Below are 72,089 nucleotides of genomic sequence, written 5' to 3' on the forward strand. Positions count from 1 at the left end.
AAAAGTTCTCTGTCCGGGAGTGTGGTCTACGCCAGCACTCCCATGTGTCTATCTCTCTCCTCCTTAAAACAAGGGGGTAGAGATGTCTTTTCACATGGAGAGGAGAGAGATAGATTCATGGGAGTGCTGGCGTAGGCCACACTCCCGTGCAGAAAACTGCTTCCCTTTTTTATTTATTTATTTGGAGGGTTACATGATTTTAAGGGGGCTGTTACTTATTTTAAAACTTCTTTTAATATTATTTTCTTTCCATCTAAAATATAAAAAGAAGAAAACTACAGTATAGAATCTAGATAGCATATCTAGGCTCCATGAAAGAAGTGAATTTTTATCACCTCCAATTCGCTGCCCGCTCCAATTCCCTCCAATCCCTCACATAGGAGCAAAAATTACCACCCAACCCTACCTTGGGCAGTGTATTCGGACAGTGGGTAAGGTGATCATTCCCGCTCCTATGTGAGGGATTGGAGGGAATTGGAGCGGGCAGGAAGCTTTCAAATGCTCTTTCCAAGCACCTGAAAATAGGAAAATTGATTCCTAAGAACTTGTAATGGAATGGAATTTTGCAAGCTCATGAGCTGCTTTGACTTACTGATTACATGATATTATTGCTATTAAAGGATGGTATTGTAGAAGAAAAAAGTAGTAATGGTACTAAATCTTAAATGTGTTCTTCAGTTCTTCCTTCCCCTGTTTCACATTTATTACTTCTCACTTTGATCTAATACCTACTTCTTAGGGGATCTTTATCGCCCCCACTATTGGGTCTGGCGCATCATGTATGCGGCGATGGTGCCCACTGCGCACATGGTGATGCGCTCAAGAACCCCAAGATCTGGGGCGATAAAGATCATTCTTAGGGTGGTCATTTCTGCTCCTATGTGAGGGATTGGAGAGAATTGGAGCGGGTAGCAAATTGGAGGTGATAAAAATTCCAAGTATTTACATCTAAGAACTGGGGAAGGAAAGAAACAAATCATCCTCTGTATATCAATGAGAACATCACTAAACTCTTCTTACATTTGAAAAATAAACATCTAATTTCACATAATACTATACTCTGTAGGAACCCAAGTGGAGAGGAAGAAATTTACAGTTAAAATGAACTCAAAAAAATTTACTCTACATCAGTCTTTTGTTTTCTGCTCAATCTGCTGAAGAACTTATTAGAAGGAGAAGACAAAAAATCCGTCCGAAACGGAGGGATATTCATCTCCCCTTTCAGAATCTTTACAATCTCGCCGGCGTCCGGCCTCAATTCCGGCATCTTTTGTATGCACAAGAGGGCCAAGTTTATACACAGGTTTGCCTGATCTTTGTTGTATGTCTCTTTCAATCTCTCATCTACAAGCTCTAATACATTCCCTGATTGCGCCAATTGTCTACACCAGCTTATCAGATTGGCTTTCTTGAGTTTCATAGGTGAAGACAGAACATGTAAAGGCCTTCTACCAGATATAATCACAAGGATCAAAACTCCTAGACTATACATATCAGCCTTCTCCATCAAATACCCACAATTACCATATTCTGGTGCCACATAACACACAGTGCCTCTTACACTGGTTGTACTGCTAAGCTCACGGCTGAATAGATCTCCACTCCATATATCACTACCAGTAGAATGGGTTTTCTTCTTCTTCTTCTTCCAGCCCTTTCTAAAGCTCAACTCCGCTTTAGGATCGCAGTCATTCTGAATCTGTTCCCCCAAAGTAGTAGCTTTTCGGAGCCGAAACCTCCGACCCAGAGCAAAATGTTGAATTTTGAAGGTTAACTTGTCATTCTTCTTGCTAATTTCTGCAAGGTTTTCTTCTTTCCACCATTCCTGCATCTTTCGATGCTTCTTGTTACCATTCTTCTCACCCTTGTCTTCTTTCTTCTTTGAACGCCCCTGCCCCTGTTCATGAAACTGGGTTTCATTCATATTCCCTAATTGATCTATCTGTGTCATGGAATGATTCATATTGGGTGAACTTTTCTTCTCTTCATCCCAATCAGAGTTCGTCGTTGGGTAAATCTGGCTTCCAATCCACTCTCTGACATATTCTTTACTGCACAATTCGCCACTCCCATCCTGTCTCCACCACCAGTCCTTTCCCCATTGTTTTCTTCTGCTTGTCGCCGGGTGATCAATACTGTGATCAGTAACATAAAGATCATTATCAAAATCTTCTCCAACCATGTTCATGGAGAAGACCTCCTTCCCCTTAGCATTAGGAGTGGAAGGATTCGAGTTCAAAGATTTCACATTGAAGCTAATTCTAATGTTCTTGGAGGAAGAAGGTTGCCCACCTAGAGCAAAATCTACCTCCCTAGTGCTCTCTGTTGGAGTTTCTGGAGGAACCTTAGCTAGATTTCCGGAAAACTCTTGGCTTTTCCAGAGCAGCTCTTGACTCAGACCCAATTCCTGACTAAACTCAACCCCAAATTCACCTTCCGATTTAACTCTGGAAAGCCCAAAATCTGAAAGTTTTGCCTTGTAATCAGAACTCAGAAGAACATTACTTGGCTTTATGTCGCCATGGATAACCGGTGGATCACATTCCAGATGCAAATAAGCAAGAGCACGAGCAATGTCGACGATGATCTCAAACCGTTGGTTCCAATCCAGAATCGGAACCACTGGCTCCTCTGCAAAAAGCAATTCTTGCAAGCTCCGATTCGGCATATACTCATAAACCAGACACCTTTTTTTCTTCTCAACACAGTAACCCAAAAGCGTAACCACATAAGGCGATCGTAGACCACCCAGAACCTGCAACTCGTTCTGAAACTCTGTTTCAGCCTGTAAAGAAGTCGAATCAAGCTTCTTAACAGCAACAGATTTGCCCTCACGAAGGATACCTCGGAACACAGTTCCTGATCCACCTTTGCCGATAGCATTACAATCACTGAATTTATTGGTAGCTGATTTAAGTTCCTTGAATGAGAATCTTTGTAATCTCAAGGGGGTAGTAGAGTCAAAAGGGCTGGTGCGGGAGCGATTAACAAGAGAGTACCAGATGTAGAATAGCAAGAAAAAGAAGCCAAGAAGGAGAAGAACAGCAGCTGAGATGGTAATAGCAAGTAAAAATCCATTGGCTCGGAGAATAGAATCAGGGGTTGGACTGGGATTTGGACTGAAGGGCCTGGAAGGCATCTTCTAGGGTTTTTTCTTGTAAGGATTACAGAAGAAGAGGAAGAAGAGGAAGAAGAAGAAGAAGAAAAAGAAGAATGAAGAGAAGAAAAGGTGGTGGACATTTTCATCTCCATAGCAGAGCAATGCTTTACAGTAAGAAAAGCAGAAATATTATTTTAATTACATTAAAATAATTAGAAAATAAAAGAGTTTTTTTTTTTTTTTTTTTTATAATTTTCAAAAGAAATGGAGGGGCCCAAGGTCGAAGTTACTTTTGAGTTTTGACTAAAAGTAAAAGCTTGAAGAAGACAATCTCTGGTTCTCTGTATCTTGAAGGAAACAAAAAGCTGCGAGTGAGAAGATGAGAAATAAAAAATTTGAAGAGAAAATGAGACAAACTTTTTTTTTTTTTTTAACGGGAAAAAGGATAAAACTACAAACACTTATTGACAATTTTCTGATGGCTTGGAAGTCTTTTGCAAATCTTGGGAAGGAACGGAGAAAGGCTCTATCTTCATTTTGTTTGTTTATTTTTTGATATATATGGATTGCTCGTTGTGATTTCATATTTGGTAATCGAACTTGGAATCCGAATGATGTTATCCATTTTGCAACTAAGAGCTGTCAGGAATTTTATGGTAATGTGGTGTCTTCTACTATTCTTTTGATTGATAGTCGGTTTGCCGACTAGTTCTCAATGGTCACCTCCACCATGTAACCATGTCAAGGTGAATTGTGATGCTAGTTTTTGCAAGAAGGACTGTAAGGGTGGGATTGGTTTTATCTTTAGAGATTCTACTGGTACACCATTATTTTTTGTCTCAATGCCATTGGCTTTTGCTACAATTCTTGTGGGAGAGGCTATTGTTATTCGGTCGACTTTGCTGGAAAGGATTTCAGAAGGTTTTGACTGTCTAGTGGTGGAATCAGATAACAAGGACATGATCACTTATTTTGTGCAACCGGAATGCCACCCTCTATTGGAGATTAAACCTATAGTGGAAGATATTATTCACTTGTCATCTTCTTATAGTTCATGCACTTTTTCTCATGTTCCAAGAGAGATAAACAGTATTGCAGACTCTCTGGCAAGGAAGGCCATGTTGGTTAGATGTACAACAGTTTGGCCAAATTTCGATCCATGGATCCTGGGGTTATGCTCAACTCCTTCCATGTGTAATACATCTTAACTTAATAAAGTTTGCATCTACCTAAAAAAAAAAAAAAAGGGAAAATTTCACAGACCCACTATAAGTTTATCGAATATAACGGACACATAAAAAACATCAAAATATCATAGACACCCTTTACTTTATGACTTTATTTTTACCTGGTCCACTCTGCTAGGTCTATGCAGTTAAGTGATTGTTAATTCTTGTTAAATGGCAAAAGTACCCTTCCCTTGACCGTTCGTCTCGATCGTTTCCTGGCCAGTCGTGGCCTTGGTTTTACGGCCCCGTTTCTTTACCTTGGTCTATTCTTGGTTGTTCCCTAGTTCTATGGCCTGGTTCATTTCCGGTTGCCGTTTTTAGGGAGCAAACAATGCCCCTAACAACCCTTTTGAATGATGCCATGTGACTCAAGTTCATCAAGGGGTTGTGCCCTAGCTCGTCCAACGGCCAGCTTTTGCTAAGCCGTCCTACCTGGTTGCCACATCACTTGCTTTACTAAGCATCCCACCACCAGGCGCTTTGTTCATAGCAATCTCCAACCTTTCGTTCTACCTTTTTTGAAATCTTTTAAAATTCAAAAAGGGTTTTTAGGTTTCCTTGATTGACAAGTGACGTTTGGGTGTCAATTTCTCCAATACTTAGGGCTTGCTTCTTCTTCTTTCATTTTTCATTGTTCATCCTCTTCTTCTCTTCCTCTTTGCAAAGTTTTCCTTCTTCCTTTTACAAAAACCCTCTCTGTTGCCGTCATGGCCGGACTTCCCCAAACCTCCGACGTAGAGCACGAGATAGAGGAGCTTCTCCAAAAGAAACAAGCTCTACTTCCTCCTTCAACCTAGGTCGAGGTACAAATTCCTTTCCCAAGACCTTCGTCTTTCAAACTCGGTCCTGCTTTCTCTTCCTTCCCAGCTAATATCTCCAATTTCTCAAGACAGGAGAAGGAGAAGCTCCTTTTCCATTCAAACCAACCCTTAGAACTCCGGGAGAAAGCCTTTGGTTGTCTCTAGCCCTCCTATCTCCTCAATTGGAAGCTATGGGTTGATCGTGGGATTCTACATGCCGTGGAGCTTTCCAGCATTTGCATCCCCCTAGACCGTCCCCTTCTGCAAGCACCCCTCTGATTTTTGGGCCCGTTCCACCAATACATTCCACTTTAGCTATGGCATGATGACCCCCACCCTTCTGGATGTAGGGGCTTTAACTAGCCTCAAGGCCGAAGGGGAGGATTTTAACGGTGCCTCCCTAGGCCACACCCATAAGATGGTACTGAGATAGACCATGGCCTTGATTTCTCTAAGAAGTTCAGCTTCAGCTTTTACCTAAGCCAGTACAGGAGACAATCTGGTACGGTCTCTGTTATTGAACTGGCGGCATTTCTTCTTACCTGGATCTGCCTCTACTTAGCTTGCATTTGGTCTAACAAGATCTCTAAAGCTTATCTTCGCCTGGCCAATGACGTGTTGACACGCGGCCGTTAAATATTCATGCATAGTATACATAGTAGTTAGCACAATGTAGCTTAGCTTATTTAAACAATTGGTACATCATTATTTAGCCATGTATGTTGGTATAGGACATTCATAAAGGGAGAATATCCAAAAACAAGCATCTAGTAGAAAGACCAGTTTATCCGGGCGAGGTGGGTGCCTAACACCTTCCCACTCTCGTAACCTGACCGCTTACTGAATCTCTGACTAGACCAAAAGGAATCGGGGCTACACCCATCAGGTCCTAGGCCCTAATCGTAGGTAGCAACTCCATTCCGAATTATTGACCCCCATCCCCTGATAATTGACATCGAGAAGACTCCTTCCTTCTCTCTTTAACGAGGAGTATATCCTACATGTCGCATCACGGCGGGAACGGATCCCCATAGTGGCGACTCCACTTGGGAATAATGGTCAAGCTTCCAAAATTAGATGCTACCGTTGAATGTAAGAATTTTCCCTTATGCATTGATTGGTTGATAACATGTTTGGCTAAACCCTTTTGTTGTACTAACTGCATCATGCATCGTATTCGAAGTAAAATCAAACGATGAGAGTACTCTCTGATGTGCCTCCACCCCCAGGGAAGTGGGGCACATCATACTAAGTACTTTGGGATCGGATGATAGCATGCATTAAAACTATCATCAGAACATCAAAAAGCTAAGAATAAACCGGAAAAAACAGTTAGGGTTTACCTTTTCTAGGCTTAAACCATAACTAAATCTTCAAAACTTGACTTTGACAATCTCTATAGTGATTCCCTGTCGCTTGCAACTTGATTCAACTACGAAATGATGCTGAAATCACTTCTCCTTCGATGTCCCTCACTTTCCTCTTATCTCTCTCGCTTTTCTAATGTTTGGGATGGCACAAATGAGCCCTAAACGTTACTAATAAGGCTGGTTTGGTCTGTCCCCCCATTTACCAGCAAATCAACTAGCACGATCTAGTCGACTGATGGATCAATTGGTAGATCGATCAGTAGGCCTCTGTCGCTGATGTCTGCTGCAGTTTTTTAGTAGTTTCTGGCCGGTACTTTTACCATAACTTTCTCATCCTATATCTGATTTGCATGCATCTTAGATGTAAAGTAGATAAATTAGTTACCTACGTTTCTCGTGTTTTGGGTTTTCCAAAAATACGACTCTATGGTCCTCAAAAAGTCCCCGCAAAGTGAATTTTTGACTAAAAGCATTAAAATTTCTATTCTTTGATCTTTTCTATGGGACACCCATTGGGTACTTTACTAATTACTTGTAAATAGTGAAAATAATCACATTTACCTTCATTTTCAAAATTCACTCTGTTGGGGTAACTCGATCGGATTCTGTCAAAACGAATCCACTTACTCCTGATAAACCATAAAACTCAATATTATATTCATTTATAGGGACAAAGTATTATAATGGGCTTGTTTAAATCTAAACGGTCTTTAAACGGCGCAGTAGAATTATAATTCTAAAAAAAAAAAAACTGATGTGATATAAATTTCAAACAAATTAGATCAGTAATGACAAGGAATCGAATTAAACAATGAAACTCATAAAGAAATACTACTCGAAGTAGACTCTATCGAGTGCTCAACAGAATCTGAAATTAAAGACAGATTATGAAAAAGAAAATTTTCAATTGAATAATCTTGTGGACAAAATTGAAATAAACATCACCAATCTATCAAAATCAAATAGTCCTAGTAAGATTTGGATATTGTAATTAATCTTTAAATTCTGAAATTGAAACACAGAATCTGATGGAAGACAAGATTAGACACAACCACACAGGGGATACAGGGAGAGGGAAGGGAAGGGAAGGGGAAGTTTACAAGGTAAAGGTTCGGGCTAGGTCGGGCTGTAACCAGGGGGGCTAGGTTGGACCTAGAATCAATCGGTCCGTCAGGCGTCCGACAGACTAGGACCCCACATCAGGACCTTCCGATTACTAAACGTATCGGGCTCGAGTACTCGACAGGCTAGGACCCCACATCGGGACCATCTGGTTACCAAACGTGTCGGGCTTGAGTTCGACACATTTAGTAAACAGGCCGAGGTGGGGCCGGCTTTTGTCAGGTGGGCTCGATCGGATCTGTTGGGCCGGGCCTGGAATTGACACCCCTAGCATGGGTATATAACATCATTGTTATTGTAGTAGTGTATTATTATTATTTCTTCATAAACACTATTTGATCCCCCGTGCAGTACACGTGAAATGGGGAACCACATAATAATAAGTGGCACTGGTAGAAGCAGCTTGTCCCACCACAACAGAAGGTGGGATCCATTTGAAAACCATTCTCTGGATTATGTTTAGCTGAGTTTTTAATTCCCAGCTTTTTGGGTTTTTTATGAGTTTTAAGGCTTGAAGAGCAGACTTTGAGATTTCAACATAACAAACTAGTTCTCCCGGTGGAGGCAAAATCTTCATCCATTCCCATGTGAAATTCTTTGGATTGACTTTGAACAATATGGAGTTTGGAGTTAATGATGAACTCAAAGTCCAATCATAGAGCATCACATATTCACATCACCGAACGAAACTTGATTCTAAGGTCTTGGCACTAGGGGTATTGATTAGGCCCGGCCAACCCGAGCCCGCCTTGAGCCTGAACAAGGCCAAGGCTGAGCTTCTCAGCCCGTAGAGTAGGCATGGGCTGAGAATTTCAGGCCCGAGGCATGGTCAGGCTGGGCATTGACTTAAGTCTAGGGCCCAACCCGACCTAATCTAATATGTATACAAGTAATGGGAAAAGAAACGCATGGGATTTCTATCTTTTCATGGGGGCAAGGCGGTCATTTCCAACACAATTAGGCAGTTACTATGTCTAAGCGTTGGAGCCACGCCTAGAGCGCAACCGATTAGCATTCTTAAAATCATAAGTAAATTATAAATATATATTATTATATACATCACTCATACATCCTTACAACCTGTCTTTTAATCATCAACAAACACTCAACAAATCATGTTTTTTAATCTCTGACATACATAATCCACTCATTATTTTTTAGTTTTTTTTTTTTTTTTTTTTTTTTGCTTTTTATAAAGAATTAAAGTCATCCCAAAGACTTAATCAGGTTCAACCCGACCAAACCCATCCCAATCAGGATCAATTAAGTCCGGTTTGGGTTGGATTGAGCCCAACAGGGTTGGGCCTAGGCTGAGATATCTCAGCCCAACCCTGGCTTTGGCTGATTTAAGAGAGCTAAGGATTGGGCTGAGATTTTAAAAAACCCTGCCTAACCTGGCCCATTGACAACCCTATTTGTCACAGTTTCAAAATATGACTGCATTTTCCTTCAACCACGGTGAATGGATTTAGATATATGCTTAAGGTATCCGAAGGGTATTTTAGGAAATATACTAAAACCCTGTAGAGGATTGTAAACTTTGATTTGGTGAGCCTTCACCACGGGGTGAAGGAAAACTTTCTCCTTAAAAATGTCATTCACTCGTGGTGCATGTTTAGCTGAGCTCAGAGTTTTTGTTTCCGAATTTTCAAAAAGCTAGTTTCTTAAGATAGTACATTCTAATAAATGGATCCATGGTTTTAAAACTCGAATCTAAATCAACTGAATTGGGGAAGTCGAATCAGAGTCGATGGAGCTGATTACTATTAAACTCAATTCTAACACATACTGAGTACAGCTCATTCCGATTGATTCCTGACCGATTTAGGAACGATTCGAACTCAGAATCAATGAAAACCGATCCCATCTCCAATTCCAATTTTTACATATTTGCATACATCTAATGAGAAGTTGGGTGGATGTAAAACAATAGTTGAGGCTAAAATCTCATCATTTCAAATGTCAATTCAAAAAACTTGCAAAACAATGACAAAGCTCCAATGGTGATTTATTTTTTATCAAAAGAATATTTGGGAATAAGACATAGGGTCTTATTAGAGCCTATGCCTTAAATTTTTTGGCACGAACCCTCTAATTTTGTTGGTTCTTTATCTTTGTCAGTCTCGATCATGGGAGGATCATGTGAAAGATAGTTGGGAGAATATATATATATATATTTTTTGTGATAAAAAATTAAAAATATATTAAGAAACAAACGTATTTACAATATTCTCAGTTCCGTCATGTATAGTTTGGGAGGCAACAATACCTTCTAGATATGTGGATATATTGTCGTCAGGACAAAATATAAACTTAACAAAAGTGAAATTAGCAGTTTCATCTGCTAATTCAAGAACAAAATGAAGACCATTCCATGGAATATTACTATTGTCTGGATTAATTAATTAAACTAAAGGGAGTTTCTTTTGTGATGCATCACACTTTTATTGGATTGTGTCCTGTTCTTTGTGCTGCTGTCCATCCTTTCAGAAGACCAAAAAGCTCTGCTTCTGTTCTATTTGAGGTAGAGTAGCATCCTACATCTGTTAGCACATTTTGTTGTGAGAATATTAATCGCTACTTCATCACATTAAATTGATGATGAAATCTCTCTTCTGTTTAAATATTGAAGACGGATACCAATTGTTTCAATAGCCCATAAATGGGTTGGGAAGGAAGAGTGTATCTGATAGACTGGTAAGTCCCATCAAGCAGATTTTTGTTTTCCATAACAAATAAAAAAAGACATTGGGCAATCAAAAGAAAACTACAATTTCTGAAAGGCAAGGGATCTCTACCTGATCGTGTGGGGGGCCAATGAGAACACACACAGGTGCATCAACATGGATAGAAGTATTTTATGGGGGTGAGGCTGTAATTTCACATTCCTATGTCTTCGCAAGATCCACGTGACCAAGCAGCATTATATTTTTCCTTACTTTATTTTAAGAAAATAGGTGTGGATTAAAAACACCAAAAATTTGATAAACTATTGCCTGCTTGCCATTGATATGGTGTCATTTCATTGTGAAAAATAGTTTATAGGAATAAGGTAAATATATATAGCTTTGTTAAGGTTATGCACATTAATCCAATAATCCAACCTTACAATATAGATTCTACATCTCGAACGAAGTCCAACCTTGATAAACCATGCAATACATACCCATTTATCTTCTGAGTATTATCATTTAAGAACTCAAAATGATTGTCAGTTTCAAGATACCTACATAATGATCAAAATCCAACCTTGACAGCTCATATTTTCATTTGAAGGAACATATAAGGTGTCCTATTTCCTGATATACTACTAACTTCATTAACTTTTTTAGGAAACATAGAATGCTATTGTGTTCACATTATGCTTGCATCCCAAAAGCTCTTCATACTTCCACTTCTACTCTCTGGAGTTCAACCTAATACTTCTTTTAGTAGCTTTTCATTGGAAAACTAATCCAACTTTGCATAACTAAAATAGCATAAACATACATTGTGTGTCAATGTGAGAGAAAGGAGGAAAAGGATTGACGTTTTACTGGCACGACAATTCTAACCTGAAATAAAGCAGAGAGCACCTAATAGCAAAATCAGCATTGATACACTGAATTCTTTCATTTCTAAATGCAGTTTGGTGTGGATGGCAACGTGCCTTGACAATTCTCTCACAGCTTTTGTTCAGATACAAGAAAGAAAAATTAATCAAAAGGACCTGTGTAAAAAGAACAAAAAAACAGAAGAAAGAAATGGGAGAATCTAAGAAGCTATCAAGAGGTTAAGAAACAATTTCTATTCAAACAGAATCAAGAGCGCTTCGATATGCAAAACTCAACATTAACTCCCAAAGTTAAAGAGTAACCTGCCATCCATATCCAATCCGGAGAGAATTTTTTGCTTCCTCCGAAAGATGAACCAATCAGCCACCCATCTGAACTCATGTCAATCAATCTTCACTGATGAGTAGATGAGCCTTGTGAACCAAAAGCAAGCATAGAAACCAATTGTGCCAGTCAGCACAAAGAATGCATACGAGACAATCAGCATGTAACCAAAATACAGCACCCCAGATATTGGCTTCGTGATCTCGAGTTTTGTGAAGAAGTAGAAGGTTGCATAGAGGAAGAGGTAGAATGCGGACGACCCCGAGGTCAGATACGATCTCCACCACCACAAGTAATCCTCACTGCACAGCTGGAAGTAACACAAAACGATTGTGATCTCCGCACACGTGACAACAAGGATCACGAAGACTATGAAGAGGAAGCCAAAGATATAGTAGGATTGGTGTAACCAGATAGACGTCAGAATGAAGAACAGCTCAATGAAGACAGCTCCAAATGGGAGTATCCCCCCAATCAGGACTGAGAAAACTGGGTTCATGTACCAGGCCTGCTCTGGGATCTGCCTTGGAATCTTATTTGTCTTCACAGGTTCCTCAATTGCAGGCTTCTTGAACCCAACGTAGCCACCCACAAATACAAGTGGGACTGAGATTCCAAACCAAAGAAAGACGAGAGCAAACATGGTCCCAAAAGGAACTGCTCCTGATGACTTCTGCCCCCAAATAAGAGCATTCAAGATGAAGAAAATGACAAAGACAACTCCAGGGAACATGAATGCAGTTCTGAGAGTGATTTTCCTCCACTCTGTTCCCTTAAACATCTTGAATAGACGGGCTGCAGAGTAACCAGCAAACAAGCCCATGAAGACCCAGAGTAGGAGCATGGCTGTCATTAACCCACCCCGATTTGAGGGGGAGAGGAATCCAAGAAGAGCGAAGATCATGGTGACAAGTATCATCCCAAAGAACTGGACACCCGTACCCACATAGACACAGAGAAGATCAGAGTTCACTGGGGCCCTGAAAACATCTCCATGGACCAGCTTCCATCCTGTCTCTTCTTGGGCTTCTTCTTGGGTCTCCAGTTGGTTGTACTTGGAGATGTCACGGTACAGTGTCCTCAACATAATCATAGCAACCATGCCCGACAGGAAGAGAACAATCATCAAAGAATTGACAATTGAAAACCAGTGGATTTGGTCGTCAGTCATAAGGAGATAGGTATCCCATCGTGATGCCCACTTCACATCACTAGGCTACAAAAAGGAACAGAGAAATAATTCATATCAGGAACCAACAATGCTACCACCACTCTAAAAAGGTAGGAAGAAAGATTGTAAACAGGAAAAAGAAATGGTTAATACTCACCTCAAACTCGACATCATATGTGAATATAATTTCCTTCTTATCTTCGACCTCTTGAGGAGAATCAGAGTTGGTAACAGTTCGTTTTGCATGTGGGTCACAGGTCGTTAACCGAGTCTTTTCATTCCACTCACCCTCATATTCATGTTTAACACTGGACACATCAATGGAATCAGATACTATATCCTGAGCATAAACTAAATCTGTCAACAGGAATCAGTATAATCATCCCACATGACAAGGGTTGCCATAATAAACTGACCTGAATGGTTTGACCTCAAATCCCACAATCCTTGCAGCGTCAGTCTGTAAATCTTTGTGAAACTTCACGGTAAATTGTAAATGGTTGTGGATAAAATGCTTTTCACCCTTGACCTTCAAAATAATAAAAGTAGAATAAGCAATTGTAAATGAACATATCACCAAGTCTGATGACAAAACAATGTGTCCATTCTAAATGAGTATGATATTTACTCCAGTATATGCCCCTTTCAGTCCAACATGAAAGCCATGTTGATACACCATAGGGAATTCCTGATCTTGCCTTCGCATAGGAACAGCCAGAGGAAGATTATCCAAAATCCTGTAACATACAATATAGTTTCCCCAAACAGTTATGGCTATAATAATGAGGTGAAAAAGGTAATCATGTAGAAATCAAGATCCCAATAAAAGAGCCTCACATGTTGACCCGATATTCATCGTCTATCTTTTCCTTGAAGGCCTTTGTGGTTTTTTCATCAAGTACTATCCGGCAGACCACATTACACATCTGTGGTTCCCTCATTTTAAACTGCAAAAGCACCACTTTAATTAGAAGAAATAATTACACACCAACAAAGTTGCAAAAAATAGCAAAGCCAGTGAATTATCTATATCTAAGATAATTAACTAACCACATAAGGAGAGTTCTCAATACGGTCACCACGAAGAACTTCTCCAAGATTCTCAGCACTGTCAATTATTCTCTCTGGAGGGCAATAGGGGAGAGAATAATAGGAGTAAGGAAGCTGAGTCTTTGTGGAGGTCAGTTTGTTAACTTTCACCTTCAACAGATCCCCCTGCACCCAGAAGACATAAATTTTAACACAAATTAGAAGCACTATGAAGCTTGAAAGATTTAACCATCAAAAAGGCATATATAGTATTATAAAAAATTTTAGTACATGGTTATTATCTTGTTGACCACATTGGTGTGAAGTGTTTCACCCCCTTCTTTTTGTCTCTTCAATATATATAAAAGTAAGCCCACCCGAAACAAGGGAAAACTACAATACACGGCCCCGTTTGGCCCCACTGTAATTGTGCCACATGGATAAATGATGTGGCTGCTCCAACTGTTGGATATAGAGGTCATGATTGTGTAAAGTTTACAATCAAATTCAATGAAATACCCCCATGTGTGTCCAATGCAGAGCTAACCTCGAACCCACAGTTCAAGGTATCAGTATCGGATCAGCCGTATTGGTATGGAGGCCGCGACAAATACCATAGCGGTGGTATCGGTACAGGGGAAGGTAAAATGGTCCAAAAAACCAAGCTATCAGTACAGGGGAGAGTAAAATGGTCCATAAAACCAAGCTATCAGTGCAGGGGAGGGTAAAAGGGTCCAAAAAACAAGGTATTGGTATTTTGAGGAGCAAAACAGTCCGATCCACAGTCGTATCAGTATTGGTATCGGCCGAGATCGATACTGATACTGATACCGATACCTAAGACCATGCTCAAACCGGCGGTGTATGCCAGTGGGAGATCAGCTTGCAAAAGCATAGCAGGTATATGGATAGAACCAGATATCTCGATGAACTGAAACTGATATACAACCGTGGGAAAGAAAAGAAAATCTCTTGAATTGGAGAATCGAAACCAAAAAGAACCACTGGGACAAGGAGATTTTGAATCAGTTCTGACAAAGCAAAAAAAATAAAAGAAACACTAGAAAAGGAGAATGTTACCAGGAATCACCACCTGGTCTGCAGGGCTGGAATCACTACCAGTACCCCCACCCTTGGAATCGCTACCAAGGGTTTCCTGAAATCACTATCAGGAAAATACTGAATCACCATAGCAAGGAACACTCTGAATCACCACAGAACCAAAGGCTGAAACCAAACTTTTCATTAATTAAATCATTGCATTACATAGCATATCAGGCCACTAATTTATAGACTAACCCCTCATCTTTCTATTCTTAACACAATTAACAAATCAGAAACATTCCTAAATTCTTAAACTTGAGAACTAAGGATCAGAAAATAGAAACTTTCTAGAGCTTCTTGAGTTTCTAAAACTAGATTAAACAGTTTTTTAACAAAACAAAAACAATCCAAATTAGTAACTCAATATGGACCCAATCTACTGAATCACCTTAGATGAGGCCCAAACGGCCTTAAAAAGCTGTCATGTGGCAGGCAGATAGAAGGGGTCCAAATGGCCATTTAGGAAATCATGCTGAACCTGGGTCACAAAATCCTATTGGGTTCACTATGGGGCCCCCCAAGCTCTCAATAGATCACTATGTAAATGGGGTGGCAATTTTGTAATAAAATAGAATTTCCAAGGGACTATCGGTAAGTAAAGAATTAATGGGACACAAAGGGAATTAGAATTATTGTCATGGAACAGACTTCGCATGAAAGTTAAGTTAACGACGGGGAATAAAGGGAAAAAGGAGGGGTAAATATGGAAAGTGAGAATAAACAAAGAAGCAAAATGGTAGGAAGCGAGGTATCATCGTCTTTTTGCAAACCACTAGCTTGGTTGGTTGGTGGCTTGCCAGTTGAGTGCATGCCCCCAGGAGGTCAAGAGATAGACTCTCCTGGATTGCATATATTTCAAAAAAAGGCACCCCTCTCTCCCCTTCCCCCCCCCCCGGGGAGTAGATGTAGATTGTTGGCTTGTCTTAGCCTTCCCCGTAGCTTGTAGTTGGTCTATGGGCCCTTGAAGAGGATAGACCCAAAACAAAAAAAAAAAAAAAAAGGTATCGGCTTCAACCTCTAAACCCCCAAACCAGAGGCAGAAACCATAGTAGTTTTGCATGAGAAAACTCTCTAATGCCGCCACGGATCAGCCAGAAACTGGAAGGAAGGAATCACAATGATCAACCTGCTTAGTAGTAATCAACGATGGCCCAATGATCAGGTAAGTAGTGAGTTTATTTTCTGCCACTAATTCCAGTGCAAGAACTGAACCAATCAAGTTTCAGTTCAAAACTCTTACTCCAAGTTGGATTTTGGCCAGAGGGTTTGCATGAAGAGTCGTTCAGAGAAGGGAATTAGTTTCCTATATATATATATATATATATAAATATATGTATGTATGTATGTATAGAGAGAGAAAGAGAGAGAGAGAGAGAGAGAGACAAAGAAGTGAAGGAGATCAAATTCACACCCTCAGACTGAAATACCGGCCAGGCACGTTAGGCCAGAAAGGAAATAGTAAGAAGAAATAAGAAGGAAGAAGGGAAGGGAGGAGAAGGCAGGGGAAGAGATGAGACAGGGGAAGGAGAGAGCATGCAATTACAAGCCAGCAGGCACACCCAAATCAATTTTCTATTCCATCAAATCTACCCAATGAATTGGGTTACAAGCATATTTATACAAACAAAATTGAAAGTTTCCTAATTGTAGTCTAATGCTGAAATAGAAGTAACATATAATTCTATCTCCTAATTATCTAACCCAATCTAAAACTATAATGGAATCAAACTCTAAGACTAAATATGGAATGAAACTCTAGCCTAAGTGAAAGATCACAAGATAAATCCAAATAAGTAAATAACTAAACTACTAATATCCTACTATACCCAAATCTCAATTTGGGCCCGGTTCTTGGTCGGAGCTCTCAAACAAGTTCGGCCCGGTCCAAAGAACTGCTGTTGCATCAGGAAAAGACCCCCCCTAAAAAAAAAAATTTAAGTCAATAGTTATAAAATTAATGGGCAAGACAATGCTGTCTGGTCGCGTAGCCCCTGCACCAGCACAGGGACCAATGAGAGTGCACATAGGGGCATCAACATGGATCAGACTTTTATTTCAAGAGGGGCTTGATTGTACTTTCGCGCGCTCCTGTGTCTGGGCGCAGGAACCACGTGACCAGGTAGCATTCTTTTTCCAAAATAAATTTAGTGTAATGATTCTCTATAAGAACCTTAGAGGGGACCACTCAACAAATGCAAGGACAGACTTTGTTGAGCTGCCCATCCCAACAGTAACAATCCTCCCAAACCACATCTGCATCTCTCACCTTAACAATGTGTGGCAGAACAAAGACTACATTAGATTGCAATTGCTTTCCCCAAAACTTATCATATATAATATAACTGCCCTCAAGTTGAAATGCCAAAACCACTTTCAATAGAAGGCTTTGTTCATCAGTTGGACCTTCCAAAACCCAGCACACAATTTAAGCAATTAAGAACAGAAGTTCCCATCAAGATCACTCAGTTTGCTTGAACTCCCACAGGAGTTGCATTAATCAAACTTGACCACATCATCTGTTCATCTGTAATAGGGTATTCTAGCATTTGAACAGAGACTATTTAGAGATCTAATCGTCTAATTCTTCGGGTAACAACTCGTTTTACATGGCTTAGAGTCATCAGTTTTGTTATCCTAAAAGATTTCTGCAATGGAAAGTTCCCTTCATCAAATCTATTTGACATTTTTTTTCCTTTCTATTTCTTTGTTTGAATCACTCTTACCTCTTTTTGGCACCTGTCTTTGGGAAGTACCATCAAAGTACAGAGCCCAGCTCCAGTCTAATGATATGACTGAACAAAAGAATTTATTTACCAATGGAAGCAGTAGAAATGAATATGACAAGTAATTTGGTAGCACATATGGATACTTCACCCCAACATGTGGCATGTAACCAAATGATCGTTCAGAACAGCCTATGCTGGACTGGGTCAAACTCGAATTTAACAAAGTTTGGTGTCAATTATATTTATTATTGTATTTTTATGGTTGTCAGAGATGACAATGCACATAACATCAGAAGATACCAATACCACTACTGGTCAATGTAGTAACAACAATTTGGTCTTGAATAATGAGGTGGAGAAATTTACAAGGATGGATGCAGTCAGATAATTAAGGCTATATTGTCTTCAAAGATCTCTGGACATCATCCTCAGTCCAATTTTGTTAGACGCATAAGAAACTTTTCTGGTCCTTAGCTGAGCATGTGGTTTTGAGGGAATTGTTCCCAAGTTCTACTTCCTAAATTTTAGTACTTTGAATTCACTAAAACATTACTAAGGCTCCAAAATAGTTAGTTCTTCATGTTAAAGCATTACTAAGGCTCCATTTAGTTTGTGTTGATGTTGTTTGCCCCCCCCCCCCTTTAATTGTATGCCTCCCCCTTTGACTTCGTTATTATTATTCTATTATCTCTTATAGGATCCATGTAGCCGAGTCCATTAAGTTGGGATAAGGCTTGGATGTTGTTGTTGTTGTTGTTGAAGGGCTATTAACATGTAAAATCTCTTCTTCTGTCAATTAATTCTTTGTTTTCATCTCGTCCACATGCTTGTAGGAATCTGCCCCCCATGAGATATACCACTACTAATGCAGTTAAATAACATTGTCAATTCTACTTCGTTCTTCGAACATGTGCACTGGTTTTTAAGGGTCATCAATTATCTCAATAGATTTCCTTAAATGTTTTTTAATTCCCTTGATGTTTTCAGGTTGGGCTATTCAATTTGTAGATGAAAGAATACTAGCAGATCATAATTGAGCTTCTTTTCTCATTTCTTCTTGGCCTTAATTAATTGAACCATATGCATTCATAGGTGGCCTTGGGGTTCTCATTTCTTTTGTTTTCTTTCCTCTTTTTTATTTTTTTCACTTCACCCACATAGAGAGCATCACTATTTTTTTTTATCACCAAGAAGACCAAAATGCAAACAAAAGATAGAAAATTGAACTCAACCTGGTAGCGATCCCGGGGTTTGAAAACCCTATTTGGGTTGGCTATGGGCCCACCCAAATAATAAGAGACTAAAACCAAAGTGTTGGTGGCAAAACAGTAATAAACTGAAGTTTATGAGAGAATGGAAGAATTGTAATTAGGTGGAATCTTAAATGGCTGTTAGGGGAATAAATAATAGGAGGACATAAGGGGGATATGAAATTAAAGGAAGAGGATAGAGTTTGAATGAAACTGAAATGAAGGATAAAGGGGAGACTATTTTAGGAAACAAAAGAGAAAAGAAATAAAAGGGAACTATTGAAAAAGAAGGGGGGGGGGGAGAAAACGGATCGTATCCTACCTCTCCACGAACCAGAGGCGGAGACCCGCAACCTTCGAAGGAGAGAAACTCGTTGGATATGCTTCGGCTGGTCCTACGATTTGAGGGAGAGGTCGATACCGAGAGGATTAGTGATTGGACATCATCTTTTAGCCCAGACAGAAGGGGAGGAGATCAAATCAAGATCTGAAACTACCACCAGGCGACCGTTGCAGTTTCAGCAGTGAGGCAAAGCTTGGTTCTCACAATAGGACAGTGCTTAAGGGTTGAGGTTCAAAGGTTTGGTTGCCCAAGGGAGGTCTAACTCCGACCCAAGTTTGACAGAAAGAATGAATAGAGATAAATATCCAGCAAAGGGTACTGCTGGTATCATTAGGGCAGGAACAGTAACAGTAAAAGAAGAGAAAATAGGAAAGAAGAAGGATGAGGAAGGAGGAGAGAGGGTCTCACAACACAGGCACTGAAACAAAAACCAATATCATTCGATTATCAAATCTATTCAATGAATAAAGTTACAAACATTTTTTATAAAATTGTAGTCTAATGATGAAATAGAAGTAAAATCTAACTCTATCTCCTAATTAATTATCTAACCAAATCTAAACTATAATGGAATCAAACTCTTAAGACTAAAAATGGAATAGAACTCTAGCTTAAGTAAAACACAAGATTACAAGATAAATCCAAAAGACCAAAGACCAAAATTTGGACCCGATTCTTAGTCTGGGTTCTCAAACAGGCTTGGCTTGGTCCAAGGAAATGCTCCTGCAACAAAACCAATGCTAGTGTATTGGGTGGAAAAAGAAATTGATGCTAAGAATAGAAAACAAGTCAAAGTTGAATAACCAAGCCTTCCCAAGAAATGTTTTCCCAAAATATGAAGGGTTTAACATGGGTTCCTTATTCCCACAAGAAATGACATTGTTAGGTGCTTGACCAATACGCCAAAAGCTCCCGAGCTAATGCAACACGTTAAATAAAGCCCTTTAACCTATCTCATACTAGGGTGGCTCAATCTAGCACCCATACACTAGAGTGGATCCCATTAGGCACATAAAAGACCACCACGCTTCCGCAGTTGCCGTCCTTGGCGGCTCACTCTAGGCAGCTTTCACTCTGGCGGTTGTGATGCAGATCCAAGTTCACGCAGGAAGAAGAAGAGCAGCCTTTGATTTTCGTTGGAGCCTTATTTTATATATTTAGTTTTATTAGGGTTAAAACAGTCTTTTATTCCCCTCCACGATTTTAGAGGGATGATGTTTTTGTTTATTTGTTTGTTAAACTTGTACTCCTAGTTAGAGTATGAGTCTACTGTTTTTATATTGTTTTTATTAGGATTCAGGTTAAGGGAAGTCACTACTCCTAATCTGATTAGGATTGGTTTTAGGATTTAGAACTAGGACTCCTAGTTCAAATCTACATATCTTTGTAAGGCCTTTTGCCCCCCCCCCTTTTATTATAAATAGAAGAAATCGTGGGCAGGCTCCCCCACTTATTATTGCATTAAAAAAACTGTGTTTCAGATCTGAGATTGCTGCCATCGAGCTGCTGCCTCTGCTCCATCTGCGAGCCTGCATCCTTGTGGACTCAAGGTGGTTAAAGGGTGGGTTCTCCTACGACTCCTTGCACTGTGAAGGTCAGGAGGTCTTCTTCAATCTTCAAGCTGTTGCTGCTCTTGCACATTAACCCTGCAACTTATCCATTCAACCCTCAACCCCATTAAACCTGCAACTCCTACTTCAACTAGGACTCCATTATAATTCCAGATCTAGCCATCACCTTCAAACCCTATTCTCAGCCCACCTTCCCTACACCATTCCCCACACTCGACCTCAGCCCTAGCCTATAATTCCCACTCTAACCCCATCATCTCTTCACTCCATTAAACCCTAAAGCCTGTGACCCGATTCTGCCCAAAATTGCAGAAATTCAAAACTTCTCCAAACCCTAATATCTTTATACCATTAAGACCTCTGAAACCTGCCTTTTAAAACCCTATAAACCCCCTTGTCATTTCTTAGCCCTAACCCTAAATTTTGCCCTAATAACCCTAGTCTGCCCATTCGGCCAACCCTTAGACAGAACTGGTCCTAAGTGGAAGTTATTTCACCTAGGCTACATCAAATTGGTATCAGAGCCATGGCTGAACATGGCAGCCCTGCTATGGATCCCACATGACCACCCCAACCTGATTCCCTTCTTGCGCAATCATGGCTATGTGCAGAAGATCTCAACAGACCAGCAAGTTCTTGTTGATCTAATGACAGCCATGGAACAAAAGCAAGCTGCGCCTATTATAAACAACCCTCTATACGTAGAGGAAGATCGGCTACAAGTCCATTCTGAAGTTCATGGCACTCTGGGAAGGAATGAGCACTACAGAGATCATTCCAGACGTCACAGGGACCACAGAGATCAATCTAGACATGACCGAGGCTACAGGGATCGAAGAAGATATGACAGGGATGACTACAGAGAAGATAGGGACAGAACTACTGAAGCACCTCGAAGACCTAATTTTGAGGAATATTTGAGATCCTACTTCACTGGAGATGAAGCCCAGAACAGAAGATTTGATACACAGAAGGTCAAGCTAGAATTGAAAGAGTATGATGGGATTGGTGATCCACAGAAATTCTACGACTGGCTTGCTGCCCTAGATGACTACTTTGATTGGTATGATTTGCTTGAATATCGAAAGATGAGACGGCACGCACTAAATTAATTGGTGCTTGCTCGAGACGTGGCGCAAGACAGAGAGGGATATGGAACGTTAAGGTAAAGCACCTACCAATTGGGAGGATATGAAGTATGATTTGAAAGAGAAGTATTTACCAAGACACTATACAGCTCAGATGCAAGACCAATTCAACTCCCTTCGTCAAGGGAATATGACTGTATCCGAGTACATGCAGAAGTTTGATTCTCTCTCATCTCGCACCGACACAATAGAAAGTGCTACTCAAATGTTGTCCCGATTCCGATTGGGATTGAGATCTGACATCCTCAGAGCTATTGGCGTTGTGGATGTTCTGGACGTCAAGGATTGCTTTGAGAAGGCATTGAAGGCAGAAGACCTATTGAACACTACTAGAAGGTTTGGTTCTACTGTTGTCGACACGGAAAATCTTTTCAAGCATCCAAACCAACTAATGGTTACAATAGAGGTAATAACACCACTGCCTGGTTCTACACGGACAGCCCCTTACACCGGCAGACTCTTCACGTGTGGACAAGGGTAAAGCCCCAATGACTACCAGTGAGTCCAACACTTGTTATCACTGCAATGAGAAGGAACACTATGCTAAGGACTGCCCACAACGACAACGGCAGATTCATGTAGCTGAAAAGGAGGAAGAAAGCCCTGATGAATTTGATGAACAGGGTATTTATGCATTACCCCCCGAAGATGGTGATGATGGGACTGCTTATTTTGACGACTTGGGTGATGAATTTGAAGATACCCGAGGTGTACACGTAGTAGCACGTATATTGAGTGCTGAATCCAAAGGTGAAAATTGGCGACGTAGTTGCATCTTCTATACCCGCTTGCGAGCAGGTGAGCGCACTACCCAGATAATTGTTGATAGTGGTAGCTGCATTAATGTTGTCTCTGAAGATCTTGTGAAGAAGGCGAATCTGAAATTTGAGAAGCACCCAATGCCCTACAAAGTCTCCTTATTGAATGGGAATAAGCTTGATGTGAACAAGCGATTCTATGTTCCCTTACAAGTCCAAAAATATTCAGAGGAAATTTGGTGTGATATCATTCCGATGAGAATGACTGATGTCCTACTAGGGAGACCGTGGCTTTATGACAATGATGTTGCTCTCCTAGGAAGAAAAAACCTCTGTGTGTTTCAACATAAAGGAGAAGAGATCAAGTGGTACCCACTTAATTTGCCTGCAGAAATACGGAAACGTCGTGTCATGGCACTAATCAAAAGGGGACAGAATCTGAAAATAAATTGCTAGTTGTTCCACAAAGGGAATTTGAACAAATCAGCCATGATACGGGACTGGTTCTTGCCTTGGTGACTCAAGAGGTTGCTGCCCCAACCGAACAGAAGTTTGCACAACCCATCAAGGATCTACTGTAGGACTTTTCAGATGTAGTACCCGAAGAACTGCCCAATGAGTTGCCACCACTCAGAGATATTCAACATGCCATCGATTTGGTACCTGGTGCTATGTTACCAAATCTGCCCGCCTACAAGATGAGCCCCTCGGAGCATGAAGAGCTTAATAAACAAGTTGGAGAGCTTCTCAAGAAGGGATTTATTGAAGAAAGCATAAGCCCTTGTGCTGTTCCAGCCTTGTTGACACCGAAGAAGGATGGTTCATAGCGCATGTGTGTGGACAACCGAGCTATCAACAAGATCACCATCAAGTATAGGTTCCCAATTCCTAGGCTTGATGACATGTTAGACATGCTGTCCGGTTCTAAGATCTTCTCCAAGATTGACCTCCGCAGTGGATACCATCAGATCCGCATACGGCCTGGAGACGAATGGAAGACAGCCTTCAAGACCAAAGATGGATTATTCGAGTGGAAGGTCATGCCCTTTGGCCTGACGAATGCACCTAGCACCTTCATGAGAGTCATGACCCAGGTACTTCGTCCTTTCATCGGTAAATTTCTTGTTGTTTATTTTGATGATATTTTGGTCTACAGTAAAGACCCCGATGAGCACATAGACCACCTGAAACAAGTTCTCAGAGTACTCCGGCAAGAGACGTTGTTTATCAATTTAAAGAAATGTTCCTTCATGCTGCCCAAGGTTGTTTTCCTTGGTTTTATAATTTCTTCAAAGGGTGTTGAAGCTGATCCGGAAAAGGTTCGAAGCGTGGTTGAATGGCCTACTCGAAGACATTTCTACGAAGCTTCCACGGTTTGGCTTCTTTTTACAGCGATTCATTCGCAATTTCGGTGCCATCATGGCACCCATAACCGAGTGCACCAAAGCGAACAAGGGTCCGTTCGCATGGACAGCAGCCGCTCAAAAGGCCTTCCAGATGATCAAGAAGAAGATGATGAAGCTCCAGACTACGCCTACCCAACTTTGACCATATTTTGAAGTTGCTACGAAGCTTCCCATGTTGGTTTAGGCGGAGTTCTTATGCAGAGTGGGCATCCTATTGCATTCTACTGATGAGAAACTTAATGATGCCAAGACTCGGTACTCTACTTATGATATAGAGCTTTATCTTGTTGTTAGTCTGTGCGGCGGCATTGGAGACACTACCTTATTGGCAAAGAGTTCGTCTGTACACTAATCATGAGGCACTCAAGCACCTCCACTCACGGAAGTCCATTAGCACCAGGCATGCTAAATGGGTTGCATATTTCTGAGATTTCAACTTTGCCCTCAAATACAAGTCGGGAAAGGAAAATACGGTGGTGATGCCTTGAGTAGAAAAGTCTCGACCTTGAACACTTTCTCACCCATGCACTTAGCATCGAGCAGATCAAAGACGAGTATGCTAGTGACAAGGACTTTCAAGTCCTATATGCTGATTTGAAGCAGGGTGGACAGCACCCTATGTACTCCTTGCATGATGGTTACTTGTTCTTCGGAACCCGGCTGTGCATTCCCGATTCGTCCTTACGACACCACATTATCAGGGAGTTACATGGAGGAGGTTTAGGAGGACACTTCGGAAAAGATAAAACCATCTTACAGGTAACTGATCGGTACTATTGGCCTCACTTGACCAAGGATGCAGAGTATGTAATCAAGCAGTGCCGAGTTTGCCAGCTAGCTAAAGGTACCAAGCAAAACACAGGCCTCTACTCACCACTGTCGATTCCTCACCAGCCATGGGTTGATCTCAGTATGGATTTCGTACTTGGTCTACCCCCTACCAGAGAGAGATTTGACTCCATCATGGTGGTTGTTGACTGATTCACCAAGATGGCTCACTTCATTCCTTGTCGAAGAACATTTGATGCATCCCACATTGCCAAGCTATTCTTCAAGGGGATTGTTGGCATCCATGGGTTACCCAGTACCATTGTATCCGATCGTGATGTGAAGTTTATGAGTTATTTACGAAAGACTCTATGGCTGAAGACAAACACCAAGCTCTTGTTCTCTCGCATTCCACCCGCATCGTGACGGCATGAGAGGTAGTCAAGAAGCCTTGGTAATTTGCTGCGATGTTTGGTCCGAGATTATGAGAAGACATGGCCCTCTATCCTTGACATTGCTGAGTTTGCATACAACAACTCCGTGAACAGGACCACCAGTCGTACTCCCTTCGAGATTCTTCTTGGGATACAACCCCGCCGCCCGATTGATCTCACTCCCTTACCCCCTGAAGCTCGGGTAAGTGTTGAAGTCGATGAGTTTATTCATCATATCACCGAAGTGCATGCAGATGTTCGGCGCAAAATTGCACTCAGTTATGATCACTACAAGTCCACTGCCGACAAGCATCGCCAGTTCGTTGAGTTCAAGCCAGGCGACATGGTCATGGTACGGGTGAATCCAGAGAGACACCAACCGGGTGTCAACAGTAAGCTCCATCCAAAGAAGATGGGTCCATACAAGTTGTTGAAACGTATTGGCCCTAATGCTTATGTTCTAAAGTTGCCTGATGATATGGGCATAAGCAATATTTTCAATGTGACTGATCTATATCTGTACACGGGGCATCATTTCGATGATGGCGACTCAGAGCACATGTTGCGGCTGCCCCAACTGAAGCCGCCTCCGGAAGAAGTAATTGAAGAAGTTCTGGATGATATGCACAAGACGACTCGTCAAGGCGCGTTATCGCTCTGTCCTTGTCAGTTGAAAGGTCGCCACGCCACGGACAAAGACGTGGATACATGCCGATGATTTCAAGAGGCTCGATCCGGAGTTGTATGATCGCTACATGGCATTCACCCATTCATCGGAGATGAATGTTTCTAAGCCGGGAGAGCTGATGCAGATCTAAGTTCACGCAGGAAGAAGAAGAGCAGCCTTTGATTTTCGTTGGAGCCTTATTTTATATATTTAGTTTTATTAGGGTTAAAACAGTCTTTTATTCCCCTCCACGATTTTAGAGGGATGATGTTTTTTGTTTATTTATTTGTTAAACTTGTACTCCTAGTTAGAGTATGAGTCTACTGTTTTTAAATTGTTTTTATTAGGATTCAGGTTAAGGGAAGTCACTACTCCTAATCTGATTAGGATTGGTTTTAGGATTTAGAACTAGGACTCCTAGTTCAAATCTACATATCTTTGTAAGGCCTTTTGCCCCCCTTTTATTATAAATAGAAGAAATCGTGGGCGGCTCCCCACTTATTATTGCATTAAAAAGCGTGTTTCAGATCCGAGATTCTTGCCATCGAGTCTGCCCCTGCTCCATCTCTGCGACTGCATCCTTGTGGACTCAAGGTGGTTAAAGGGTGGGTTCTCCTATGACTCCTTGCCTTTGTGAAGGTCGGGAGGTCTTCTTCAATCTTCAAGCTGTTGCTACTCCTGCACATTAACCCTACAACTTATCCATTCAACCCTCAACCCCATTAAACCTGCAACTCCTACTTCAACTAAGACTCCATTATAATTCCAGATCTAGCCATCACCTTCAAACCCTATTCTCAACCCACCTTCCCTACATCATTCCCCACACTCGACCTCAGCCCTAGCCTATAATTCCCACTCTAACCCCTTCATCTCTTCACTCCATTAAACCCTAAAGCTTGTGACCCGATTCTGCCCAAAATTGCAGAAATTCAAAACTTCTCCAAACCCTAATATCTTTATACCATTAAGACCTCTGAAACCTGCCTTTTAAAACCCTATAAACCCCCTTGTCATTACTTAGCCCCAACCCTAAATTTTGCCCTAATAACCCTAGTCTGCCCATTCAGCCAACCCTTAGACAGAACTGGTCCTAAGTGGAAGTTATTTCACCTAGGCTACATCAGGTAGGTGGTAGCCTTTTCCAAGCGACTCCACTCTGCTCCAGGGTTTTTGCCGGGCGGCAGGTAGCCTTTTCTTGACGGCTTTCACTGTACTCTAGGTAGCCCTCTCCTAGGTAGCCCTTTCTGTGGCTTGAATCGGTGACATGGTAGCTGGCTCTGATAGCAAATGTTAGGTACTTGACCGATATGCCAAAAGCTCCAAATCTGATGAAACACATTAAATCAAACCCTTTAACCTATCCCATACTAGGATGGCCCAATTTAGCGCCCATGCACTAGAGTGGGCCCCATTAGGCTCATAACAGACATCACAAGAGCTCATCATTTAGCAGAAATATGAACTACTTCAGCAAAGGAATACAGGCCACTGAAAGCATTCCCACAGTCCAGACTTGTCTGGCAGCCTGGCACAGCTAATCACTTACAGTTACTGCCTTCTTCACCATTTCTATCACTTACAGTCACGGTCTTCTTCACCATTGCTTACTCACTCACAGACCGTAATAATCGAGATGGAATCTCATAAGAAAACTAAATGAAGTGGGAGAATAAAGAAAAAATAACAGTTCTCGAAGGAGAAAGAGAGCCTAACCATGGGAGGTTCAAGCTTCAGAACGAAAAGTTAAATTGGTCTCTTCCAACCGAATTAACGGTAGAAACATTCATGAAGTGCAGATCTTACAAACATTCAGTATAAATTACATCAAAGAAAAGGCATTAACTTTCCAGGAACCACCAATTAACCACCATTAGCCGGAACATCAAGGGAGTATGAATTCCTTCCAGCTCCAGCTCCAGCTCCATAAGAAACAATCACCCCGCGAATGTGTTAAACTAATAAAATAACAATAGATATCCACAAAACCACAACTCTCCATCCTTCTAAACTAACTGAACCATCGCTCGCAAACGAAATCCACGGAGCAACGAAAAACCATGATTTTTTTCCTTAAAATCGATAAATATACTTAAACTCTAAGCTACTAAAGCAGGGAACCACCCAGATCTAAGGAGGAAAATGCAGATCCAACAAATCAATCACCACATCAGATTTCAGGATTATTACCCCTAGGTCAACCCAAAGAGTGAAGAGAATAAACACTAAAAACAGTCAAATCGACTCCGAAGAAGGAAAGAAAAAACCAAAAACGATAACAAACTGACCTTTTGGAAATCCTCTGGAGCGACACCGGGAAGATAGAAGCATTCTCCATGGATGAACAACTGAAGAAGTGTAGAGATCCAGAGACTAAGCGCTAAGACCCGACGACTCTCCATGGCATCAGGGAGAGAGCTTAGCACCTAAAGAGGCTTTGAAGACGAAAGTGGAGATCTGGATCCGCAGCTCTCTCCCTCTTTCCCTCTTCTTCAATCTTACACTATGCTTTGTATTTGTTGTTCTTTATCTCTTTCTAATTTAATTAATATATATAACACGGGAAGAACGAGACTGGAAGCTGTACCACGCCACCAAATGGGGTTTTTAAAAATCTCGTCTCCTGGGTGAGTGCTGATTCTGAGTTGCTTCGCTCTTACACTTCCGAGTTTCGGGCCAACTAAAACCAGATCCAGAAGTGTTTTTTTTTTTTTTTTTTTTCATGAAATTATTATTTTATCCATGGTTGAGTTTTTTTTTTTTTTTGGGTAGAAATCCATGGTTGAGTTAACCACAAGTAAATTCCAGCACATATTTAAGGGCTGCTGTTGATGAAAAATTATCTCCTCCAGTTCCTTGCCCGGCCCAATTCCCTAGTTCCTCTAATAGGGGGTGGTGGACCCCATTCGGGCAGAGTGTTCGAGCAGGGGTAGGGTGGTCATTCCAACTATTGCGTGTAAAAACCTCCATCGTTCGGTTTGCCTACGGATGAGCCTGCAAAAAACCGAGTGAGCGCAAGAGAGCCGATGTGGCTCCGGCCTAGGACTCTCCGACGCACAAGTCAGGTCTCCAGTGCAACAGCGTAACAGCTAGTAAAAAGTAAGATGAGCGTTTGAGCTCCATACTTGAGTATTTATAGAGGAAGATGAGGCGGTTGGAGGAGTCCTAGTATGGTAGGAGTTCTTCTCTTGGAAGGCTCTATCCCGTTGCGCAAAGTGGAGAGTTATTTTCGGGGTCAGACTCCCGTTAAGGTAAGAGTACATATCTAAGTGTGATTCCGTATCGCGATAGGATTGTGGCTCAATCCTTATCCTGTGATTCTCGGATTGTGCTGACGTGGCTCCACGATTCCCGACGAGCCGTTACGATGGCTTTTGTGGAGGGCTCGACCTCCGAGCTTGGCCACAGTGGTCGGCCTCGGCTGACAGCCGTGAGGTCGGCTCGGAGTCGATGGCCGATTTGGGTGGCGCCCCGCGGTGCGGGTGCTCGGCACACAGGAGATAGAATGCCAGATCTGTCGGTGGTCAGGTCGGCCCGACTTCGCACGGCTCGGTTCGATTATCAGACTGTCCTCGACTCGGCCACATGGCAGCTTCTGATTGGTGGGGTGATTAATGCCTTATCACCAACCACCCCTTGTTAGAGGAACTGGGGAATTAGGCGAGACAGAGAACTAGAGGGGATAAAGATCCTTCTACTAACTACATTGCAAACTCCTTTACCAAGAGGGCTCTATCTAATGTATATAGGATCGTTTGGCCGAACTTGATCCCTATTTATTTGAAAAATCACAAGAGTGTAATCCGTTATTATCAAATAAGGGAAAAAGATCTCCACTTGGTGGTGTTTCCTACGTCCTCTCACAAGGCACCAAGAGATGATGCCTCAAGCGTGCTCACTCATTGACCCAGGTACTTGTGTAGAGACCATGCAACCAAATATAGATCTCTTACCCATATTTTAAATATACATGTACAAAAATTGAATTGGTTAAAATTTAGGGGATTGATTAATGACCGTGTGATAACACATTCGCAATCTTTGAATGCCGACAAAACTACCATATAGATATTTGTGCTTTCATGGAGACCTTTGCTTCACATCACAATTACTTATGTATTTTCCTAGTTACCTAAAAAAGAAAGAAAAAAAAAAAACTTATGCACCTTTTCTAATAAATAAAATAAAATTAGGGAGAAAGTTCTCTGTCCGGGAGTGTGGCCTAAGCCAGCACTCCCATGAGTCTATCTCTTTCCTTCCCATGTGAAAAAACATCTCTGCCCCCTTGTTTTGTTTTAAGGAGGAGAGAGATAGACACATGGGAGTGCTGGTATAGGCCACACTCCCGTATAGAAAACTGTTTCCCAAAAATTATGTATGCATTGCTATATTTTAGAAACCAAAAATATAAAGTTTAACTCTCACTTATTTTCTTTCCCTTCGATTTACCCCCTCCTCTCTTCTTTAATTTAACTCTATCTTAATATATTTGGTGTCAATCTTTTTGTTTTTATCCGATCACATGGATTCTGCACTAATGCAGAGTCAATGAGAACATGTGTAGAGACATCAATCTGGGAAATTTTTATTTTATAGGGGTCGAGTAGTCATTTCAAGAGGATTGTGTCTAGACATAGGCTGCACGTCTCATGTATATTAATATTTGTGCTCTCCATTGGTCCCATATAGATCTTCCTCTCCTATCCTTTTTGACCTCACTTGAAACAAACACACCTTCTACCAATAAAAAACTAAGAAACAAACAGACCGGCCTTTTCTAAAACCTGTGAGCTTTGAAGTGGAAAGCCATGTTAATAAACACTTCCCTTGGTGCTCAAAGTATGTGGCTTCATCATTTTCTATTAATGAGATTAGTTCCAAGCAAAAAGCACTTTGCCTCAAAGACTTATATAAGTACCGGAAAAAGGTTGAAAGTACAACTTAAAATAAGAGTTCAAAGATTTTCAATTCAAGATGGGCTCTAGGATCAAAGTAGAATTTAAAATTTACACCGTGGCCAACATAGCCACTGACCCACATCACCTAAAACTATGATTCCATGTCTCTATCCCTATCAAGGTTTCAGGAATTGGATCGGTTGAATCGGTTGATTTGGATCAGAATTAGTTGAGGTCCAATCTTGATTACCATGGTTCAGGTCGATTTCAGTTGATTTTCGATTGATTCCAACCAGGTGCAATTGAATCAAAATCAAAATTGACTGAACCAATCTAGATCTTGAATCCAAGTTTAATAACTTTGACTACAAATTATAAGTTTTATAAACAAGGGGAAAGTTTTCATACACGGCTGTGTAAGCCGTGTATGTGAGAGGGTGGGAGTTTCAAAGCATTAATTAATGGGTGGGGGTTTATGATTTTTCCAACTCTTTGTGAGAGAGGACACGATTGTGCATGTTTACACGGTCATGTATGAAAACTTCCCCCTATAAATAATAAGTAATTGTTGTATATGTGAGTTGTCGGATAATTGATTAATTAAAGAAGAAAAGTTTTCTGCTATGCTGGTCAAAGATGAGACATCATGGTTTGGAACTATCACTCATGAAGAAGGCATTAATTAATTTTTTTTCTATTGGACAAAGTTATCGTAATGTTTTTCTATTAGTATCCAATTCATTATAACTTCTATTTTATTAAATCATCCACAAGAAAACTTCTTTCTTCTATTAAATAACGAGCAAGAGATCACACTGCCTGGTCGCATGGCCCCCGCAATGATAGTGCACAAAGGGGCGTCAACATAAATGAAAATTTTTATTTCAAGGGAGGCGGGGTGGTATTTTCACACACTCCTGTGTCTAGGCGTAAGGACCACATGACTAGGTAACGTCCTTTTTCCCTCAACTTATCTTCCCTTAAATCATATATTTAGAAGAAGAAAAAATGTTGCCCTGGCCAGTGTATCCTACGTTAGACATAGGAGCACAAAAATTTATTGTCCCACCCCATATAAAATAAAAAATTCCATCCATATTGATGTCTCTATGTGCACTCTCATTGGCCCCATGCTAGTGTAGGGGTTACATTACCAGGCAAGGATCTCTTGCCTGTTTTCATATAAGGATGAGTGTTCTTAATCTGAGAGCGAAGGGTACATTAGCATTTCTCACTTTCAGTCTCTCTACCTTTTTTTTTTTTTTTGTAGAAAAGATCTATTGATAGGGCAAGAGATCTCTACTTGATCACATGGTCTCTACACAAGCATCTGGGCAAATGGGGCAGCACGCTAGAGTATCTACCCAGGGGGCAAAGGCAACATTTAAAGGTGCCCTGTGAAAGGGCGTAGGAAACACACCAAGTAGAGATCTTTTTCCCTTAAAATATTATAACTTTAAAACATTTTTGGTTTTACAATTGAAAATGAAAAGTTCCTGACATGGTGTGATAGTAGTGAAAATGTTAATCAAAAAGTTGATAATTGGCTAATTCTAATGTGAAGCTTCCTATTATGTACTTGACCGATACGCCAAAAGCTCCGAAGCTAATGGAACGCGTTAAGTCAAGCCCTTTAACCTATCCCATATTAGGCTGGCCCAATCTAGCACTCATACACTAGAGTGGGCCCCATTAGGCACATAACAGATCACCACACTTCCGCAGCTGTCGTCCTCGGCAGCTCTCATTCTAGGAAGCTTTCACTCTGGTGGTAGGTAGCCATTTTCAAGCAGCTCCACTCTGTTCCAAGGTTTTTGTCTGGCGGCAGGTAGCCCTTTCTTGACAGCTTTCACTTTGCTCCAGGTAGCCCTCTCCTAGGTAGCCCTTTCCCTGACTCGAATCCGTGACATGGTGCCCAGCTTTGATACCAATTGTTAGGTACTTGACCGATATGCCAAAAGCTCTGAAGTTGATAGAACACGTTAAGTCAAGCCCTTTAACCTACCCCATACTAGGCTGACCCAATCTAGCGCCCATACACTAGAGTGGGCCCCATTAGGCATATAACACTTCCCATACAATGGTTAATTTGATCAAAGGAACCCTCTATGTGGCTTATATAACGGGAACATTAAAATAAGGGTTTCTTAACAAGGCCAACGTATATAATGATTTTTAAATAATATCCACAAATTTTCACGTTTTACTTTTTAGACTATTTTCAAATGGCCAACTTGGACAGTGCAGTAGATGATCAACAACTTGATATAAGTCACATAGAGAAAGAAGAATTATGCACCAACCATATGGTTATCGTGTATTTAAGTCCTTCTATTGAAAATGTAACAAAATATAAAGTTAAGGAACCAAAACCGAGAATGAGAAGAGAAGAGAAGAAGAAGAAGAAGTGAAGGAAAGAAGGAGAAGGGACTGCAGTTGTGTGAATAGAGTACACAGTCTCCCTCCCCATTGTCTTATTTATATTACTCAAATATTCAGATTACAAAAAAGATTCCTAATCACAATAGGATCCACAAATATAAAATAGAAAATAGAAATAGAACAAAACCTAATAGAACTAGGAGTTTATAATCCTAATTATAAAACACAAAAATCAAAACACTGTTCATATCACTATTCATGTGAATAGTACTTCAACACTCCCCCTCAAGCTGGAGCATAAAAATCACCTAGACCCAACTTGAAACAACTCTGACGGAAGGCAGGTCCAAACAACAGCTTAGTAAACATATCACCAAGTTGATTGGTGGTAGAGACAAATGGAGTAGCAATCAACTTCTTCATAACAACATCTCAAACAAAGTGACAATCAACCTCAATGTGCTTGGTCCTCTCATGAAATACGGGATTACTAGCAATATAGATAGCAGCTTGATTATCACAAAACATCTGCATAGGCTGAGTGATGGGAAATCCCAATTCCTGGAGTAAGGATTTTACCCACATCAACTCAGTTGTAGTATGTGCCATTGCTCGATATTTAGCCTCAGCACTAGATCTAGCAATAGTGGTTCGTTTCTTACTTTTCCAGGTGACTAAGTTACCTCCCACAAAGGTGCAATAACCAGTCGTGGAGCGCCTATCACCATCAAACCAGCCCAATCAGCATGGGAAAATCCAACTAGATTAATATTGTGATTGGAACGATAAATAAGACCTTTGCCAGAAGCACCTTTTAGGTAGCGTAGAACACGGCCCCAATGAATTTTCTTCGAGGCTTGCATAAACTGATAATAACTCCAACAACAAAGGAGATATCTGGTTGAGTAACAGTCAAATAGATGAGTTTGCCAACAAGTCTTCTATATTGATGTACATCTGTAAAGTCTTTACTCTCACTAGATCCAAGTTTGTGATGGGGATCCATGGGAGTATCAGCTGGTTTAGAAGCCAACATTCCAGTTTCTGATAAGAGATCAAGAACATATTTCCTCTGTGATACACTAATACCTTTCTTGCTAAGCAAAGCTTCAATACCAAGAAAATATTTAAGAATACCCAAGTCTTTCATCTGGAAGTGCTGATGAAGATAGGCTTTAACTTGAGCAATACTAGAAGCATCATTACCAGATATAATATGTCATCCACATAAACTACCATTATAACCACCATTTAGCCCTGGCGCGTGAACAAAGACAGAATGGTCAGAGTAACACTGTGAGAACCCGAATTGAGTAACAATGGAGCTGAATTTATCAAACCAGGCTCTTGGAGATTGTTTCAACCCATAGATTGCCTTAAGAAGTCGGCATACTTTGGTAGAATCCTCCCCTTGAGCAACATACCCGGGAAGTTGCTCCATATAAACCTCCTCCTAAAGATCACTATAAAGATAAGCATTCTTGATATCCATCTGATAAAGTGGCCAATCTAAATTGACGGCCAAAGAGATAAGAACCTGAACTGAATTCAATCGGGCAACAGGTGCGGAGGTCTCAAAATAATCAATACCATAAGTTTGTGTCTAGCCCTTAGCAACTAGGAGGGCCTTAAGACGATCAATAGAACCATCAACATTGTATTTGATGGTATAAACCCAATGACAACGGACAAGATCCTTCCTAGTGGGTAGTGAAACCAGAGTCCAAGTATGGCGAGAATGTACAACATCCATTTCGGTGTCCATTGCTGCCTTCCAGCCAAGATGAGATAAAGCCTCGTGATAGGTTGTAGGGACAAAGTTAGTAGACAAAGCGGAAGCAAGTGGGTGATAGTGAGATGGAAGATGAGAAATGGAGACATATTTTTCAATGGGATAAACAATGAGAGATTGATGAGATTTTTGAGTACACGAGCGAGTACCTTTACGAATGGCGATTGGTAAGTCAAGTGAACCCTCAGCATCAGAATCAGATGGTGGGGTAGAAGGAGCAACATCTGCATCAATGGATGGCAGCTCTGGAACACTAGGAGCAGAGGGTAATGGCCTAGGGGCAATGGAGGCTGGTTCAGTGGTAGTGGAGGGTAAAATGCATGGGCGACGGCGTAGACGTTGATAGACCTTAACAGATGGAGAGCTAGGTATGGACATAGGTATGGGAGGACCTAGAAGTTCTTCAGTGGATATAGGAGATGGTGTAGGTGAAGTAAAATAAGGGATAGTTTCAAAAAAGGTAACATCAATGCTAATAAACTGTTTATTAGAGATAGGGTCAAAACATTTGTAACCTTTTTGGGTCTGAGAGTAACCAAGATAAATACATTTGATAGACCTAGGTGACAACTTATCAATGACAAGATGAAGGATGTGAACGAAGCAAACACAGCCAAACACACGTGGTGGAGATGTGATAAGGAATGATTTGGTACAAAAGACAAAAAGGAATTTTATTATCTAACATGGATGATGGCATACGATTAATAAGATAACAGGCAGTGAGGACAACATCACACCAAAAACGCTTGGGGACATTCATGTGAAGCATAATGGACTAGGCCACTTCAAGTAAATGTCTATTTTTGGGTTCAGCCACTCCATTTTGTTGGGGGGGGGGTGTACGAACAACTAGTTTGGTGAACAATCCCATGAGTGAGACAAAAAGCAGAAATCTCAATTTGAGTGTATTCAAGGGCATTGTCAGAACGAAAAATTTTAATAGACTTGTCAAACTGAGTTTTTATTTCCTGATAAAATTTTTAAATACAATAAGAAATTAAGTCTGGTATTTCAAAAAATAAACCCAAGTGAAACGAGAATAATCATCCATAAAACTAATAAAATAAGAAAAACCTATTCTATTACGAACATGACATGGACCCCAAATGTCAGAATGCACTAAAGAAAATAAGGAAGAACTTCTAGGTATAATACGAGCAGGAAAAGAGGCACGGTGATGTTTGCCCAATTCACAAGCTTCACACTCAAGAGGAGACATGGACTTGCAACTAGGAACCATCAGCTGTAGTTTAGAAAGAGATGGGTGACCAAAGCGTAAATGCCATTGCATGGGAGTAGGTATAGTAGTAGATGTGGCTGCAGTAGAAGGGCCAGTGCCATCCAAGTAATAAATGCCATCACGCTCAAGCCCTCCACCAATTGTCTTCCTTGTCTGAAGGTCCGGAAACACGCAATAAGAAGGATAAAAGGTCACAGCACAGTTAAGAGATTTAGTAAGTTGACTGACATATATAAGATTTAAAGGCAATTTAGGAACATGAAGGATAGAGGAAAAAGTCAAGGAAGAAGTGAGAGAAACAGTTCCATGACCAATAACCTTAGTAGTCAACCCATCAGCAAGGATAACATTAGATGAGGTTTGTACTTGATTTAGACAAGAAAACAAACTAGACTTACCAGTCATATGAGATGAAGCACCAGAGTCAATAAGCCAGGAGGTAGAGGAAGGATAAAAAATCGAGTTACCTTTATAGGCTAAAGTGGCGGTGGAAGTTGAGGCAGAGGCAGCTTCAAGTTGTTGAAGACGTTTGACTAGCTGATTGTAATCATCACGTGACACAGTGGATGGAGTACTTGATGTGGAACTCTGATTTATATCATTGGTAGGTTTCTCTGAATGGTTGTTAGTCATGGCTGTATTGGCCAATTCATGTGCCCAGTCGGGCTTGCCATGTTTAGCCCAACAAGTATGTACTATATGATTTGGTTTGCCACAATAAGAGCATTAACAGGAAGATTTATCAAAAGATTGGAAACTAGTACCCCTTCCACTAGTACCACGACCACGACCCCTGGTTTGGCCACTTCCACGTCCGCAACCACGGTTAGCAACAAAGGCAAAACTTTCCTTGGGAGCAGTATCAGGTTTAGATGGATTGCCCAGTCGATTGATATGTGAAAATAATTCATTAAGAGATGGAACTTTCTCCCCTGTAAGTAGTTGACCTTTCACTGATTGGTAATCAGGGTGCAATCCAGCCAGAAATTTAGTAACATGAAACTCACCCCTTTGTTGTTTTAACTGATCCAAATTGGTAGTGAGGGGCTGATGGAGTTCTTCAATCATACCCTTATAGCTAGCAAAGTATTCACTTAAGGTTTTATCCCCCTGTTGAAAAGTAAAAATCTTCTCATAGAGATCATACATACGTGAAATATTCCTTTCTTGAGAAAAACTTTCACGTAAATCATTCCAGACATCCTTGGCAAGAGTATGAAACATCACATTGGATGCAAGCAGGCTCAACATTGTTCCATAGCTAGATTTTAATAATAGAGTTCTCACGCATCCACTCATCATGAGCTGAAACTGAAGCAGGATCCTTTAGATCAACAGTAGGAGGATCATCAGTGATATATTTTATTTTTCCTTTAGCATGAATATATGCATGTACGGCTTGGGCCTATAAAAGATAGTTGGAGACTCCGGAGAGCTTGATAGTAGTAATTTGAACTTGGACATTGTCCAATGGTAGTTTAGGATCAACCATCTTGCAGAAATAGCATCAGTAGTAATGTAAGTAGAACCAGGTTAGGGTGATACAAGACCCAAAACTGTAGCAGTAGCAGCAGCAGTAGTATCACACTTGATAGCAGTGGCAGAAGTAATAAACTGACAATCGACTTCTTAACAAACCCAGATTAGGGCAGGATAAAGCTATCAGCAAAATTAGGGTTTCAAAAAACCATAATTTCTAGCAATATTAGTAAATTAGGGTTTGAAAAACCCAAAATAGTAGCAGAAAAACCGATCGGTAGTAGTAGGGAGGCAAGGGTATGACTTAAAAACCAATAATAGCAGTAGGACAATTGGCAGAGTTAGGTTTTGAGGAAACCCACACTTCAACCAAGTAAAATAACAATCGAATGTTGTACCTGAAGAAGGGAACCAGAATTGGATCAATTGAAGACACAATCACCTGAAAATAAACTGTTAATAGAGAACCGTAGGGGATAGAGAAGAAAATTTTTGGCAAATAGAATAGTTGAATCTACAGTCGATCCTTAGTAATATAATAGAGCAGCTCCAACTTGAAGTTCTTCAATCGATCAGACTCTTCAGTTAAGCAGTAATAAAAATAAACCCTTAGTTTTCAATTGAAAACTCTATCTAGGGCTTAATCCATATATGCAGTAGAGGGTGCTACACCCATAGAAGAAATTAAAACTTTGAGAAGACTCTCAAACCAGAATCGCAAGAGATAACAACCTAATGGTTGTGCTCTGATACCATGTAACAAAATATAAAGTTAAGGAACCAAAACCGAGAATGAGAAGAGAAGAGAAGAAGAAGAAGAAGTGATGGAGAGAAGGAGAAGGGACCGTGGTTGTGTGAATAGAGTACACAATCCCCCTCCTCATTGTCTTATTTATATTACTCAAATATTCAGCTTACAAGAAGGATTCGTAATCGCAATAGGATCCACAAATAAAAAACAGAAAATAGAAATAGAACAAAACCTAATAGAACTAGGAGTTTATAATCCTAATTATAAAACACAAAAATCAAAATACTGTTCACGTCACTGTTCACATGAACAGTACTTCAATAGAAAATGTTCAAACTATTGAATTTTTAGGTCAAATATTGTAAAAAAGTAAGAGGAGGAACAAGAACACAGAAGGAAGGAGAAAAAAAAAAGGGGCTTCACTTTTGCCATCTGGTGAGGCTATTTTGAATTAAATTAAATACATAAACAACCTAGGGTGGGGCCTTCAAATATTACACTTGTCTGCAACACTAAAATATGGTGGCAACTAAGCTTTGACAAGATCACATTTCCCACCAATCCATGTACTTTTAAAAGTAATTTAGTTATGTTATTCATAGACTGACAATGAGAGGGGGAGTGAATTAGTGTATTTTAAAATTTTCCTCCCAAGTTATTGTTGGGTTTTGGGCCCAATTATTATGACTTGATTTATGGGCCCATATTGATTCACTTAAAGGTGATTTAATTCAGATAATCTATTATGGGGATGGATTAGGTCTGGGGTTTATATATATTTAATGATGGTCCCTATAGCCGCCACTTACACATATACATAGGAGTTTTTTGTTCTACTCACAAGAGAGAAAACGGGTTCCTCTACGTGGAAGGCTGTGGAAGATCAACATCCAGGAAAACCAAGAGTTCATTGATTGTTGTTGCTATAAGGGGATCTACTGCAAACGAAAGGAAAGGTATGTACAGTATCCCATCTCCATTTTAATCCATTAATTTGTGATCCAGGTATCTGAAGGAAGATCCTGTTAGACAATTATCATTTGTGTTTAGAATAGGAAACCCTAACAAGTGGCATTAGGGTCAAGTCTTCACATACTGGGATCAATCATTAGCAGTTTTCCTATCGTGCTTCATATGGTTGGTTGTATGCACAAAAACCATTCAACCAAGATGTTTGAGATTATGGTGTAGTTTCCTGAAATCTCATTAGTAGCTACGTTTTATTTTCATATGGAATCAAATCAATGGGTTGGCTGTGGGTTCTAGGAAAAACTGAAAAAAAAAAAAAATTGGGTGCAACCAAGGCTGCCATTGATGTACGATACAAGGCTATTTTGGGTTTTGACTGGTAGATGAGGAATTTTTTGGCCATTAATTGGCTTAAAGGTGGTTGCCGAGATCCAGGAGAGGTATTGGGCAATTGCATTGCCGGCAGTGGCTTGGTGCACCTCCAAAATCTTTGCCCTAGTTTACGGTTTTTAAAAACTATCACAGAATCGTGTGATGTGGGTTTTGTTTTGTTAGAGAAGAAGGCGTATTCTTAGTTCTTGTTGAAATAAATAAATCAATAAAAGGTAAATTAAAAACAATTTTAAGTGGTCATTTTGACTTGGTCAAAACTAAACCGGATCATGTCGGTTAGGGTAACCCAAGAATTTAACCCAAATAATTCGGTCCAGGTCAGTCCAGTTGAACCAACCCGAATGAACCGGTCAAACCATTTTGACTCAGTCCAGTCATCAACTCGTTAAGCCATTGACCAACCCGGTTGACTGACCTGCCAACCCGCCATGAAAACCCAAAAGTTGACTCGACAATGAACCAGATCGGTACGGTTCAACCTGGTCCGATTCATCCTGAACCGATCATTTCGGGCAGAATCGAACCAATTCCGAGTGATAACACACGCCATCTTCAAAGGGAGCGTGGAGGGGTATTTTGGGGTGGGGTTTTTTCTGGGGTGTGCAGTTTTGTATTCTCTACATTGTGATGTGAATTTTGACCATGCTTGGTTTAAAATAGACCTTGATTTCTATGTTTTTGTGCCTATTATGCTACCTTAGTTGCTTGTTTGAACCAATTTCTAACACTGCAAAGCATGAAATAGTAGCTAGACTGATATGACACCTCGTGTAGAGTACAGAACTGTATGTATGCATGACTAATTATAAATTCTTATATAATGAATGTAAATTTCCCATTTAGTTTTAGTTTATAGGGTCGTATTTGGTTATGGTAGAATAAGACTGAACCCACCATAGTGGTAAGGTCTAATTCGACTGTAGCACATGATCCAAGGTTTAAAGTAAGGGTAGCACAGTAGATGGATGATCACCCATGGGTGATGCCATCACAGTAAATTACATGTATACAGGGTAGGAAAACCATAGTCTTAAAGTAACTAGTCACCCAAAAGGTGGTTGATTAATCCAAAGTTTAGAGAATCTGCATGTCTCTTGTTTATTAGCTAGTCTATTTGTTATAACTAGCATGGTTTTGATATTGTTAAATGTCTAATTATTTTATATTTGTTTGATAAATAATAGTATTAATTATATATCTTATCAAACATGATGTCCAAGAAAATAAGTCTTCTATTCAAATTTTAAAGAAGCTTCCTTAGACATTCCTTGCTCACTAGTGACGATTTCAAGAAGTGGTTAGAAGAGACGAAAGTTTATCTGTGTCTCAGGGACTTAGACCACTACCATAGGGAGCCGAAACCTACAGACCTGACTGCTTCTAGCACTAATGCTAGGAAGAATAATCTGTCTTCCTGGGAAATTTCTAACAGGAAGTCTTTAGCCATCAGTGCATTGCCTGAAACCATAAAGGACAGTGTCATTGTACCATCCACTGCCTGGGAATATTTGCAGGCCATCAAGGCCAATTTTGACCCTTTAAAGAAAGAAATCTTACAAGATGATTTCCCCGAAAGAGATCCCACGAGGCTGATCAAGCTATTGGTTCAGAAGAGGAAGCACATGAATGCATAATTCTATAGAGCAGTCTTGACAATTTTGACTCTTCAAAGAAAGCCATCTTCAGTTTTTTTTAATAAAGATGGCTTCACTTATCAAATGGTTCTATTGTTTTGGTTTTGGTTGTGTGTTTGATAGTTTTATAGACTTTATTTATCTTCTTCTATATTTATGATTGTTGGGGCGTAATACCCATAGTTTAATGAGTAGTAGTCTGTGCTTTAACATAAGCGGCTTGGTCACATAGTTAGACTAAAAATAGGACGTGCTAATGGAGGAAGAAATTTTGGAGAACCTAAACCTTAAGGAATTGGGCACACGTGTTGACTACATCAAGGGGAAGATGACCACTTCCACATAGAACGATGCTTCCCGTGGTGTTGAAGTTTTAGACCTTGTTCACATAGACCACTCCAATACTCGGGAATCAACATTACTTTATTACCTTGTTGACCGGTCACGTTATGGATATGTCTTCCAACTCCATGATAAGTCTAGTGCCCCGGTTGCCTCAATTGCCTTTAAGTTTTAAGCTGAAGTGAAAGTTCTTTACTCCAAAAGATCAAATCTGTGTCAGATTTGATAAGGGAGGAAAGAGTTACGGAAGTAGAGGTGATGCTAGTCAATACTTTAGGCATTTTGCCATGTTCTTATAGGAACATAAAATAGCATCACAGCTGAACAAGGTTACTGAAAGAAGAAATAGTACCATGAACATTTTAGTTAGGTCAATGATAAGTATGTCCAGTTTGGCTGAGTTTTGTGGGTGTGGCACTTAAAACTATCACTCATATTCTCAATAGAATATCGAGCAAGTCAGTCAAAAGACCCCATTTGAACCCTGGACTGCCAGAAAACCTAGCCTTAGACATTTGTTTTGGGGATGTCAAGCAGAAGCTAAGCTCTTTAATCCTCATCAGAAGGTTTTGACCCAAAGACGGCGAGTTGTTTCCTTATGGGATATCCAGAGAGGTTCAAAGGTTGAAGATTATATCATCTAGGCTCAGGGAATAGAATTGTTGAGAGTACCCATGCAAAGTTTCTTGAGTGTGAGGGTGGGATGTATGCACCTTGCAACCTAGGTTTTGATGGGCCGTGTGCTGGGAGTTCTATAGGAGCATCTAGAGAGGCTAGGACTTCTTTATCTAGACTTGTTGGCGCTGTTTTACCTATTAAAGTGTCCTCTAAGGTAATTGTGGATGACACCATTCATGTAGTTGATTTTGCCCGTTGGAGAGACTGTTGTAGATTCAGAGGCTGAGGCACCTGTGCTTATTGATTCTGCTGCTAATACTGAGCCTTTGAGGAGATATCTACCAGAGCTCGCAAGTCTACTCTGCATTCAGATTATGTCAGTTATCTGAATGAGTGTGAATTTGATATTGGATAGGAGGAAAACCCAATCACTTTCCTTCAGGCAACCAACCATAGGCAGTCATAATGGTGTTTGGGAGTTGGTTAAAATTCCTCAAGGGTGCAAGGCTATTGCATCAAAATGGGTTTTTAAGACTAAGACTGACTCTCAGAGGAAGGTTTCACTCAGAGAGAAGGCTTTGACTACAAGGAAACTTTTTCTCTAGTTTCTTCAAAGGATTTATTTAGGATCATCATGGCCATTATAGCTCACTTTGACTTTTAGTTACATCCTATGGATGTAAAGTCTGCTTTTCTGAATGGAGATATGGTTGAGGAAGTCTTTATGAGACAACCAGAAGATTTTGAAGAAGAGGGGAAGGAACACATGGTGTATAAACTGAAGAAATCTCTCTATGGGTTAAAACAGACTTTCAGGCAGTGGTACTTGAAGTTTGATCAAGCTGTTTCATCTTTTGGCTTTACTAAAAATTCCATTGAGAACTGCATCTATCTGGAGGTCAGTGGGAGTAGGTTCATCTTTCTAGTGTTATATGTTGATGACATCCTACTGGCAAGTGGTGATATGCAAAGTTTCTGCTGTTGGAAGTTTGATGTATGCACAAGTTTGCACCCGACCAGATATTACCTTTACAGTTGGTGTACTTGGGTGGTTTCAGGCGGATGCTGGATTAGCACACTGGACTGTTGCCAAGAAAGCCATGCGTTACTTGCAGAGGACAAAGGACTTCAAGCTGGTATTTAACATAAGTGAGAAGCTTGAAGTAATTGTTATTCTGACTTTGACTTTAGTGGATGTACTGATGACATGGAATCCACTTTTCGATACATCCTTTTGATGGGAGGTGGAGCTGTTTCTTGAAAGAATGTCAAACAGTTTATCATTTCTTCATTCACCATACAGGATGAATTTATGACACTCTTTGAAATGACAAAGCAAGCTCTGTGGTTGAGGAATATCATTTTCGAGTTGAAGATCATTGATTCAATCTCCAAGCCTTTGAGATTGTGGTATCATAACATCTCACCGATTTTTTTCTCCAAGAACAACAAGAAATCAAGTAGCTCAAAGCATATTAAGATAATATATCTTCTTGTCAGGAAGAAGGTTAACAATAAGAGGTTGAGATTGAGTATATCTTGATGGAAAAGATGATTGTTGATCATCTCACTAAGGCTCTAGTTGTAGGAGTTTCCTACGGGCATGTATCTTGTATGGGTGTTCTAGACTCTTTTGATATGGTTGTTTAGTGGGAGTTTTGTACCCATACGTTTGTCTAGTGGGAGGTTTTACCCATGGTTGAGTTTTATTGATGACTCAGTTTGAACTGTTTTATTTTGATCACTCTGTATTATTTATTCAGTTGATTATTTATATGATTACTGATTTTGAGTTGATTATTCATTTCTGACATGTCATGGTTTATGGCAATATTTATATTTAGCCAAGGTTATGGCAGTAAGTCATGGGCGGTATGTCAAAGTCTGGTATTAGCCAAAGTTATGGACGGTTTACCAAAGTAATGGTTAATATCAAAGTTCACTATCTATGGAGTTTTTTAAGATAGTTTGATTTTCGATCAAGAATGGACCAGCAAGGGAAGAACACTGCATGTGACCATAAATGAGTTGGTTGCATTCGTAATGGTCAGATAGTGGTATGCCATTTATTAAGGCATATTTTCTGCTGATATTCGATGTGAGTAGCTTATTAGTCAAATCAAAGATGTTATAAGTGATGGAACAATATAGAGATTTATTATGACCTATACCAATAAAAAGACAATTATAATAATTTTGCCCAAGTGGGAGATTATTGGGTTTTGGGCCCAATTATTATGACTTGATTTATTGAGCTCATATTGATTCACTTAAAGGGGATTTAATCCAGACCATCCATTGTGGGGATGGATTAGGTCTAGGGTTTATATATATTTAATGTTGGTCCCTGCAGCCGCCACTTACACATATACATTAGAGTTTTCTGTTCTGCTCACAAGAGAGAAAATGGGTTCCTCTAAGTGGAATGTTGTGGAAGATCAACATCTAGGAAAACTAAGAGTTTGTTGATTGTTGTTGCTATAAGGGGATCTACTGCAAACGAAAGGAAAGGTATGTACATTATCCCATCTCCATTTTAATCCATTAATTTGTGATCCAGGTATGTGAAGGAAGATCCTGTTAGACAATTATCATTTAGGTTTAGAATGGGAAACCCTAACAGTTATACCTAATTGTCCACCCCACAGTCCATTGGCACTACCTCACAAACACTCCCGACAGTGACAATGAGCATACAACCAATACTCACTCTGCAACCCTCACTGACTTACTCACATAGGAGATGGCACTGACAATTGTCACACTCTGATATGCACTTCTGTCTCCCTTTGCACTTATATACATGCACAATCACATTTCAGGAACCACATCATCCACACTATCTCAAGCAATACTGTAATATCTCTAGCATTATCCTTGACTGGCTAGGGCAGTCCCAAACTTACCAGTCACCTGCACACAAAGTCACAATCATATACATACAGTCATATGATACACCTTGCCTCTCAACCACAAACCTAAACATCAACTATCCCTATGGAAAAGTCTACTCGGTGTGCAGACCCATCCTACAACAAACATACTATAATATCAATAACAATTAAATAATTAAAGTCATAAGGCACCAAGTGTACGTGGTTCAACAGTGTGCCTACATCCACGAGGTAATACCCTAACTAGGGTTTCGTATTATACCCAATACACTACATAATTTTGACCGATGTAATAGCCCAAAGCTTCTATATCTTCTTAAACTCTTGGTGCACAAGAGCCATGCCGTCTCCCCTAATGTTTACATTGTTTCAATACTAAAGGCGCTACACAGCCTGTGTGTCTAGCTACAACTGAATACCCCCAATAAAAGTGGGCTTATATCAATGCCCTACAATTTAGCACAATTTTAAATGAAAATTCCCCAACCATACTACAACCATTCACATAGACATTTCCTCAATCACCTAGTCTATGCAATACAATAAATGAAAAATAATAAAATAAAGGTTACCTTAAAAAATGGCAACCACCAGAGTAAATTATTTGACCAAACATCTCCAATCAACAATGTAACTCCCCTCTTCTCCTTCTCTTCCTTCTCTTGTCTCCCCTTTTCTCTCTTTGATAGCAAAACTCTTACCATATAAGCATTTAAGCACAGATACCCTACTTGAGGTCTTCAATGGAGCCAAGCAATCAACAACAATACTCTCCAATCATCAATGTATGCATCCACCATCACCTTTCTTTCTCTTCCTTGAAAAAACCCACTTTGTCTTCAATGGAGCTCACCAACCATTTTGCTTCAATGGAGATTCAAACAACCTAGCATGCTGGTTGGAGACTGATTAATACAGCTCACATAAATCAATCTACCCTCTTGACGATTTTCTTAAAAAAATCAGGGTTTGAAGGCACCAAAATCTCAATCTCTTTTCATAGTAGCGTTCTCAAATTTCAGACAGCAAAATATCAGGAAAAAAAAAAAATAGACTTAAATGAGAAACTTATGGCATTTTGAAGTTTAGGGGAAAAACAGTCAATTTGCAGGGGTAGAATTGATCTCTCATAATAAGGAAACTATTATTGATGACTAGCTAGAACCACAATCGTTAGATCCATACTTAAAAATGTGCCTTAGATATTGATTGTTGGATCAATTCCTCAAGATGTGGTGTACAATGCACTTACCTTACACCCAAACAAGGACCACATTGGTTTATTCCAATTCTGCATGTGCTAATTAGCGATGAAGAATGATTTTGCATATCTTGGAGTAGAACAACTCAAGCAAAAAACCAATGAAAACCTTCACAAGGACATCTACTAATTTTTTGGATATTGTATAAGAGACCCCTCGGCCTTTTAAATACATTTTTCAAGGGCTTCCGATTTTTCTTTAATTATACTCTAACCCCTGAAGATAAAAGTGAGATGTAACACTTATCAAGATATCATCGAGCACATGAGTGCCCATCCAACACTTTGAGAAAATTTTTAAAACATCCTTTACTCTTGTTCCTCATGCATGGTCTAGGCCTTATGCATGGCACATGGTTGCCATGCTGCTTCACAATGCTCATGAAGACACCATACTCGAGCATGTATTGACTCTTGCATGCGCATAGGCAAGCCTGCATGGTGCATTGACCAAGGCAGCTTGTCTCCTCGAGCTGAGCATGTCATGGCCACGTGCCTTAACAAATTTTCAAAAACTCAAGCCTTATCAAGTTAATGCTACCTTGCCCTTGTCACTTGTCATGACTTGGCATGAGGCCCTTGTTGCCAACCAAGGTATGCCCATGTATGGCTCAGTGATAAGCACCCTAGGTTACCTGCAACCATGTCAATCGGTCTTGATGAATGAAGGGAAGATCTCTAACCCTGTATTTAAGTTTCTTCCTCCACAACCATAAGTAGTTTTGGATATGTTAGAAATCTTATGGGTTTCATCAAAACCCCAATCCCAGATCTCTGTATGGATAGCTAGAATACAGTGAAGTAAATAAATAAACATGGGGTAGACGCGTACCTTTCACCACGTATGTTGATGAAGAACACGAAAAATGACTGCTAATCCACATAGAAACTTGGATAATTGCGATGGGGATCTTCTGCAATCTCCTAGCCTCCTACAGAGCTCTCTTTTTTGTGGAGAAAAGAGAAAAGAGAATAGTGACTGCAGGGACCCCTCATCATTAGTATTTATAATGCTACTCTAACCCTAACCCACTTCCACAATGGACTAGGCTGGTCTGGTCCATCTCAATAAAATAAGTAGCAAGCCACGTCAGTCCTTGTATTTCTTGATTCTCATCAATGAACAACTTGATCATTAATTAAGCCCACACATCGCCGTTGGAAAATATCTAACAATCTCCCCCTTGGCCTAGATTAATTATAAAGTCATCATTATCAAATGTGGTCTTAGAATCTCAATACAACTATAATACTACTAAACCTTAATCCAGTTAGCAAATATATCAATGTCGAGCAACAATAGAAAATATACCTCAATATACGACATACCACTTTCTGTCAGCTACAAACAAGGATTTACTTACTAACATGAATCGCCTTGAGATAAATTTTATATAAAAAATATCGTACACATCTATGATCACATAAATATCGTCATTATTTCTTGTGGGTCCTCGAACGTACCATGAGCATCGTCATACTCATAGATTACCTTTGAACATCATCATATTCGCAGGTAATCAAATGACTTGGCTTATCACCAATCGAATATCCACAAGCAAAAAAAAAAGAGCCTTTAACACATCAAACGACATATACATGCATACAAACATTATTCATCATATCAAGCAAAAGCATCATGATTAAAACAAAATATATATCCTCTAAGTACTCCCAATCAACGAGAATATCAAATAAAAATAATGTGAAACTCCCACTAATTAAGCAGAGCAAACAAATCCACAGAAGTCTGAAAACAAAGATTCAAACTAAAAGTTTTTGCATGAAATAATCTACTCTAAATAAAATTTTATGCCCCTTTTTTGTCATCTTCTGTGGGAGTAAAAATCATTCATGCAAACAAATAAAGGATATATATACATTCTAAGCACAACATGATCATATCAAATCAGCTAGAAAATGCAAACAACTCATACAAACTACTAGCAAACACTAACAGTGATCATCATTACATTGCATTCTTGCCCTTTTGAGTCAAATGCACACGTCTTTATTGCACTGCAAATATTGTTGCGAGATGACAACAACTTTCAAAAATTTCCCACAACTTTTGGTTGATAAGAAAACCCTTAGGTTATGCACGTCAAATAATAATTTTATCACACTGCAAATACCGCGAGATGTCGATGACTTTCGAAAATTTTCCTCCACCTTTGGATGATAAGAAAAATCCTAGGCCACGCATCCCAAATACTTTGATTATACTATCTTTAGATGAACATATTGCGTTTTCGTGAAAAGATCAGTAGTTTTCAGAAATCCCAGCACCTTTGGGCATCTGGAACCCTTAGATTACTATCCTTTCTAATCTATATGCATATCACATCGTCAATCTTTGGCAACACTACCTTTAGGATAAGGTTACCTATTCCGCTACTTTGACAGAACCATAAAAGATTCAATGGACCACTTTGGTGGATCACCATTTTACCCTATCATAATTCCTCAACCTGACTTGCAGCAATATAAGTGGAAATAAATACATTAAAAGTCCATAATGTGTTGTGACATGCACAATCATCATCAAAAGTGGCAGTGGTCAACCCAAAATAGTCCAAATATGCTCAAAGTTGCATAATCTTCCAAAACGGGACCTAGAAAATCATCAAAATTATTCAAATATGGTACCCCAAAATGTAGGTTTTGAAAATACAAACAAAACGGGGCATCCTAGGACAGAATCCGATAAAAAAAGATATTCCAGAATAGATTCAGAACAAAAATAACATTCTAGAACAAGGAAAAACATTCTGGAACAACTTCTGGAACAAGAAAAGTGTTACAGAACTGTTTTGGGAACAAGAACATAATCCCAGAACAGTTCTGGAGCAAAAACAATTGATTATGTTCCCAAGATCCCTTTTCCTTTTTTTTTTTTAAAAATAATTTCACGGTTAACGCCGGCCATGCTGGTCAATGACGGGAAAACCCGCAGCCAGCAACAAAGTCCGGCGGTTTTCCTGCCAACCCACTGGGTCAAAATTTGGATAAAATTTTGGGATTCGGATCGGGTCGGGGTCAGGTAATTTGGGTCGGGTCTGCCACATCACCACATGTTGGGTCAGATCGGGTCTACCACATCAGCACCCTGCTCGGTTTGGCCCAACCAACAGTCCATCTTGATTCAGGTTGGTTTAATTGTGACCTAACTCGGGTTGGTCTAACCCGATTCGATTTGATTCGATTTTTGGATATTGGGTCTCTTACTGGGTCAACAGGTCGGGTCCAGTTTGGTTAACGGATCAGGTCAATCTTGACCCACAAGCAATAATATTCTAAGAATATTCCAATTTTTATTATTATTATTTTTTAAGGATACCGTACGTTTCAAAAGGTAAATACTAAAACACGTTTTACGAAAAAAAATAAACTGACATGTCTCTTTTGGTTTTTTAACCAAAACCAAAAATGACGATTCAAATTAATTTTAATCATGTTCTATGCCCCATTAACATCAATTCTAGACCCATACAATCTGGCTCTGATACCACTTGTTAGAAATCCCACGGGTTTCATCGAAACCCCAATTTCAGATATCTGTATGGATAACTAGAATACAATGAAGTAAATAAATAAACATGGGGAAGACATGTACCTTTCACCGTGCATGTTGATGAAGAACACGAAGAACGATTGTGAATCTGCGTAGAAACTTGGATAACCACGATGGGGATCTTCTACAGTCTCTTAGCCTCCCACAAAGCTTTCTTTCTTATGGAGAAAAGAGAAAAGAGAAAAGAGAATAGTGATTGTAGGGACCCTTCATCATTAGTATTTATAATACTACCCAAGCCCTAACCCACTTCCACAATGGGCCAGACCGATCCGGTCCATCTCAATAAAATAAGTAGCAAGCCACGTTAGCCCTTGTATTTCTTGATTCCCCATCAATGATCGATCCGATAATTAATTAACCCCACACATCGCCGTTGGAAAATATCTAATAGGATAGGCCTAGTTGTTGAAATAGATTCACCTTCCAAGTACCAATAGTTAACCCGCTTCAACTATAAGGAGTCCTTATGAGAAGCCACCCACCAAATTTGTTTTAAGATCCTTTCAACATTCATGTCTTTAATCCTGTTGATCCCCAATCTACCTTCTACCTTAGATTTACAAATGAAGTTTCATGCAACATACTAGATTTTTCTCTCTAAACTTGGGTTTGATCATAGAAAATTGAAAAACATAGATTCCAATTTAGTTATAACACAACCAGGGAGATCAAAATGACCAAACCAGTGTATATAACCCCCTTAAAGAACCAAGGTTATAAGTTGCAGTCTTCTTACAAAGGAGAGAAATCTAGACTTCTACCCCTCTAGTCGCCTCCTAACCAGATCAATTGGGGGGGGGGCATCTCCTGCTTTCAGCTTCCCAAAATTAAGGAAACTCCCAGATACCTAATGAGCAGTTTCATATCAACAAATCCTATTAGAGCAATTGTTTGGTCCTGATCTTGAGGCTAGACACCCCCCAAAAATGATAGAAGACTTGGATCGGTTCATTTGAAGTCTAGGTAAGGAAGTTAACGACGCCAAAGTACACATCATAGCCAAAATTTACATATTATCTGCCCTCACAAATATTGTTAAATCATATGCAAATACAAGATTAGACAAAGGTAAGAGTTTGCAAAAGAAATAACTTGAGTATTTGCTTGTCCCAGATCCTTCATAAGAAAAGATACGCCTTTCATATCCCCAGTGAATAGATAGGGTGACATTGGATCACCTTATCAAATACCCCTCCTACTGGCAAAGTATCCTACAATGTTACCACTGATAAGAATAGAAAACATGGCTATATCTATGCAGCTTTTCACCCACTAAATGAATTGCTCAAGAAAACCTACAGGTTTCATAATGAAGAATAGATACTTCATCCTCAATAAATCATAGGCTTTTTCCAAGTCTATTTTCAAAATAGCTAAATAGAAGGTGTGTTTTTTGGACGCACCTTCACAATTTCATGATACACCAAAGTATTGTTTGCTACAGATTTCCGCTTAATGAATATTGATTGATTATAAACCAAGTGACCAATGACCCTTTGAAGCCTATTGGCAATGATTTTGAAAAAAAAAAAAAACACATATAAAAATGGTTGCATAAAGCCATAGGTCTATCTCCTCCAAACTCCACGAGTTGATCAAACTTAAGAATGAGACATATAAATGTAGAGTTCACTAACTTGGGCATGTAGAAATTTAAGAAGAACCGCTGAATGACTGCAACGAGATCCGGACCAACAATATCCCAAGTGCACTTAAAGAAGAATGCATTGAACCTAATAGGACGATACACTCTCTCTCTCTCTCTCTCTCTCTCTCCTCACAGGTGATATTGGTTTTTATCACATGTGATATGGAGTGCTGCCCAAGACTGCTCAAGATCTCTAGATTCCATCCTACATGGAAACTGTGTATTACAATATTTATTTCCCTTTCTGTTGTGGTGAGCTATCTCATGTATTGTATTTGTTATATACTCCCATTGGAGAATCAATGAAACTAGGGAATCAAATTGCAATTCAATATGCCCCATCTGGGCTAGGGTCTTTGCTAGTCTTAAAAGAAACACAACTGCCTTGATCTCCTCTTCTATGACTGTAGACACTAGAGAATCCTTGTCATGATCATCTAAAGTAGTTCTCAAATTCAATGCACTAGGAAGAGACAACTCCCCCTCTTGGGTTTCTCTAAAGAGACTAGAGAAGTATTGAACTACTTTTGCTTTAATCAGGGAGGGCTCATTACGTATAGTACCATCTACCTTAACCACCTCCAAGATATCGTTAACATTGTGTTTGCAGTTTATTTCCAGTTTACCGCCTTGTGAAACAAAAAGCTATTATTACCATCACCAAGCTTCATTTAGTCCAACGTAGGCTTTTATTTTAAGAAAGCTTCTTCCTCCCTCAAGGCCTACCCATATACCCTACTTTCTTCTTTTTCAGCTATGACCAACTACGTATTCAAGGGATCCAAAGAATCCGATTACTAAATAAGAAGAAGGTGCTCCTCAGAGATTTTATCCTTCTCAAACACATTCTCAAAAACATTTTGATTCCAGCCCTTCAACCTCTGTTGTACATTATATGGTACCCCCACCCCAAGGATTGAGACCACCCTTTCTCCCTCCCTCCCTACTAATTCTTCGGGCAATTTTCAGAGTTCGGTTTAGTAGTTGCAATCAGAAAACCATGTAGAGTGCAGATAACATATATAAGAGAAACAAGTCATGAGTGTCATATGTTCTTAAGCTCTGTTACAATAATTTAACCAATAATACTCTCCAATCATCAATATATGCATCTACCATCACTTTTCTTCCTTTCCTTGTAAAACCCTATTTGTCTTCAATGGAGCTCACCAACCACTCCCCTTCAATTGAGCTTCAAACAACCTAGCATGGTAGTTGGAGAAGGATTAATGCAACTCACATAAACCAATGTACTTTTTGATGATTTTGTTCAAAAATTAGGGTTTGAAGGCACCAAAATTTCAATATCTTTTCTGTTACAAAAGGAAACTCATTGGGTGAATATTGGATATTCAACCCAATATTGGATTCCTCTAGCAATGTAGATCTTTCCTCATTGAGAAAGATTGGATGGGAAGATAATTGAGTCACAATTGGAAACTCAATATATCACACCCATGTGAGCTAGCCTTTTGGGATTGTGTGAGGTGCAAACATATATTATTTGTGGGATTGCAAAATCACACAAGAGATACACAAGAACCCCAAAACCGTGGAGCTCTCTCTCCCTCTCCAAAATCCATTTTCTCCCTCTTACTCTATTGGTGTTTGATCCTAGAGGAAATCCAAGGTCTTGTGTTCCTTGGTGGTGTGGAGAGATAACTTAACCGTGTGGGGAACGCAAAGCTTGCATGGTGCGTGGAATGATCGAGAAAGGGCTATCATCGACTAGAGGTCTTGCATTTGTGAGGCTCTAGGTAATGATCAATCCTTGTTTTGTTCTGTTATTGAATGACTTCTCCCATCGATATCTTGATCTTGTATTCGCTTCCGCTAGATCTCACTTTGGATGCTAACAGTGGCATCAGAGCCTCATTATCGATGGGGTTGTCTTCTCTTCTTCATTATGCATGTGATGCTCTTAAAATTTTTATTCAGTTTTTATTATAAAAAAAAAAAAAATTGGGATTGGGATGCATGGGAGGGAGGGGCCGCGGGCTTGCTGCCCTGCGAGCGCCCCACCTACCACATGCACCCCAACCCCCCCTCTCTTACCGTGGCTTGCCCCCCTTGTCGTGCTCCATGACTGCCTACCACGTGCGTGGTTTGGCAGCTTGCCGTGTGCGATGGCACTTGTGTGCCTTTGTGCATTTTGCGCATGTGATCTTCGCTCCTTTATGCTTTTTTTCCTTTGGCTACCTTGAGTAGCAGTTTTTCAAAAAATAAAAAAATAAAAAAAATAAAAAAAAATTCTGGTTTTCTTATTGAAGGGAGATCCTTTGGAGAAGATGGGTGGAGAGATTCATTCCTTCACCCACCTTCCCCAATAGGCATAATGGCTTATCATAATTTTATGGTTTATTAATTTTATTTTAAGCATGTATGTGATTATATTGTGGGGGCATGTGACATAACCATTGTGGCATAAGTTGTCCTGGAATGGCTATGTGATGCACATGATCATAATGACTTGGATTGTCATGGTAATGGTCATGTAATGCACATATTCATTATGACATAAGTTGTCATGGTAATGGTTATATGATGGGTGCATTGGATGCACATGATCATAATGACTTGGATTGTCATGATAATGATGATTTTATGTGTTTTTGGCATTTTTCACATAAAATATTAGAATATTAATTTGTGAGCATCATGTATATAATGAGGGCCATGATTATGGGATTTTAAAAATTACATGCATTAGATGAATGTGTGTGCTAGGCATGGCATGGATGTGGTTTGATATGTAATTCCTTTTTATCCTCCAGTCAGTCCATGTCACACCCCCATCCCTGAACCATGGAAAATGCAATCAGAGCGTACAACTATGCTCTCTAACCACCAGAATCACTGATCCAGTATCCAAGACTAACTCATTCACAACGATAAATAATAGGTAAAAAGGAAAAAAAAAATAATATTAATAACATCAGAGTTAGCAGAAGCTATGTGATAGCATATAAAATATTTTTTTATTCAAGTTTACCCCTTCAAGTACAATTCATGCCGGTAAAGGCCTATATATTACCTAATGTATAATAATACATTAGTCATGAAAGGAATCTAAGGGGATACACCTTTGAATAAAAAGATAGTTATCAAAGTGTATCAAAAGATGACCACGGTCATGAATCACTGTTCCTGCAGTAGCACTCCGGTCCATGCTCCACGATCTCCGGAGTCCACCAATCTTAATGACCTTCTTCAACAGTCTTGAAATCTGCGCTGTCCTGTTCGAATGTACCTGCAATCATCTAAAAAAATATGTTTCCTCGAGGAATGAGCTCCACTGAGCCCAATGAGTGGTCAAACCACACAAACAAGCACAATAATAATAATGAATGAGTTTGATCGCAAACTAGACATGATAAGCAAATCCCACAGCGTCCCATACCACTAGGATAATCCGCACATCATATATGGTTTACAATCATGCCACATGAATGTATGATGAAGCTAAATTTTATTATTATCCACCTAACAAACAATGCCTAAGTCTGGTAAAGTACTACTGCAACACCCTAGGTAGCATCCCCGATGTCGGTACCATAAGCGGATGATATATCGGCGATGACAAACCTGAGTTACGATGGAAAGCCTGTAGTACCGGTCTCCACCAAGCGATATACGTAAACCCCATAATAACCTAGCTCCTTCCCGGTCCTGCGAATTCATCGAAGTTCTCCCGAGTTTTGAGAATGATAATTCCATCACACAGGATATTACCATCAGTTAACCAACACCTTACCCCCTATTGGTAAAGGGTGTAGTATGGGGTACATTATCTTAGCCAAATGTATCTATTGTATGAAAAGGGTACACACATGTAGAAGCCAGAAGTCGACTCCATAGTACCGAAAGACGGTCGACCGGCTATCCTCTCGCCTCCCTAGCCTATACATACATATACAAGTGCGAGATGTGATTACCAAAAGCGATCGGTCGGTCACCACCCCATTTCCACCTAATGCAGTAGATAACTCTAATGCAATTATAAGTATGACAATCCCAAGCCCAGCACCGAACGGCACTTGGACCCCGCTTCTGAAGCCCTAGATCTACATGCCATGAGTGAATCCACATTATAGAAACCCTAGGTCCAGCACCAACCAGCACCTGAGTCCCATAACAAAATCCAATACCATTCGTACCATAGTGCAATAGAATAAATAATATCGTAAGACAAGAATGTAAAGTCCTATCAACATCTAAACATGTATATTGTCCTACATCTTAACAATAATTATATAATATAGCACACATGCATGAATGGCATTCGTAAGATATGACACACAAACATTTCATAAATTAAGACGTTTGCTTAACTCACTCACCTTGATTCTCAGTCAGTCGTCAATATCGAGTTCTTCAAATCGACGATCGATGCCAAGCACACCGTCCCACGTACTAATACGCCCCCAAGCCGGGTGAATCAACCTAAAGAGGGTGTACAATGTGGGATGAGGTTAGTGTCTTAGGGCCAGAAGAGTTGGACTCCATAAGTTATCAAACAAGGCTGAAAACAGGGGACCGACACATGCAGCAAGGCTAGGGCCGGCAGATGTCATCTGCCTGTCCATGTGCCTGTCCGTCTTGGGAAACTCCACTGGTAGAATTAGTGTCTCAGGGGCAGGCACTTGTATGTGCATGACCATGTGCCTGTCCCTCTCGGGAATCCACTGGCAGAAACAGTTTCTTAGGGACCGGCACATACAGCATGTGCCTGTCCCCTGGTAATAGCCACGACACTTGTAACATCTCAGGGACCGGCACCTGCATGTGCCTGTCCATGTGCCTGTCACCGCCGGTCTTGCTGTTCATACCATTCCAAAAATGGTTTTGGTTGCCCACTGATTTGGGTGAAAATGGGGTATACCTAAGGTTCTTTAGGGCTTATTGGCCATGAGTATTGCTCCATCAAAGGTGCTAATGTACATCAACAACTTGGGTCCATGAATTCAATGATTAAATGGATTCCTTCATTAAGGCACACATGAGGGAGAAGCTCATAGGAGATGAGTATAGGGGTTTGTAAGGCTCCACCCAACATTGTTGGATGTTACTAAAGCCACAACACCATGGTTTGCCATAAGGGTTGGTGAAGGCCACGAATGGAGGTAAAACCTCAACTTAGGGCCATTAAATGGAGAGGGGTTTAAAGTGAAATAGAAATCATAAGGGTTCATTGGCTCTCATTACTTGAGAATGACACTATCCATTCATGGCTTCCTTACTTAGGTAAGTAATGATCCATCAATGGTAGTTCATCCCCAAAACCCTACCTAATAGAAATAAATGTAGAGGGAGAGAGGCTCAATGTGAGGTTAGGTACCCCCATAAGATACAAGGTCAACCATTAATGGCCTTCCAATTGAGTAGATGGAGCACTCAAGGTGTGCTCAACCGATTCAAACCCTAGGTAATAGGATTAGGAAAAGAGAGAGAGAAAGAGACTCACCAAAGGTTTATGGTGGTAGCTTGAGCTCCACCACACTTCTTCCTTCTCCTTCCTTCTTCTTCTTCTTCCTTCTTCTTCTTTCTTCTTCTTCTTTCTTCTTCTCCTCTCCTCTCCACGATTTAGGGTTGTAATGTGAGGTGAATAGTAGTTTTGGGCCTTTAATAACCCATCTAGGCATTAGGTCTTGTTTGGTTAGTCTAAGTCCTTAGGCCCATTTGCTTAGCGGCTTGTTTGGTTAGGTGTAAGCTTAAGTCATTGGGCCATTGGATCCACTTGGTGCCATGGCCCATGGCCTAAGTTCTAGTTACAAATAGAAAGAGGCTAAGGTCCTAAGCCCAAGCTCATTCTAGTTCTTATGCTTATTAATGGTCATGCATAGGCATGAATTACTCGGATAGTGACTTACTCCCAGTCATCGCTAAGTGGATAAGGGCGATTCAGGTGCGGGTCCCACGGATCCCCATCATAAGGGAAATCCAAGAATATGCTTTCGTGGATGATTTTTCCCCTATCTCTGACGGTGAATCTTTCCTCGACGACTTCCCCTGTTTCGCGGTCGACAGTCTTGTGTAATGGCTGGAGTATTATGACCTACAGTTCCCGAGCGTACTCCGCTCCTGGTTCTATACAAAAGGTTCAAACCAGACCGGTGGTCAGATTGGGTTTTAAACCGGGTTTTGAGCACGGATTTAACATCCTCCCTACCTTATAAGAATTTCATCATCGAAATTTTATGTGTCTAGGTATCCGTATAGGTGAGGATACTTCGACCGCACTTCACCTTCTCATTAACAAGATGCCCCTTTAATTAGTGAGATTACTCTGTCGAACTTTAACAAAAGTTACAGTTCGATTATGAGGATTGCTGTCTTTACAATCAAAGTTTTCTTTAGGTAGCTCTTCATATGTCAATCCATGACAAGCTGATGTGGCCTTATAGTCTAGACAATGTCAATGTAGGGGTGTTTGAGTTAAAATAATACCGCAAGCGTATGGGTCAATCGTAGCTACGGGTCGAACACGAGGAGATATATGCCACTCTATTTAACTAACTTAAAAGTAATGCAAAGTAAACCAAATTAAAGTGTTAAATTAAACTAATTAAATTAATGAAAATTAATGCATCCTAACTCATAAGCATCTAACAAAATTAAGGGATTAAATTGGCGTCCTAACACATGAGCATCTAACCTATCAGACTAACGCAAATTGAAAGAAATAAAAATACAGCCACACATAATAACCACATAAAAAGGAATAAGGGAATAAAAGTGCATCCACAAACCACAACCCTATAAAAAAAAAGAAAAAAAAAAAGAAATAGAGGGAGAAGAAGAAGAAGATAGAGAGAGATAGAGGAGAGGGAGAATGAGATTAAGGGTTTAGAGAATGAGATACCTTGATGTGCTTGAATACTTAAATAAACTCACCATGGCTTCCTCTTCTAAATCTCCATGTCTTGTCATCAACATAGGAACTTAGACTAGGAAGCTTTAAACTAAAACTATTACAACCATTACACTAGACTTATGAAATCAAAATTAAGAACTTGAAATCAAAACTACGAACTTAAGCCAAAAATAGGAAAAGAAGAGAAAATTTCACTAAGTGAATGAAGTAAAAATTACACTAAAAAACTGAATTAAAATTGAACTAAAAACTAACTAAAAACTGAACTAAAAAAACTCACTTCTTACAACCCAAAGGGCAAGGGGTATTTATAGGGGGAAGAGAAGAGAAGGGAGAAGAGGGAAGTGTAGGAGAAATATTCCCTAAGAAAAGAGAATATTCTCTTCTCCTTCTTCTTTTACAATGCTTTGAATCCTAAGAAAAAAGAAAAAAATAGAAAGAAGAAGAAGAGAAGATTGTTTACATAGACCTTCTATTTCTAGAAAAGTAAACTTCCAATTCTAACAAGTGCTTCATTTTCTTTGTAGATATCTTCTCCAAACAATAAAATCAAAGCATCTTTGATTTTTCAACTTTCCATAGGTGAGAATATCTTTCAAAATAAGTCTATCCCAAGTAGAATTCCAGAAGTGCCCTTGAGAAGTTGGAGGAGAGAGAGAGTAAGGGTGATGACTAGGATTCCTTCAAGAATAAATAAAATACCCATTCTGTCCTTCAGGAAACGTGGAGCATGGGGTACTTATATAGGCCTCACCATTGTGTTCCTTGCGAAAAATCACCCAAAATAGACCCAAATTTCGTCCAATTTGGAGTTCGGGAGCCCAAGATATCTCAAGTTGAAGTTGGACTGTCCAGAGCCCTCCAAATGGAATCTTTCGGGTACAAGAAATGTAACTTCTAATAATTCTGTTAAGGCCCCTTCAATCTGAACTTTCGCTTCACTTTGTCCCCAGCCGACTGTCAATAATTACAAATAAACCCCTATAGACCATTTTCGTGCTTCGTTACGGAAATGGCCGTAACTTCTTCGTTTCAACTCGGAATCATGTGCCGTGTAAACCGTTGCGAAGCTGACTCGATGGGCTATGCATCCAAGCCATTAACACCTTTAAATACCTTAAAAACATTTCCTTAGCATCATCTCCTCCATTTTCACAAGAATTCACCTAAAACCTGAAAAGCATAAGAAAGCACCGAGTAACTCTGCCCAATATGGTAAAATGTATGCTTTATGCCCTAAGATTTCACACATAATGTGCTCATCAGATTCCCCCACACTTGAACGTTACTTGTCCTCAAGTAAAGCAAAAGAAAAACTAATCTAGAATGCAGAAAATTCTAACTCACTTTCGTATGAATCACGGTTGCACTTAGCATGTGCAACAAGCCTTTGAACCCCTAGGTTACCCCTAGTGGACGAGTTGTGTCTCGTGGGTGTTTGCAGTGAATATACACCCAAAATTCAATTTTAAATGAATGCTGCAAATTTTAATCATAGCATAAGTAGGACAGTGTACATAATCCCAAAAAGTGTTCAACTAAAGATCAAGGAGCCAAAGGTTCCCCCACACTTGAATTTTATCACCCCACATCAATTCAAGTAACAAGTATGCATCAAGTTCAAGGGATCTCCTCATATTTTCTGAACACTACTCACCTTCAAGTAAACCCCCCATAGCATCGATGGAACCAAAGACTTAGGCATTGAGTATTGTTGACCATACTTTTTTTTTTTCAGGCATTAAGGCAAAAGTTTTTTTCTTTCTCAACCACAAACTCTATTTCTACTCCACTACTGTTCTCTGAATGACATGGTGGAGCATACACCAGACACCCAAATACTTGGTAGCTTCGCTTTTTGCATATATCCATAAGACATTGAGACATTGATGCAAGAGTTTTTTTTTTTTTTTTTTTTAGTTTCTTTCCAAGGAATTTCAATCAAGTCACCCTGCTTCATGAGGCACAGTGCCCTGTCTAGTCCCAAGGAATTCCACTTTCTTTTTTGTTCCTTGCTTTTTTTTTTTTTTTTTTTCATTCACTTCCACTTTCATGCCTTGCCTTGCCACAAACAAATTGGTCTCAACTACTAGCCAAAAGATCAAAGGGTCCATAAAACACATAGAGGAATCTAGCCATCAAATGAAATAACGCTCATATTTTTCAATTCAATCCCTCTCACCGGATACAAACCAATTACCATCCTTGAAAACGGGTTTTTTATTATTTCGCATGCTAGGACATCTAATTCCCTCTTTCTCTCGCTTTGCAATCAAAGAGACATATGCACAAAACCAAACTATTGTCACAATCACAATTCACCAATTAAGCCCAACATCCCCCCCACACTTAATTCATGCAGTGTCCTTAATGCATGCATAAAAGAAAGAATAAGGACAAGGGAGGAGATGAAGGGGTTTACCGGATATAATCAACAAAGAGGATCATGAAGAGTCATGAGCTCTACAAAAAGTGCTAGGAGCAAGAATGAAATCTCAATCCATGGCGATAAATGGAGAAATAGCGGACCGAAAATACTCGACCATGAATTTTAGTAAAGCGAGAAATAATATGGAAATTAAGCACAACTGAGAAATATTCAATAGAAAAATTTATCCTCATGGGACAGTGGAAAATGAAGGTATTAAAACTCAGGCCATAAATTCTTCCCTTCTCTCCCATTTGCAATGTAGAACACCTATCATTCTTTGAAAAACCAATCAAAAACGGATCACAATAAGCATAAAAAAGATTATAAATAACCTCATCTAAATAATCATAAAAAATTGGAGGCTTACTCAAATCAATCCTAGCAATACAACTATCCGCTCTTTGCATAACTTGGTTTGCCAAATAAGGATCATGGAAATATGCTTGAAAGGCATTATGACTAACATTGTCCTCCTCAATAAAATCGTCAAACCTAGGAGGTTTGGACAAATCAACATGTGAGACAATGGAATCATCAAAATGACAATTATCTAAGTTTTCCAAAGAGAGAGGGGGAGATCGAATTTCCTGGCTTTCTATGTTATCATGAAAATCTGATTCTAAATCAATAAATTCACTAGGCTCACTAAAATCAGAAATTTCAGGCAAAAGGTTGACTTCCCCAGGTAGCTCATCAAACCTCGCTTCACTAATATCTTGAGGAGACTCAATCTCAACAAATAAATCATCATGAAAAGCAGCTTGTTGGGAATGACGCTCATTAACCTCAAACTGGGGTGGTGGACTTTCAATATCATTAAACTGGGGATGGGGCGGTTCAGGCTGACTAGGTAATGTACCCGTTTCCTCCTCTTGCACCATGGTTATCAGTTGAGAAAGTTGCTTCTCCATGGTACTTTGGCTTGTTGTGAGAAGGTCTATGTATTTCTCAAGCTCATTCAGTCTGGCCTCCTCACCCATGTTTTGAAACTCAAGGGGTTGGTGATATGGTTTAAGGAGAGGTGGCCCATTGAGATTTAATGGAGGGTTGGGCATTGGAGGACCAAACTGACCATGATATTGGAAATTGGGTGGTCCAGCTTGGTTATTCTATTGATCCCACAAAAAATTGGGATGATCACTTCACCCCTGATTGTAAGTGCCAAAAGAATTGTATTGAAATTGAGGACTCACATTCTCATCACCATAGCTACCCCCATAAAGATTAGGGATCCTTCCATAACATGGATTGTCTGGGGAAGTGACCAATCAAAATTTCCCGAAAGCCCATAGTTGGGTTGGGGAGCAAAATTGTATTGGGATGGTGCAAAATTGTTCTCTATCTCACTACTTTTGGCTTTCCTAACCTGTTTAAATATTTCCTCCAAAATCATGGTTGCCTTAGCATAGGTCCATCTTTCCCCCAAAGTCTTATATGAAAGTGTATCTCCCATTATTCTAAATTAACCACCTATCCCAAATTGAGGTCTCCCATAAAAAAAAAGTTTAAAGAAAAATAAAAGACTACAAAAAAAAATACTAAAAACAAGAGGGAGCCCAAGGTAGATAATGCATCTATCCCTCAGAAATCGAAACAATGGTTCCAAAGCTGTAAGGTTGCCATATAGGTTGACAGCAAGTGAACCCGTATAGTCTTGACGAGCCACCTACGGGCGACTCCAAATGGATTCTGATGTAGGGTGGAGGACTACTATACGTTTATGTTTCCAAAACTCTCACTGTGTAGCTTTCCTGTTATCAAGAGTGGTCACCTCCAAAGATAAGTCACATGCCAATCCAAACCACCCAACGAATCAAGGGGCACCAAGATTGGCTGGGTTTGGGCATATGAAGGACTTTAGATTGGGCGCACACTATTTGAAACAGAAGAGTAACAAGAAGAGGTTTTCAAAAACTTTTTTTTTTTTTTAAAAGAAAGAGGAGAAAGAGAAGAAACTAAAGCACTTCGAATTACTTAAAAATAAAAAAAAATAAAGTGGTCAATAATCTTCCCGGCAACGGCGCCAAAAACTTGTTTGAGTTAAAATAATACCGCAAGCGTACGGGTCAATCGTAGCTACGGGTCGAACACGAGGAGATATACGCCACTCTATTTAACTAATTTAAAAGTAATGCAAAGTGAACCAAATTAAAGTGTTATATTAAACTAATTAAATTAATGAAAATTAATGCATCCTAACTCATAAGCATCTAACAAAATTAAGGGATTAAATTGGCGTCCTAACACATGAGCATCTAACCTATCAGACTAACGCAAATTGAAAGGAATAAAAATACAGCCACACATAATAACCACATAAAAAGGAATAAGGGAATAAAAGTGCATCCACAAACCACAACCCTATAAAAAAAAGAAAAAAAAAAAGAAATAGAGGGAGAAGAAGAAGAAGATAGAGAGAGATAGAGGAGAGGGAGAATGAGATTAAGGGTTTAGAGAATGAGATACCTTGATGTGCTTGAATACTTAAATAAACTCACCATGGCTTCCTCTTCTAAATCTCCATGTCTTGTCATCAACATAGGAACTTAGACTAGGAAGCTTTAAACTAAAACTATTACAACCATTAAACTAGACTTATGAAATCAAAATTAAGAACTTGAAATCAAAACTAAGAACTTAAGCCAAAAATAGGAAAAGAAGAGAAAATTTCACTAAGTGAATGAAGTAAAAATTACACTAAAAAACTGAATTAAAATTGAACTAAAAACTAACTAAAAACTGAACTAAAAAAACTCACTTCTTACAACCCAAAGGGCAAGGGGTATTTATAGGGGGAAGAGAAGAGAAGGGAGAAGAGGGAAGTGTAGGAGAAATATTCCCTAAGAAAAGAGAATATTCTCTTCTCCTTCCTCCTTTTACAATGCCTTGAATCCTAAGAAAAAAAAAAATAAAGAAGAAGAAGAAGAAGATTGTTTACATGGACCTTCATTTCAGAAAAGTAAACTTCCAATTCTAACAAGTCTTCATTTTCTTTGTAGATATCTTCTCCAAACAATAAAATCAAAGCATCTTTGATTTTTCAACTTTCCATAGGTGAGAATATCTTTCAAAATAAGTCTATCCCAAGTAGAATTTCAGAAGTGCCCTTGAGAAGTTGGAGGAGAGAGAGAGTAAGGGTGATGACTAGGATTCCTTCAAGAATAAATAAAATACCCATTCTGTCCGTCAGGAAACGTGGAGCATGGGGTACTTATATAGGCCTCACCATTGTGTTCCTTGCGAAAAATCACCCAAAATAGACCCAAATTTCGTCCAATTTGGAGTTCGGGAGCCCAAGATATCTCAAGTTGAAGTTGGACTGTCCAGAGCCCTCCAAATGGAATCTTTCGGGTACAAGAAATGTAACTTCTAATAATTCTGTTAAGGCCCCTACAATCTGAACTTTCGCTTCACTTTGTCCCCAGCCGACTGTCAATAATTACAAATAAACCCCTATAGACCATTTTCGTGCTTCGTTACGGAAATGGCCGTAACTTCTTCGTTTCAACTCGGAATCATGTGCCGTTTAAACCGTTGCGAAGCTGACTCAATGGGCTATGCATCCAAGCCATTAACACCTTTAAACACCTTAAAAACACTTCCTTAGCATCATCTCCTCCATTTTCACAAGAATTCACCTAAAACCTGAAAAGCATAAGAAAGCACCGAGTAACTCTGTCCAATATGGTAAAATGTATGCTTTATGCCCTAAGATTTCACACATAAATGTGCTCATCAAGGGGTGTACCTTCCTGACATCAATACGTAAAATATATCAACACACTTGCCCTCTTTGTCGAAGCGAATTACTCCTTTAGTTGGCGATACTCGCAAGAAAACATAATCGGCATAGCTCTCCCATTTAGATTGAGCCGCCATGATTCGGTCCCTTATCAAATCTACTTTTCCACAAGTGGCTTGTATCAATTCGGACCTCAATATTCTTTGCTAATCAACTTCATCCCAATATAGTGGTGTTCAGAAATTTCTATTGTACTGTGCTTTGAACGGTGTCATACCTATAGTAGTCTGGTAGCCGTTGTTGTAATCAAACACTACAAGTGAGATGTGCTCATCCCGACTACCCTTCATATCAATGACACAAGCCCTGAGCACGTCCTCTAGGGTCTGAATAGTCCTCTCTGACTTACCATTAGTCTGTGGATGGAAAACTGTGCTAAAATTCAATAGTATGCCCATGGCCTTCTGGAAACCACTCCAGAACTTCAATGTAAACCTGAGATCACGATTAGAGATGATACCCACTGGATCTCCATGTAAGTCACATTATCCGTATATAGTTTAGTCAACTTGTCCATTGGATAGATCTCCTTCATTGGGATAAATGTGCTGACTTGCTAAGCCGATCAACAATGACCCAAACAACATCAACACCTTTAGCTGTATAGGGCAATTTAGTGACAAAATCCATAATGATGTATTTCCACTCCCGTTCGGGAATAGGAAGTGACTGCAATAGTCCACGTGGACGCTGCCTCTTCGCCTTAGCTCACTGACAGGTAAGGCTCTTTGACACAAATGTCACCCCATCGGCCTTCATTCTGGTCCACCAATAGTGTAACTTCATATCCTTGTACATTTTAGTACTACCAGGATATACAGAATATGGTGAACAATGAGCTTCACTCAATATATCTCTTCTCTACTGATCATCACTGGGTACACACAGTCTACCCTTGAATCGAAGGATACCATCCTCTGTCAATGCAACGTCTGGATCCTATTGTTTCTCCTTCCAAATTCCATCTATCAATTTCTGTAACTCCGCATCGGTAGGTTGGGCTTCCTTAATCTTCTCCGCCAATGAGGGTTGTACTATCAGGGCGGCAAATAACATAGTAGCATCATCAATTAACACTTCCAACTCCATTCTTCTAGCTTCCTTTATAAGCCGCTCATTGACTATTAAAGCTGCCAAGGAAGGGTTTGTGATTTCCTACTAAGTGCATCCGCCACCACATTGGCTTTGTCTAAATGGTATTGGATAGTGCCGTCATAATCTTTTATAAGTTCCAACCATTTACGTTGCCTCACATTCAACTCTTTCTGGGGGAGAAGAAGTACTTTGAGCTCTTATTATCGATGAAGATTTCACTTCCTCCGCCATATAAGTAATTGCACCAAAATAATTTATTTATTTATTTTTCAAAGCAAATACTACCATTGCTAACCCAAGGTTATGGGTGGGATAATCCTTCTCGTAGTCCTTTGATTGCCTAGAAGCGTAGGCGACTACCTGCCACCTTGCATCAATATACAGTTGGGTCCTGGCTTGGATGCATAACTACAAACAGTCATTCCCCCTATGCCGGATAGAGGGGTTAAAACTGGGTTTCTGCTCAACTTTCTCTCCGAAACTCCATAGTTATTTAGCTTAAACTAAGTTGTATTGATTTATCCTCTAATAGTATCTCTCTTACACAATGGTATAGATCAATTCCGGTTCAGTTAATATAAAGTTCAGTGTATATAAGGACCCAATGAAAATCGAATTCTGAGGTTATACTTCTAGAAATAAAGACACCCAACTATTTCCATATACTTCATCTAGTATCTGTATTCCTAAAATGTTGGGCTGAATGACACAAGGCTGTACTACATTTGCTTACTTGGCTTTTCCTATGAGGACTTTCACGTTCGGTTCTCTAATACCTAACTCAACTTTAGAATGAATTGGAATATTGATGGAATCCCTACTGTTTACTCTCAATAACGGAGGGGACATTCGAGGACCCATTACTCCACTCATATCTATTGTTGAGCAAAGTTTTGTCAAATCCTTCAGTTCCAGTTCCTTTTAGTTATTGGCCACACTTGGCTACACTAACACCCGATATAATGTTGTTCATCAAGTTAAATCTCTAGATCTATTATTCTCTCCCAACTACATGGTATAATCCATACCTCCTTGCATTCATCCTGAATTATCCCTTCTAGATATCCATCAGTTCGTGGGTGTATAGTCATAGCGAGATTCAACTACGTGCTTCTATTCTTTCAGCGTTCCTTCGAAATCTAGACACAAATATGGGATTTCCTACTAGACAAGATCCATGGATGTATCAGGCCCATACACCAAGCCAATCCCAGCATTCCCAGTAAGATTACCAACAAGTCCTAAAAATGGCTCTCCTGAGAGACATGTGGGGCCATCTCACCCAAGGGTACTCAGGACCAATACTTAGAACTTCCAGGTGGTTCCTTAAGAAAGCCCGGACTAGTCATTGAGGCCACAAGAAAAATGAAAGATAATTTCCCGTAACCATTAGGCTGCCTAACAAGTCCTGCGGAGAGTCTCTCACCGACAGCCAGCTTACGTAAGTTGAGTTTTCTACTAACAACGGTGGGCGACTAAATTGAGTCATAAACTCTAAAATCGACAATGCATGCATTGGTGATAAGTGTAGACATAAGGTACCTGATGAAATGAAACTTAGTTTATTGTCATGCTAGCAATATCAAGAAAATGATGCACGCTAAGCATTACTGAGTTAGGTAAGGTACCTGCCACTGCGCCCGATGATGTCTCAGCCTCATCTGCAGACATGCTTAATGCACCCCCTGGGGCTACATGGAACCGATGGCTTGCAGGTTTGGCACGTACACAAGCTTACGGTACAAGCAAGTCCTGGATATATGTCTCTGCTTGTTACAGCTGTAGCAACGAATGCCCAGGTGATGAGTTTGAGGTGAAATTATGGATTGTGGAAGTCGAGTAGGTGGAGTTGCATTTAGTTTCCTAGATTGCATCAGGGTTAGATCAGGATAGGTCCCTTTGAAAGTCTTGTTGGGTTCCTCAGATTCCTATGAACACACAGGTCTCTTCCTAGACCCTTGTGCTTGAGTTGGCACCATAGGTTGACCCTGAGGCGAATCGAGTACAGGTGGTGCAATAGGTATGGGGGAAAACTCTGGCATGCCTTGCATCTATTGTGCAACTTGAATCCATGCATTCACACTAGCCATGAACTCTTCTTGTCTCGCTCTCATGGCCGCACACATCCTCCATATACTTTTCTTGCTCCTGTCGAAAACTTCTCATCATATCACCCACTATGGTGGTGACCTCATGAGTGGTGAGGGGAGATTGAACAGCAGACATGGCAGAGTTAGAACTCTCGTTTGCCTTCCTGGGTGGGGATGGTGGGTCTCCATTAACTTGATTTCGATTGTGAACCATTCTTGATTTCTGGGGAGGAACCGTTTAGACATAAGCACATGCACTTGAATCATAAGTAACATGCACCCCTTTGTGTATCATGCACAATAAGTATATAAAACATATATAACCATTCATATAAACTTTAAATGTCACAAAGGATGTCGCTAAACAAATAAAATTCAGTAACTTTGGGTTAGAGGTGAATCGATGACATTTGGTTAGAAAATAATTTTAGAAGGTACAAATCCAAGCAATATCAAGCATCTATATGTGTAGTTTACATAATTAAGGGTATATGGAAGGTTAAAATGTCCAATTAGGTTGCACATCAATATGCGGAACATTCTCCCATATTTCTATAATGTGTTTAAGCTTGGGGAGGCTTAGGGCATTAGTACATTCTTTCACACATAACGATGTATTTCATTACGTACAATTGCCTGATACAAGAGGGAATGGGTCCCACAAAAGTGCTCCAAGGTGTTGAAATAGGACCATCGGCAGGAACAGTAAGCTCCACCGGTATGAACATGCCTAGGAACTCCCTGTCGGTCACAAGCAGTAAGCCATCGACAGGTAGGCTTCAAGAGCTTCCTGTCGGTCCCCTGTTTTGATTCCTATCGGTACTGCTATACTCACAAATCTGAGTATGGTTTGGGACTTTGGGGTTTTGACTCGAAGATGGCAATAGCCCAAGGCTTCATATGCCTTCCTACCCTTGAGGATCACCTTAATTTAGGGTTCAATACATTCCCACCCTTGGGTTCATCAACCGAATAGCTTTCAATGGTTTCTTCTCACAAGTATGAGAGGTTGAGTACATGGAGATGTACACAAAGGTTGATGGACTCAATCAAGTCTACATATACTGCTCTGTGCAAGACCATACATGATACATTAATAAATCCTAAGTTAATCCCCTAATTTATTGGTTTTAAACCTAAGATTCATTCACATGAATTGGGATTTCAAATAGGAATGGAATGGAAGTTATCATAGTTCATTTAACTTCCATTTAATGAGGATAATGTTTTCCATTAATGGCTCCCTCTCTTAGGTAAGTGGATTATTATTAATGGTAGGTCATTTCAAAACCTAAAACTAAGATGAAATAAATGGAGAAAGAGGGATGGGGTTCAATTTTAGATTGGGTACCCCCATTAGCAGTGCATTAAAGTCACCCATCAATGGTTTTCCCATTTGGTAGATGGGGCATTCAAGATATGCGCATCTGATCCGAATCCTAGGTCTAAGAATAGGAAAGTGAGGGAGAGTGCTTCCCAAGTACTAAGAAGGTGATTCCTTATTTCCTCAAGGCCTCCAAAATTCCGGAAACATAGTTCCACTACTCAAATTCGCATCTAGGTATACTTCTTTACCAAAATCTTAAAGTTTTGCAAGATGTTCTCGAATGTGTTCATTAGGATTTTGTTTCCTTTCTTTTCTTTCCATACATATTGCAATAATCTTGCATAAAGTCTTGTTTTATCCATTACATACATGTTTTAACAATTATAAACATGAGTCACATCAAACATGCAAGAATTTCAATTCCTTGATTTTTCTTTCTAGTTTTCTCTTAACCTAGGGTTTCCAACTTTGGGTTTTATATTATGTATTGAGTATGCTCGAATAATAATTATTTGTCTGCATGGTTTCTTATAGATTTATACCTTGTAGTCAATGTTCATTGTATTATGGTGATTTTTTTGTACAAGAATTCTCCTTTTGATCTCAAGTACACTAGCCCTAGGTTGTGTAGATGAGGTGTTTGTGGAATGTCCATGTAGACTTTTCTTTGTATAAGTTAGCTATTTACAAGCCCATCTCAATGTGTAATCTTCTTCTCGTTCCCACACTGGTCTATGGTATGATTTACTTTTCAAAATGTTATTCGTAATGTGCCTAACCACAATTTTTGGGTTTGTTTTTTTTTTTTTTTTGTAGACCTAGGCCCCAGTCCTTGATTGGTATTGGTGTATCTCGAAGTCATTGGGTTTATACAACATCAATCCTATAATGTATAAATTTTTCTAACATGTACAATAGCTCTTTATAGTTAGGCTAATCCCAATTATCATCATATTTACATCATTGTTCATGACTTTACCCTCATAAACCATGGTATATATCTCTCTTTTTTTTTTTTTTTTTTGTTGTTGCTGTACTCATATAACATCTCATGCTTCCATTTCTTATCACTCACTTCCCTTAACACAATCATTTTAAATCTCCCACACACACCTATACCGAGTTTTGAATATTTCTTATAACCTCTTGTATTACTATTCTAGGTTTTAGAACTTGGGTTTTCCATGCCACATGATGGGTATGCTTAATGAATGGCTGAAAACTGTATGATTATTTTATAGATTTAGGTTATGAGGGAAAATGTGCATTGGTTTGTGTTAGTTCTTATACATGACTCTTATACTTTGATTTCCAGCTTATTGACCCTAGTTATGTAGTCTAGGTGTTTGTGAAAATGCACAATGAGCCCTTCTTACTATAATCTATCCAATTGTGGTTCTATTTCATGGTGAATACCCATTCTTTCATTGGGGTGTAAGTAACTATCAATTTGATCATCCAAATTAAGGTCCTACTGGAAAAGAGACTATAGTTTCCTTGCATTGCTTGTGTGTACTCATGGTTTACATGTGATCAGTTATTACCTTAAAATGCCTAAACCTACTTGACTTGTAGCTTGAGGTTCTATGCGAGCTATATTGCATTTCGATAGCCTTAAACAAAATTTCCTGTTATTACACTATTATTTTCATTTGTCTAATCCTCTTGCACTTGTACTAACTTGTTGTTCGTGCTTCTCTTTTATAATGTGCATGTCATTACCATGCCACCAGGTGTAGCAAGGAACAGGGCCCAAGGCTGAGGTAGAGGCCAAGGTAGAGGTAGGGGCAGAGGTGAGCAACCCCAGGTGTTTAATGAAGTATTATTCCGTTCTTGGGAACACGCTACTTGATGGCCCGATTTCGAGTTCGAGATGGTGTTGTATGAAAGGGAGGTTATTGAGGATCATTTCACCTTTTACAACATTACCCAAAGATTTGGAGCACATGGGTGGTCTTCTATGCTCCAACCAATGCATGGTCTATACCTTGAGTTGGTGAGATATTTTAATTGCAATCCTACATCGGAGGAGCTTGAAGATGGAAGCATTCGCCTTGCTAGTGGGGTCTACGAGGCATGCTGGTTCTCTTGACGCACTTCCACCACCAGTTCAGCAGTAGTGATAGCATAGGAGTTGTTTTCTTTTTGTTTGTTGCCTATATGGCTTTTGTATGGGAATCAACATCCTCTCATTTTATTTTTTTTGTTGCAACTCCTAGGGTTTAGTATGTAGTTCCTCATCTTCTCTTCATGTCTAAATTGGTTTATGTTCTATGGGAGTCTCTTACATTTATTTGTATTATCAAAGCATTGTTCTATTAGTAAAATTTCTATATTCTCCCTTGTTGTACTGATTCTTGTTTGTGGATAAGGCTTTTAATATTTAACCCTAGTTCAGAGTAAATCGGGTCGTGTGAACACTGAGTTAGCCCTTGAGGTAGAGCATTGCGCTCTAATACCAAACTGTCACACCCCCATCCCTGAACCATGGGAAATGCAACCAGAGGGTACAACTACGCTCCCCAACCACCAGAATCACTGATGCAATATCTAAAACTAACTCATTCACAACAACAAATAAAAGGTAAAAAGGAAAGAAATAATATTAATAACATCAGAGTTAGCAGAAGTTATGTGATAGCGTATAAAATAGTTTTTTATTCAAGTTTACCCCTTCAAGTACAATTCATGCCGGTCAGGACCTATGTATTACCT

At 39.8% G+C, this 72,089-nt stretch overlaps 2 protein-coding genes across 2 annotated transcripts; both read right to left on the bottom strand.

Annotated features, from left to right (window-relative positions):
* Positions 1-990: 990 nt before the first annotated feature.
* LOC122645580 (putative receptor-like protein kinase At1g80870) lies at positions 991-6,476 on the bottom strand. Its single transcript, XM_043838885.1, has 2 exons — positions 6,473-6,476; positions 991-3,142 (listed from the first exon to the last, which is right to left on the bottom strand). Exon 2 carries the CDS (start codon positions 3,137-3,139, stop codon positions 1,118-1,120), a length of 2,022 nt encoding a protein of 673 aa, XP_043694820.1. The 5' UTR covers positions 3,140-3,142; positions 6,473-6,476; the 3' UTR covers positions 991-1,117.
* Positions 6,477-11,214: 4,738 nt separating this feature from the next.
* LOC122645890 (transmembrane 9 superfamily member 8-like) lies at positions 11,215-28,480 on the bottom strand. The gene is made up of 7 exons (XM_043839290.1): positions 28,163-28,480; positions 13,721-13,885; positions 13,508-13,617; positions 13,299-13,407; positions 13,087-13,199; positions 12,828-12,978; positions 11,215-12,715 (listed from the first exon to the last, which is right to left on the bottom strand). Exons 1-7 carry the CDS (start codon positions 28,274-28,276, stop codon positions 11,558-11,560), a joined length of 1,920 nt encoding a protein of 639 aa, XP_043695225.1. The 5' UTR covers positions 28,277-28,480; the 3' UTR covers positions 11,215-11,557.
* Positions 28,481-72,089: the final 43,609 nt, after the last annotated feature.

This window comes from Telopea speciosissima, chromosome 11, assembly GCF_018873765.1.
Source record: "Telopea speciosissima isolate NSW1024214 ecotype Mountain lineage chromosome 11, Tspe_v1, whole genome shotgun sequence".
NCBI lineage: Eukaryota > Viridiplantae > Streptophyta > Magnoliopsida > Proteales > Proteaceae > Telopea > Telopea speciosissima.

Bases quoted from the DNA above. Each gene is read 5' to 3' on its own strand.
- LOC122645580 (XM_043838885.1), bottom strand. From the start codon at position 3,139: ATGCCTTCCAGGCCCTTCAGTCCAAATCCCAGTCCAACCCCTGATTCT.
- LOC122645890 (XM_043839290.1), bottom strand. From the start codon at position 28,276: ATGGAGAGTCGTCGGGTCTTAGCGCTTAGTCTCTGGATCTCTACACTT. The intron at 13,618-13,720 runs GTTAGTTAATTA...GTGCTTTTGCAG, and splicing joins TTGAGAACTCTCCTTATGTG to TTTAAAATGAGGGAACCACA. The intron at 12,716-12,827 runs GTGAGTATTAAC...TCCTTTTTGTAG, and splicing joins CATATGATGTCGAGTTTGAG to CCTAGTGATGTGAAGTGGGC.